The sequence below is a fragment of the Carya illinoinensis genome, chromosome 14, assembly GCF_018687715.1.
Source record: "Carya illinoinensis cultivar Pawnee chromosome 14, C.illinoinensisPawnee_v1, whole genome shotgun sequence".
In the NCBI taxonomy this organism is placed as follows: domain Eukaryota; kingdom Viridiplantae; phylum Streptophyta; class Magnoliopsida; order Fagales; family Juglandaceae; genus Carya; species Carya illinoinensis.
In genome coordinates this window covers 29,951,576-30,012,523 of record NC_056765.1, presented here as the reverse complement: position 1 = coordinate 30,012,523, position 60,948 = coordinate 29,951,576, and the positions used below count along the sequence as shown (strand labels likewise).

At 34.3% G+C, this 60,948-nt stretch overlaps 5 protein-coding genes, 1 long non-coding RNA gene and 1 pseudogene across 9 annotated transcripts in view; 4 read left to right on the top strand and 3 right to left on the bottom strand.

The window, feature by feature from the left end:
* The first annotated feature begins 2,352 nt into the window (after positions 1-2,352).
* On the top strand, positions 2,353-9,507 carry LOC122294467 (polyadenylate-binding protein RBP47B'). 4 transcript variants are annotated; one of them, XM_043103229.1, is made up of 8 exons: positions 2,353-2,553; positions 5,609-6,089; positions 6,354-6,427; positions 6,500-6,630; positions 7,278-7,374; positions 8,004-8,162; positions 8,677-8,777; positions 8,870-9,507. In XM_043103229.1, exons 1-8 carry the CDS (start codon positions 2,422-2,424, stop codon positions 8,958-8,960), a joined length of 1,266 nt encoding a protein of 421 aa, XP_042959163.1. In that variant the 5' UTR covers positions 2,353-2,421; the 3' UTR covers positions 8,961-9,507. The 4 variants fall into 4 exon arrangements, with proteins under 4 accessions (XP_042959163.1, XP_042959162.1, XP_042959161.1 ...); XM_043103228.1 differs by having other exon boundaries at positions 6,351-6,427; XM_043103227.1 differs by having other exon boundaries at positions 6,348-6,427.
* Positions 9,508-10,466: 959 nt separating this feature from the next.
* On the bottom strand, positions 10,467-14,516 carry LOC122295191 (aldehyde dehydrogenase family 3 member F1-like). The gene is made up of 10 exons (XM_043104301.1): positions 14,131-14,516; positions 13,638-13,706; positions 13,253-13,349; positions 12,911-13,117; positions 12,690-12,814; positions 12,445-12,549; positions 12,157-12,329; positions 11,794-11,884; positions 11,197-11,346; positions 10,467-11,011 (listed from the first exon to the last, which is right to left on the bottom strand). The coding sequence occupies exons 1-10, from the start codon at positions 14,326-14,328 to the stop codon at positions 10,739-10,741; spliced, it is 1,488 nt and encodes a 495-aa protein (XP_042960235.1). The 5' UTR covers positions 14,329-14,516; the 3' UTR covers positions 10,467-10,738.
* A 3,023-nt stretch (positions 14,517-17,539) lies between these two features.
* Positions 17,540-18,776, bottom strand: LOC122294751. Its single transcript, XR_006237708.1, has 2 exons — positions 18,316-18,776; positions 17,540-18,060 (listed from the first exon to the last, which is right to left on the bottom strand). It is a non-coding gene; the product is annotated as an uncharacterized LOC122294751 (long non-coding RNA).
* Positions 18,777-21,363: 2,587 nt separating this feature from the next.
* On the bottom strand, positions 21,364-27,723 carry LOC122294973 (tRNA-specific 2-thiouridylase MnmA). Its single transcript, XM_043103961.1, has 10 exons — positions 27,248-27,723; positions 26,920-26,994; positions 26,359-26,412; positions 26,036-26,114; positions 25,759-25,886; positions 24,955-25,038; positions 24,192-24,275; positions 23,590-23,741; positions 22,814-22,964; positions 21,364-22,163 (listed from the first exon to the last, which is right to left on the bottom strand). Exons 1-10 carry the CDS (start codon positions 27,647-27,649, stop codon positions 21,711-21,713), a joined length of 1,662 nt encoding a protein of 553 aa, XP_042959895.1. The 5' UTR covers positions 27,650-27,723; the 3' UTR covers positions 21,364-21,710.
* Positions 27,724-31,809: 4,086 nt separating this feature from the next.
* On the top strand, positions 31,810-37,667 carry LOC122293801 (annotated as a pseudogene).
* A 6,192-nt stretch (positions 37,668-43,859) lies between these two features.
* On the top strand, positions 43,860-46,895 carry LOC122293469 (transcription factor MYB46-like). Its single transcript, XM_043102046.1, has 2 exons — positions 43,860-44,299; positions 45,615-46,895. The coding sequence occupies exons 1-2, from the start codon at positions 43,950-43,952 to the stop codon at positions 46,294-46,296; spliced, it is 1,032 nt and encodes a 343-aa protein (XP_042957980.1). The 5' UTR covers positions 43,860-43,949; the 3' UTR covers positions 46,297-46,895.
* Positions 46,896-59,741: 12,846 nt separating this feature from the next.
* Positions 59,742-60,948, top strand: part of LOC122294958 (chaperonin-like RbcX protein 2, chloroplastic) — a 4,058-nt gene continuing 2,851 nt past the window's right edge. The window contains exons 1-2 of the mRNA XM_043103947.1: positions 59,742-59,985; positions 60,084-60,427. Of these exons, the coding sequence (XP_042959881.1) occupies positions 60,089-60,427 (339 nt within the window). The 5' untranslated portion in view covers positions 59,742-59,985; positions 60,084-60,088. The remainder of the gene's footprint in view (positions 59,986-60,083; positions 60,428-60,948) is intronic.

Below are 60,948 nucleotides of genomic sequence, written 5' to 3'. Positions count from 1 at the left end.
TCAAGCGAAAATTTTAGATTGTTCGCTCAATATGAGGGCGACACTTCACTTGAGTGAAAGACTTGGGAAACAACTTTTGCCTAGGGTTTGGACTCTTTAAGTAGTCTAATGTAGTAAGTATATATATAGAATAATATGCATGAATTATTGGGTGAGGAGAGACTCCAAAGTTGTCGTATTCATTGTGTTCTTGAGAGAAAATCCTAAGAAAATCTATTTTATATTGAAGATTAATTTTCTCTTGATAATTAGACCTCTATTATACCGTGCTCGTGTTCGTACTATTGAGTCCGTAGGTGTGGACGTGTTCTTTGGCCAGAAGGATTTATTGAGTTGTATGGGTGCAAAGATCAAGTTGGTACTGGTGGTGAAACTATAGAAAGGTCAGTGGTTCGGAGCTATCGGGGTGCGAAGATCATGTGAGATACTCTTTATGTTGCAAGTTAAATTTAGTTCATTCAAGAGTCTTGTAAGTGTTTCTAAATTGGTTGTAACGAACTTAATTTCTATATTGGGTTTTAGGTGGTGACTTACACCTATAGTCTTGTAAGTATTTCTAAATTGGTTGTAACGAACTCAATTTTTATATTGGGTTTTAGGTGGTGACTTACACCTATAATATTTTAGATTTTGAATACATTCTTCAAATGAGTTTCCACTTCACTATCAAAATTGTTATGTTGATTATTTCCTGTGATCTAATTCATTGATTAGTTGATTGATTGATTATAAATCTAGATAGTCAAATAAGTTTAGAAAATACATATTCATCTCGCTCTAGGTGTATTTTGGATCTAAACTGCTGCTTTTTAAGTTGGTATCAGAGTGGGGTTCACCTTGTTGGGATTTAGTTACTAAGTGTGATCCTGCATTAGGTGGTTCAAACTTATAGACCCCAATCACTTTCATCAATACCTTACTCTAATGGCAATAATTATGTCTATTGAAAAGTTCGAATGAGAGTTTTTCTAAAATCCATTGATGAAGAGTATGGTTAAACATTGCAAGAGGTTGGAAATTGTCTGTCAAAATTGTCGATCAGACTGAGATTCCAAATAATGTTGAAAACTAGATAGGAGATAAAATAAACAAATGCAATGAGAATTAAAAAAAAAAAAATAGAGAGACCTAAATGCAATATTTATAGCTATTCCTCCTATGGTGTTCAAGCGACTTCCCATGTGTGAATCAGGTAAAGAGGCATGAAACATTCTAAATGTTATCTATGAAGGTACTAGGTCCGTCAAAAACTCTAAAGTCCAAATGCTTAATACTCTTTTTGAAGAACTTAAGATGAAAGATGATGAGTATTTTGATGAGTTTTAATCTAGGCGATAAGATTCTGAAAAATAAGATAGTGAAAAAAGTCCTTGATCTTTGCTCGAGAAATTTTGACCCAAGGTTATTGCTATAGAAAAGAGCAAAGATTTAGTAAAAAATGAGAATTGACAAGTTAGTAAGATCCCTTCAAACCTAAGAATACACTTTTCCCCGACCAAAGAAAAACAAGTATATTGCTCTCAAAACAATAGGAAAAGAGTCTAATGGATCATATGACATGTATACAATGAGTGATGAGGAAATAACATTTTATGGAAATGCAGGAAATTGTTCGCATCTAGAAATGGCAGGAACCAAGAAAACAACAAGAGAACACACAATAGAGAGAGAACTTTTAAGAATGACACTATAATTACTAAGGATAAAGTACCGTCGAACATCTAACGTCGTATCATGGCTTTAGACACATTCACATTGAATGTGTCAATTACAAAGAGGTTAAAGGAAAAGCAAAGACTGATTCATTGAGTGACAATGAATTTGAGTCAAATGACTCATCTGCTAACTTTTTTTCAGAAGAAAAATATTAATTACATAGCCTTCGCCTCTTCCATTGGTGGTAAAAGTTACAAAAGTGAGAATGTGTCTAAGCAGGACATTGTCTAGAAATGAATCTGTGTATAAGAATGGCATGTAGACAGTCTATAAAAAGCATTTACGAGGAGTGTTTGAGAATATGATAAATATATATTGAAAATTCGGAGATAATGATTAAAAATGATAAAAACATATTTTTGCTTTTTAATTTAGTTGAAATGAGTGAATAATAATTTATTAAAAAATTTTGAAATTTTATTTATTAAAAATATAGATAATATTATATTCAGTCGTGAAATATATAAATATTATATTATTATTTTTAAAAAAATAAGATTTATTATTAAAAAATTAATTTTTTTTATATAAATTTTATATTTATTTATTTTTTAAAAATAATTATACGAAGCTTGCTTATTTACCATGGGATTAACCTTTCTCTTCAAATATATAGATATATAGAGTCTGGACGGGTAAAATTATTTGAGAAAACAAGCGATAAATAGGAGTGGGTTTTGAGCGGAAGCAAATACAACGGCAACGATGGCAGCGATGTCGTCTCAGGGTTACTATCAGCCAACTTCGGCGGAGGAAGTTAGAACTCTCTGGATAGGTGATTTGCAGTACTGGGTCGACGAGTCCTACCTCCATACCTGCTTTGCTCACACTGGCGAGGTCCTCTCTCTCTCTCTCTCTCTCTCTATATATATATATATGTATGTGTGTGCGTGTGTGTGTAACTGAAATTAGTTAATTGTCTTCAAGTCCAGTCCAGACACTCGGTGGAAGTGTGAATGTCTCGGCTGGTTATGAATCGTTTCCTTTCTTGATGCGGGATTTTTGGGGCTTCTGATGCTGTTTTTGAGTTTGTAATGTTTATGTGTGGTTGAGAGGTCGGATTTATTGAGATTTCTTTTGTTATTACACGGTCAGAATGGAACGGCGTTGTTGGGGTGATCGGGCTTTTCGATTTGGGGGTAGCTGTAAGGTAATTTGTTTGGGAGCTTAAAACTTGATTGTTTCTTTAATGTCAAACCTAGCGATTAGGGCTAGTCTACAAGTTCATAGTTGCTTGGAGTTCTTGCGACTTATGGGTGGAGTTGTGGTGTGTGGGAGGCAGGATTTGCTCTGTAATATATTCTATATTTGTTACTTTGTCTGATCTTTGAGAACTTAGTTGAAAAGGTCTTGACTTTTAAGTTGTTACTGAGTCAGAAGACGATGAGGCAGAAAATTGGCCTTCACTTGAGCCAAATATTTTCATTACCCACTAGTGTGGACGTTTGTATATTTATGTCATATGTAGTAAATACAATTTTACATTTTCCTGGCAACCAAACAAAATACCTCTGTTGCAAAAACTGCCTTTTAGGTTTGTAAGATGGGAGATTTTCAGTTCTAACAATTCGAGGCACTAATCTAGTATTACAATGACACTGAAGCTTCATATAACCACCTTCCCCTCCTGGAAAACAAAATAATAAAAGTCTTTTTTTAGCTTATATATAATGATGACGAAGCTCAGAGGTGCAGAAAGAAGGTTGCTTCCTCTATAGGTTCAGGAAAAGAACATCTAGAAGCTAGCTGTTAGTTACTCTTTTATTTTATTCTATCAGTACTCTTATATAAAACCGAGTTACCAAATTTTCTTTTGATTTTTCAAGTGCATTTTCTTTGAGCATGCTCTATATGAGCTGTCTCCCTAGTTAAGCCTCTCCCCCAACACTTTTTGGTCTACAGTGAGGGGGATATCAGAGTTTCAGTTCTTAATACAGAAAAATGGGTACCTATATTAAGATCAATCGCATGAGCATGTATATTGAGCTTTATAAAAAGGTGATGAAGCTCCACATTTGGATATCATAGGGCTAAGATAGGGATCCGATGCCTAAATATTAGCTTCACATTACCTATAAAAAAAAAAAATATATTAGCTTCACACAAGCTTTACAAGATTTGAGATGGTGGAAGTTGAATTTTCGTTAATTTCCCTTTACAAAGTGGAATCAATAACAGCAGATTTTATATTTGGTCTATTGTTATCTCTTTACTTATCAAACAAAAATGCTTTATGGTCACTTGTGCTACCTAGTTTAACATATATGGCATGACACCTAAAATGGTCTTGGAGTTGCCCTGATATGTGATTTAGTTATAATATCACCTACACAATATTAACATGGTCTTTTTGGTGTAAGAATCAAATGTATTGGTGTTGAGTTCAATTTGAGTGTGCCAAAGTTCAGATAATTCTGTTCCTCTTATGGATCTTTTCTGAACAGTCACAGACCTTCTCTTTTTCTGCCGTGTTTGTTTAATTTTAAACAACTGGCATTGTTTGAGACTAAGTTTTACAGGGTTTAATGTATATTAGCTCCGTTTTGGGTGAGAATGGCTTGGTAGAGCGTAGTGATTAGTGAGATATGAACATGGACTATTTATTATTGTAAACACTTCCTAAAGGCCAGCCTGTCAAGTGATGACACATAATATTGCCTTGGAGCCATAAGTTGGTAAATGCTAGATGTTTTTTTTTTTTTTTTTTTAATAAGTAAAATGGAATTTTATCGAATGAATGTAATAGGCGAAGCCCATGTACACAGAAAGTATACAAAAGAAACACCTAGTTACATTCTATAAAGCAGAAGAAAAGGAAAACAGAAAATCATGAGCAGAAGCTCCATCAAGACCTATAGCAGAAAACCATTATAATAAACTAAATATAAAGAATTTCCAGATTTCCTCCAAGGTGCGCTCCTTATCGTTGCTGCATTACTCGTTCCTTTTCCACCAAATACACCACATGAGGCACAAAGGAACCATCTTCCATGGCCGCAACCACCTGTTTAGAACTACTAAGCCCCCATCCAACACGCAAGCAAATCCACTTCTGTCCTCTGCATCACCCAAACCGGACCAACTCTACTAAAAACTCTATCCCATGATGCCTTAGCCACCTCATAATGCAAAAGTAAATGATCCACCGATTCCCCATTCTTCTTACACATAAAACACCAGTCCGTAATAACAAAATCCCTCTTTCTCAAATTACCAATCGTCAAAATATTTCTAAGTGAAGCTATCCAAATGAAGAGTGCAACTTTGGAAGTCCCTCAATGGTACTTTCTTGTGATTTAATTTAACTTATCAAAAAGAGAAGGCAACTTTGGAAGGCACATGAGACCTCCAAATGCACTTCCAAGGAAAAAAATCACACTGCTGAACAGTCAATACCTTATAATAAGACTGAACTGGGAATGTTTTGCTGCCCGTATGCTTCCATATCATTTTATCCCTCTCAACGCCATGCCCCCAACCCTCAGGGAATAAAGGAAGCAGAAAAAATCAGACACCTCATCAAGTCCCAATCCTGAACAGCTCTCCTAAAACCAACATCTCACTGCAAGATTCCATTTGAAATTACTGACAGATCAGCAACAGATGCAAGCCAATTAGATGCTATACGAAACAAAGCAGGGAACACACTACAAAGAGCCCTATCACCACACCATGTATCAAGCCAAAATCGGACCTTTGTACCCTCACCAGCAACAAAATTTGTATGTTTTATAAAGTTCTCCCATCCCTTTCTAATAGATTTCTAAAGACTCACTCCATAAATGCTAGATGTTATGGGGTGCACATCCTTATTTCTCATGCAAGCTTGTTGGTCTGTGGCCTGGCCTCAAAAGATATTAATTTTTTAAATGGATAACTCTACTCTTTTCAGGTAGTATCAATAAAGATTATACGTAACAAAATCACTGGCCAGCCCGAGGGTTATGGGTTTGTTGAGTTTGTTTCCCACGCAGCAGCTGAAAGGATTCTACAGACTTACAATGGGACTCAAATGCCTGGAACTGAACAAACTTTCAGGTTAAATTGGGCTTCTTTTGGTATTGGGGAAAAGCGTCCTGATGCTGGGCCTGAACATTCTATTTTTGTGGGAGATTTAGCACCTGATGTTACTGATTATCTGTTGCAAGAGACCTTTCGAGTTCAATATCCATCTGTTAGAGGTGCCAAGGTTGTGACTGATCCAAATACAGGACGCTCAAAGGGTTATGGATTTGTTAAGTTTTCTGATGAGGCTGAAAGGAATCGTGCTATGACTGAAATGAATGGTGTGTATTGCTCAACTAGGCCGATGCGCATTAGTGCAGCTACACCGAAGAAGACCACTACTATTCAACCATATACTGCAGCTAAAGGTGATATATATAAAAACTATTTTTTTAGGGTATCGAAAATTTTATTGACAAGAAAGCATAAGCATAGCCCAAGTACATTAACAATAATGCTTGGACAAGTTATCTTTTTCTGCTTTTGATTACTGTTAACTTATCGAGTGCTGCTGGATTCATGTATTTCCTATATAGGAGATGGGCCTTTGCAGGCCTGTAGCATGCTTAATAAATTTTCTGATGCTATTTTGGCCTTGTTCTCTTACCTACTGACTTTTCTAGCAGCAGCAGCAGCATATCCAGTGCCAGTGTATACAACGCCAGTGCCCATGCTTCCAGCAGATTATGATGTTAATAATACTACAGTAAGTAAGAAATACAACACTCTCTTGGGATCTTATGTCTCCTCTCTTATTTAAATATTTTTATATATGCAGATTTTTGTTGGTAACTTGGATCCCAATGTCTCGGAAGAGGAGCTGAAGCAAACCTTTTTGCAGTTTGGAGAAATTATCTATGTCAAGATACCTGTGGGCAAAGGATGTGGATTTGTACAGTTTGGGACAAGGTTTGTTGTTTGTGTGCATGTGAAACCCAATTTCCCTAACAATGTTGCATGTGGCTACTAGCATATGTGTGACCATCCCTTTTTCTTTTCACCTTTTACCTTCCTTCAGAAGAGCGTGGGTGTTGAGTTAATTTAGGATACTCTTAGGAGATGTTTGGTAATGTGTTTTTTTCTCATCCCATCCATCTCATCTTATCTCATTTCTTTTACAAATATCATTCAAACGGAACACTTCCAAACTAATCATTACAACTTTTCCAAATTTTCAAACAAAATACAAAAAACAATTCAATGTTTTCAAATCTTAAAAGCAAATATAATATTAAAAAAATTATATTTTAACAATATTTAAACTATAATATTTTTATTCAACTTTTTTTTTGTCCTTTTCTAAAACCCCATAAAACATCATAATTCAAACTATTTTACTACTATTCACAAACCATTTCACTACTATTCACAGATTTCTCATCTTATCTCATTCCCCAAACATCCCATTGATGTTCCTTTTTTATGCAAGGAAAAAAAAAATTGTGGTGGGATAAGGGATACTCTTTATTTACTCCAATACTTTTGTCAATTATTTTGTCCACTTTGTCTTTTCTGCTATCCATCGATTCCTGATTCTCCAACATTTGTCTATATAGAGCATCTGCTGAAGATGCAATCCAAAAGATGCAGGGGAAGATGATTGGTCAACAAATTGTCCGCATTTCTTGGGGTAGGAGTCCGACTGCTAAACAGGTGATTCATTTTATCAGCCAGGAACACCTGAATGTACAAATTAAGCCGGATGTTACATAATGCTGGTAAATTAGCCATATCTTGTCTTAGCAGTAGGAAGGAACAAAGAGTGAGCTTGTGTCAAAAGAGTGCACTAATAGTCATGAGAATGAGCTTGAAACAAAGCTTACTAATAGTCACGATTTGTGCTAGGGGGCATACCATTCAAGGATCCATTTTCACTGAATCAATAAAAAAATTTATTTAAGATAATCCAGAAATTTGAAATAAAAAATTTGGATCGGTCAGAAAAGGTTGTCAAATGGAATGCTAACTGCCATTTTCCACTAGTCATATTGACTTTTGTAGATACAATGGGTAATGTTCTGCGTCATTATTTTTTAATAAAATTTATTTACCGATAAAAAATGTTCTGCATTATTTTTTTACATTTGGCCAGGTTGACAGATATAGATGCACATATTATCTCAGGTTAGCCTTCTAACATGGTTACCATATGTGTAGGAGATTCCTGGTAGCTGTGGTCACGATAAAAAATGTTCTGCATTAATTTTTTACTTTCGGCCAGATTGATGGATATAGGTGCACATATTGTCTCTGGTCTTCTAATACGGTTACCATTTGTGTAGGAGATTCCTGGTAGCTGGGGTCAGCAAGTAGATCCGAGTCAATGGAGTGCTTATTATGGATATGGACAAGGCTATGATGCCTATACTTATGGGGCTACAAATGATCCTTCATTATATGCGTACAGTTCATATGCTGGTTATGCACAATACCCTCAGTCTGTAAGTTGTTTTGACACGAGTTTCACCTGTCGTGGTCGATGTTATTCCTGGACAATTATAGTAGTTTTACATACCTTATTTTACTTATAACAACAATTTTTTTTCTTTTCAGCTGGACTATGGTAAATTTAGTCAACAGAAATGGAGTCATCATTTTTTTGTCTTTGGCCTAGTGAGCCATTGTTTCTAAAACCAAATAAGTTGGTCCTAGAAAAATTGGTCCTAAGTCAACAACTTAAGCTCTCAATAGTTTTGAGAATTTTGATTAAGGAAATTCAAAATTGAAAAAGGTTGGTAATTACTTCTCCAAAATTTGAGGAAACTTCTGTAATGTTATTGTCATTGCTAAATATGAGAATCTGGTTTTGGAATGTATGTAAACCGGCACATCTTATTGTTACCCTTCCCACACTCGTGCAAGACAGAAAGAATATGTATATGGAACATATTTGCTATAGCTTAGGGGAATCATAAGTAACTTGAAAATGACTATTACTAAATGGATCATTTTCAGGTTGATGGTGTTCAAGAGATGGCCGCAATGGCAGGTGCTGTGCCTGCTGTAGAACAAAGAGAGGAGTTATACGATCCATTGGCTACGCCTGATGTTGATAAGTAAATCTTCTACTTACTTTTGCAACATAAATGATGGAACCAAACGACAAAAGACATTAACTTGTTTATCCTATTTCGATGTTGGTTGCCAGGTTAAATGCTGCCTACCTCTCTATTCATGGAAGTGCCATTTTAGGGCGGCCTTTATGGCTGAAAACCTCATCACTATCGCAGCAAGGGTAGACATATTTGGCACAACCTGCTTCACATTCTGGATTTATTCCATGCTTTCTGGAGCTCTAGCAGATAGACGTGTACTCATAGACATGATAAATTTTCACCCTGGAGAAAAACTTTTAGTATGTGCTTCACGTCGGTGCACCATGTACACAGTTGGACTACGGTGCTGCAATCTTGAGTAGAAACAGTCAGGATGTGCCTGAGTTCAGTATATCATGATTTTTGGAATTGAGCCTTTTATTTCTGTTTTCTTTTTCTTTCAACACTTTTGCGATGTGGATGTCAACACAGGAAGACTCCCACGGGCAAAGTTCTTCTCAACCATAGGAATAGTTTGGACCACTAGACTGTTGCTTCTCGTGAGTTGAAAAACAGGGCGGAAACGCTACTGCTCCCGAGTTTACTGGTCTCTCATAGACTGTTTCATTACCATGTTTCCTGGCATCTTTAGCATTTAATATGCCATGGCCATATGCCAAAGGTAAAGGCATAAAGGCGTAGAGTTGTACTGCTACTCTATTTTGAGCTGGTATAAACTAAAAATTTCAAACTTTCTTTTCTCCAAGTATTAACCAAAAGGCGGAAGCTATCTCCCTTCTCGTGCTACTCTTAATGAGATCGTTTGGATATTCAGATAAGATGAGATGAGATGATTTTAGATGAAAGTTGAATGAAATATTGTTAGAATATTATTTTTTAATATTATTATTATTTTAAGATTGAAAAAGTTGAATTGGAATTTAAAAAAGGTTGAATTTATTGTACTTTATGTGAAAATTTAAAAAAATTACAATGATAAGATGAGATGAGATGGGATGAGAGTTTATCGATCCAAATGGCCTTAGACTCCCAATTTTCTTAGTAGTAGTGAAATTGTTTGAGTTAAGATGTTTTATTGAGTTTTAAAAAATAAGCGAGAAAAAGTTTGAATAAAAATATTATAAGGTTAAAAAATCATTTGAATATAAATTTTTAATATAATTTTTGTTTTAAAGTTTAAAAAACTTTAATTTTTATGTTTTATTTTGAAGTTCGTAAAAGTTATAATAATTAGAGGAAAATTTTGAAGATTGAAATTGAGAAGTATTTTATATTTTAGTGATATTTGTGAAGGAAATTATGAGAGAAATTTCGAGAATTTCTCGTCTAATCTCTTAACCAAATGCACCCTTAATATACATGCTTTACAAAGATAGCTTTACAATTTTGCCTAATCTTGAAAATCATGGCTTCAATTTAATGGCTAGAGAAAGAAAAATTCCACAGCCCTATTTAATAATGTTACATATTTCTCCTACAAGCCTCGTCAATAGACTAGAACGCAATATTTACAAGCCTAAGCAATCGGCTTGCTACTTCGATGGTAAGACAAAGGTATTTATTTAGAAAAATGCTAGTTTGCCTCTTGGATTTGTGAGATTGGACTAGGGGGCATGCTCAACAGTAGAATGATCCTTTATTTAATGCCTTCAAGAAACCTCTTATTCTCATGAAAAAAAGGAATCCAAGTCAGTGAACAGATTTCGTTCGGTATTATCAATTCTTTATTGGTTTTTTTATACTTAAATAACATATCAATCTATGCCAAATGTAATTCAAGAGACATCACAATTCACAACAACCCCCACTCTGCATACGAGTGCTACAGATTTTCCCCCCTTGCAAGAAAAACTTTTGCACAAGCACACAGACACAGGGAAAGCAGGTCCAATTACAGGACTCATTCAAATAAACATGTTTAATTTGTTTCTATGCTTCCAATGAATATTTGCATCGATCTCTCAGTGGGAATATGCAGGGTGGTATGATCCTCCTCTAGGCTTCTTCAAGCCCAGTATGACAAGGAGTAATCCAAGATAATCTGAATTATAAGTGCACTCAAGGAGTTGCCACTTGTGAGCATTCCATGGAGGATATCTATACCAAAAATCAGTGAGAAAACTTCTTCTTGCGATGGCCTTCTCATGGCTGAATGTGTCAAATGAGAACTTTCCATGGTACCTGCCCATCCCACTTTCACCAACTCCTCCGAATGGGAGGGAATCAGCAGCATACTGCACATTATAACCAATATAATGAGAATGCAAGCTAACAAGATGATGATCACAAAGTATCAGAAAGTAGGCTCAGAGTCCAAAATGCAGGACTTGCGTTAGTTTGAGAGTGCAAATTGTATTGATACCAATTGATTCATCTAACAAACTGAAGTAACAAAAACAGTGAAGAGTTTCTTGCATACTTGAATAACTGCATCGTTGAACACCACGCCTCCGGATGATGTTTCAGATATCATCCGTCTCTCCAGTGATTTATTTTTGGTAAAACAATATATAGCAAGTGGTTTGGGTCTTGAATTCAGGAATTGTATACTGTCTTCAATCTTCTCCAGCTGAGAAACCAATATGAAATGAATATTTTAGACTGCAACTCTTGCATCATTTACTTGTAACCACTTGGCTCTTCTTGAGCTAACATCCGATTTTAGATGAAATTGAGTGCTAATCCACATAGTTTGATTAAATATGAAAATAGTTACAGGATTTTTGAAGTTTTTCAAAAAGCTGCCTTGATGTGAATATATGATAACTGGATTTTGAAATATTAATCTGCTTTCCTAACTTAGTAACTCCTCTAATTAAGAGGGGTGCCATTCAAGATTGTGTTACATTCTAAAACATGAATAGAGGGACTATTATGATAACATATACAAATGTGCTTTTTACTTTATAAATTTTGTAACTGATAAACTTTTTAAAAGGGGGTCAAAACCCAAGAACCATTTTATCATTTAGCCCTAATATTAATATATAGATGCGTGTGTATCTATGTATCTTACTGAAATTATTGGAAGCAATGGACCAAAGATTTCTTCTGTCATGATTGCTGCTTCAAGTGGGGGATCCACCAAGATTGTTGGCTCTATGAACCTGCATGGAATTTCATAACATGCAAATTAGAAATACTTGTCAACATACCAAACTTCAAATCAGAAAGGTGTCAAAGAAGCTTAGGCCCCCCCTAAATCATAATCAAGACTTATGAGATTCCCCAATGTTATGAAGTGTTAAGAACAGGGACAATTTTTACCCATAAATGAGACACTTATCTGTTTTCCTATCCTCCAAACAAGCAGTAGAATCAATCAAAGATCGTAAATTATATCAATCATAAGCAAAAGAACATAGATAATGTTGTTTACAAGTGATCTTCGTCCAATGAACCACCATAAACAATAGAAGCCTCAACATTTGGGTCCTTCAGAAGATTCTTCAATCTCAAGAAATGTTGTTTGTTTATTATCCTTGCAATACTGTGTGATTCTTTTGGGTTTCTTCCAAACATTTCATTGATGATGACCTTCATCATCTCTACCTGAAGGAGAATATATATATACATATAATCATTTCCACATATTTCTTTCTGCATTAGAAACTAAAATACTTGAAATCATAGATACACATGTATGTATTTTCTACTACTTCCATACCAGAGTTGGTATATATTTATTTTCTGCAAGGATATAATCTATTGCTATGCACGCTTGTCCAGCACAGGCCCCGTATTTCCCAACAACAATTCGCTTCACAGCAGCCTTGTGATTAACAGCACAGAAGAAATCTTTATAAGCAAATTATCACTTCATAAGATTTGTATACATAATAATTATGGAACACAAGGAGGATATGAAAACAGAAATCCAAGGGTATTTAAACTAGGACATGCATACATTACCTTCCTAGCAAAAGAACCAGAAAGGGAATCAACAACAGCAGGGCATTTTCCACCCAACTCCAGAGTAACAGGTGTCAGATGCTTTGCAGCAGCAGAAAGAACAAGCCGTCCAATACGTGCACTTCCTAGCATTAGTTTTGACATTTACTTCTATTTTATTTTGTTTTTGAAAAATAAATAAAAAGGCAAAGAAAGTGGAGTTTAGTTGATGTTATTTCTACCTGTAAAGAAGATTTTGTCCCATTTCTGCTGCAGGAGTTGTTCAGCAACAGTTGGTCCAGCTTGGAAAACCTTGACAGCCTTATCGTCCACAAAATTGGGGATAGTATTTGCCAAAAGAGAAGCACAGGCAGGAGCTAACTCCGACAGCTTTAGAACCACTGTGTTTCCAGCAGCTATTGCCCCTATAAGTGGTTCCAAGGACAGTCCTATGTTTTGCATAAAAAAGGCGACAAATCATATAATAATTATTGATTTTGTATTTTAACAAAAAATAAATATATAAATTGGGTAGAGCTCTCAGAAGGGTTTGATTTTATTTTTCTACAAAGTTATTTACTCACCAAAGGGATAATTCCAAGATGAAAAAATGAGGACAAGGCCTAGCGGCTCTGGAACAATTTCAGCAGTACTAAGTACAGCAATCTTTGGCAGTACAGCCTGTCAATGTCAACCATGAATCAGCAAACGTGGTGTTTAGCATATGTCTCGTGCACCTTTATGAGCTTCTTGAAAAATCCCTAGGAAATCTGACTAAACAGACATGGTTAAATATATTCTTCTGGGATTCATTGTCAAGGAAAGATTGTCACGGAAAGTACTTTTTCTTCTTGAATCCCAGTGAAAATTTTCTTTTGGGCGTCATTGCTGTTCTCCTTCATCTTTTCCGAAGCCAAGAAAACACATTGACCCCTTAAGTATCATGTAAAGCCTAATGAATGAGGTTACCTTTCTGCTTGACATCCATTCTTTTAAAGACCACAGTGCATTATTAAGCGACTTCGTCAAGGTTCCTATCTGCAAATCAGGACGGTGTACATATAAATAAAGCAAGAGGTCAAATGCTTAGGATCTCCATTTTCTAAAATGAACATCAGTACCCTTATACAAAAACATTATATTTATTCTTAAAAAAACATTATATTGTCAACTTCCACATAAACAAACCAAGCACCAATGAAAAAAAAAAAAAAACTGGAAATTTGCAAATAAGCACACTCTTCAGTAAGCCTTGATTCAATATTTTGGGCACCCCCTCCACCCATGAAAAAGGAGCACAGATGAATCCATGAATTGAGGCTTTATGGACTGGTGGGGGAATTATCCGTTCAAGCTTTAGAACCAACAAACAAAAACTTCAGATGATAAAAAAGTAAGATATAAACCCTCAAAAATTTATAACTATTATAGTCATGCATGGAGAATTCTCCACACTTGATACCTCATCTCTGAAAGCCTCAACATGGTGTTTTCCCAAGTCCTGCTCAAGAGCCTTAAAGATATCTTCCTCTTTCTCCTTTAAGAGAGTAAGCAACCCTTTGAGCTGTGACTTCCTCCAAGATGCTTCCTTGGTCTTTCCCTGACTGTAATACTCCCTCATACCCCCTAGATCTCTTTCCAAATCTCCCACACTCTCCATGGTTTAGGGAAAGAAAACAGACAGACAAGTGCACCATCTTAGCTCTCCATCCTACTACTTATCCTATAAAGATCAACCAACCTTATTTGCGGCCTAGTACTTGCCCTTCATTTAAGTCACTCGCTGTATGTGACAGTTTCAAGTTTCAACCTTACAATAACATGCATAAACAAATGTTAGATGTACAATAGCATGTGTCAATTAAAAAAAACAAAAAACAATTTGACATAACCCACAAGGCTCTTTGACGGGCAATATTATTTGCATGAAAAAAAAAGCTAGGAGTGATAAAGAGTGGATCAGGTCATGCATATGATGCAACCCGTCATTAATGTGAGATGACTCCTTACCTATATTATAATAATTATATATTCTTTACAGTGATGGATAATGATAAGTTTATTATTATTTTTATTATTTTTATATTTTTAAATTTTTTTACAATAAGTAACTATTAATAAAGTTGTTTAATTTTTAATTTTTTAATAATTAAAGATATTAAAAAAATATTTAAAATAAAATAATAAAAAAATAAAAAAAAATTAAAGAAAGGGTATCGTTATTGTTGTGACGAATCCAAGAATCAACCGTCCACAACACACGTCTGGACTCTGCACTTGTCAAAGGTTGTCCTTGCCCACACGAATCTCTCTATCAACAAGCACACAACTCGATAAACATGCTCATATACAGTAAACTGCACCTCTTCCTATTTTTGGCCCTCCAACCATCCTATAGATTAGAGATATCAAATCGTGTTAACGGATCGTATTCATATCATATCAAAATATATATATTATAATATATAAGTCAACTCTAACCCAACCTATTAAGTTTATTGTATCAAAATTTCAAATCTTAACATAACCCATTAACATAACGGGTCGTATCGTGTCAACCCATTTTGACCCATTAATAAATATTACGAAATAGATTAACACGATATAATACGACTCATTTCAAACTATTTATGGAAATCAGTTAAATATGACCAAAATTAATTTGTTTGACTTGATTAAATTTAACAAAATTTTATATAAATGTTAAAATCACAATATTTATAAAAATTATATAACTAACTGCAAGTTCCAAATTACAATCTAGATAATAAAAATATCAAAATTGAAATTCTAACAATTTTACTTTTAGGTATAAGGATATAATTGTAATTTTAACTTTCTTAACGTGCCATAACGTGTTATAACGTGTCAAAACGGATTGACCCGTTATCAATCTGTTAAATAATCGTGTTTTAACGGGTCAACTCATTTTAACCCGAACCCGTTAAGACTAAACTCTAACCTGTAATTATCGTGTCGTGTTCGTATTGGATTAACGGGTCGTATAATATATTACCACCTCTAATAGAGACTATGATCCGGGCCCTCCACCCAAAAAATTGTGACATTCCGAAAGCAACTACCATTAAATAAAAAAAAAAAAAAATTGATGGTGGTCTCGATAATTTTTTTTTTTAATAATTAAAAAAATATTTTTTAATAATATTATAAATTTTTTATTTTTAAAAAAAATTCAAAGAAATTAAAGAAATATATATAAAAAAAAAAATACAAGGATTGCACTAAATCTCTCGGTAGGTGTAGTTCTATCCAAAGATGAAGATAAGAAAATCAATGCATTAATGACTATTAATGATTTTTCAATCGACTTGTAAAAGACTTTGACTTGTCTAATATTTTAATGAAATAAAGATAATTATAAAAGATTATATTATAAATTTAATGATTTGATATAATATATTAAATTATAATTTTTTTATTTATTTTAAAATAGATCTGATATACTATATAATAACGACATATCAAGTAGTTCTTTATAATATTCTTTGTAAATCTATTATTTATGTTATAAAACTCTTGAAGAACAAAATTGATAGAGTTGTTCATTACACTAGTTGTGTATCTATTACTAGTTAAAGAATACAAATTGTTTCAAAACTTTTAGAATTTTAAATTATCTAATACTTTTAGCTAATCTTTATTTATATGACATTTTAAAATCTTTTTAGACTTAAATTGTTCAGTTTATAATAATTTAATATAAGATTGGATGACTTGGTTTAACAATAACAAAACATTTTCTTAAAAAATCTTACAGATTATTATAAGAAAAATTATATTATTAGGTCGATGTGTAGAATATATATAGTAAAGTACTTAGGTAACATAATTTAATTTAAAAAATAAATTTTAAAATTTGAATCTTATAAATTAAATCTTACAATTTAAATAACGTAAATAATATGCTCTACACAATGAATTGAAAATAAAAATAACTCTTATTATAAATATAGAGAAAATTCCTCGAAAATTAGGGATAAAGTTTTTTGAAATAAAAATTTTATGTGCAGTCACTTTTTCGTATTCTATTAATCTGATTAGTTACATTATTTTTTAATATAAAATAATTAATTTAACAATTTATATCAATAAAATATAAAAAATAATATAAAAATAATTGTATATAATAGAACACTTGTAAATGACACCTGCCTCAACGCCCTTTAATACTCTCACTTAGGGGTGAGTTCGGTCCGGTCCGGTCTGAGAAGGTTTTGTGGACCGGACCGGACCTATTCGGTCCAGGGTTTTTCTACCCTGGACCGGACCAAACTCACCGGTCCGGTCTGGTCGGTCCATTCGGTCCAAGGTTGACTTTTTTTTTTTTTTTTTTTTTTTTAATTTAATGACATTTTTTTTAATATTTATGTAATTATATTGTAATATATTTAATATATATACATATAGTATTATATATATATTAGTAATATGCTAATACTATTAGTCTATTAGTAATAATACTATAACTAATAAATATATGTAATAATAACTATACTATAACTAATAACTATATGTAATAATAGTAATAGTGATAACTATATATTTATATAATATGCTAATATTTAATGACATTTTTTTTAATATTTATGTAATTATATTGTAATATATTTAATATATATACATATAGTATACTATTATATATATTAGTAATATGCTAATACTATTATATAAATAATATATATAAATAATATTTTTTTTTTTATTTCTATTCGGTCCGGTCCGGGGTGGAAAACTCCCAGACCGGACCCAATTTAATCCGGTCCGGTCCGATCCAAACAGTACCGGTCCGGTCGGTTTTGCCGGTCCGGACCGGCCGATGCTCACCCCTACTCTCACTCATAGACTCATAGTTGGTGTCAAAATAAATATATCTTGACAGAGGGCCGCTTTGCAACGGTCCGTCCGTTGTTGAGCAATAAACAACATCCAATTGAAGTGTTCCACATAAGCAAACACATACAAAAGAAGTAGAGAACACTACACTAGATATTTAATTAATTGAAACCTGGCCCCCTTTCTCTTCCTTTTCCAAATCCCAAAGCTCCTTTATTGCGTTCACACTACAGGCAAACTTGAGTTCGGCTTCGTCTCTTCTTCTTCCCTTGTCTTCTTCCCCTATTTCCATTTCCCTCGTCTTCATCTCTTCTTCTTCCCATTTCCTTTTATTCTTCCACGAGCTTCAATGAGTAAAATTTTGGTTCACCATCGGGCATCGGGGCATTGTTCTCACCATCACCCCCTTACCATACCCATCTAATCTCTACGATGACATTAAATGAGTCACCCACCTCAAATCAACAGCGACAATTTGTTTTCTAACTTTCCCAGATCCTATTGCTTCAAAATGTTGAATGTTCTTCATCTCCCAAGTCTATTAAAGTAGATCATAACGAATCATTTCAGTAATAATTCTAAAGAAATTATGAATGAGTTAAAAAAAATGTGGGTTAATATTCAGTTACACACGAATGAACAATTTTTTTTTTGACAAGTACGAACAAATGAACAAATTATAATGAATCTAATAGGCAAACCAGGTGCTGGAGCACGAAAATGAACAAATGCTCCTTCAAAAATCAAAGATACAAAATAAACGTCCACAGAATAACATGTAATGGAGAATAACTCTTGAATAAGAACAATTGGTAAATGAGCCCAAAAAATGGTGCCAATGATGGAGAAAATGGTAGCGACGACGTGGGTGGTGGGTTGTTGCGGCAACTACTGGTTGGAGCTCGATTCTTCCACCTGAGTGCAGCAGATCGACGCCACCACAAGCACCCTTGCTGGTCCATTTTTCGTTTTCCCCGACTCATTATTTTTGCTGGATGTATTTCATTTTTTTATTATTTCTAGTTTGAGATTTGGGTTGGTGGAAGGAGACGCTAACATCGGGTGGCAGAAGTGTCAAAAGGGAAAAACGGGTTTCATCTAGTCTGCAGCACATAGGAATTACGATGAGGAGTCTATTTGTCAATATCTCTTTCAAGGACTGTTATTTGAGATTTAATAGGCCGACCGGTTTTAAGATTCTCTCATCTTGACAACTCATGGGGCGAGGCTTTAATCTTTGGGCCCTTCCAATTGAAATTTGGGTGTCCAATGTCTATTCCTCACCCTTGCCTCGTCCCTTTATAACTCTGTTCAATGGTCCCCACCTAGTATTGTTTTAGGTCCGGTTTGAATACACAGATAAGATACAAAATAAAATATATTTTATTTTTCATCTGACTATCTAAATAATTAAAAATAAAATCTTATCTCGTCTCTTATTTTTCAACTAACTCTACAATAAAATTATAATAATGTTATAGTATGCTAACTACCACATTTTTATTTTATTTTATTGTAATATATAACTAAAAAAATATATTTCAAATTTGATAAAATATAGTATAATAAATAGGTAATAATATAATAATATATTTTAGGAAGACAAAATAATTATGAGTTTTTAAATTAATAATAGATATTACTTATTTTTAATATATTCATAATATTCTCACCTAATAATTAAAAATACTTTTCAATAATCGGTGAGATATACCATTTTATCAAATCTCTAAAAAGTTAAAATTATCTCATCTCATCTTACAATCCAAATACGTATTTTTTTTACAAATTATATTATCTCATCTTAACTAAAAAATTTCACTTCTATTTAAAATATCTCATCTCATTTGAACTGTATAACTAAACAAGTTAGTCTACATATAGTTTTTATTTGATAACTGTTCATGCAAGCTTATATAATTATGTTTAAAATAAATTAAATATTACAATAATATTATTTTTAAAATGATATATATTCTTTTTACCCTTATTTATTAATGAAATCGTACACGTAATCTCTACTGACTGCAAATAAAATTTTGCCAAACGAGGCCACAATATTTGCATTGCCGACTTGATTAAATTGGTAATAAATAAAATAAAGAAAATGATAGAGATATAACATCTTTTTTATGTCTATCTAGCACCTAATACTTGTTTACGGATCAATGGATCATTAACGTGCTCGGACTGTCACCATGCAATTTGTTCTTTTGCTTCGCAATAAATGTTGGATTTTGACGCCAAGGAAAATGATAACTTTACGAAAATTTTATAATTATTTTACAACAAATCGAGACTAATTTTATAAATTTGAAATTTGTATTTAATGAAGTGACAGAAATGGGTGATTGGTCCGGTAACAGCACGCATTAAATAAAGAAATGACGCCTGAAAAATAGGTCGAGCTACATGAATTGGAGGGCTCACCCACAACCCATTACACCATGCAAGATGGGTGGAAGCAGTTGGGCCGCCCATTTACTCAGATGAGGGGTCCCGGCTCTCCTCACACTACATTTTCTTAGCTGCAAATACCTCTCTTGCTTTGGACCCTAGAGTTTGTACAAGAGCTCTAAGCAATCTAATCCGCTAAAACCAATCCATGATAGCTTGTGAAACATGTGGGTGAAAAGAAATCGAAGAGCTTGATATGAGTTGATGCAGATAGCCGAAGTGCTAGTCGGGTTTTCATTAATTTCTAGGGCAAGTGGAAGGCAAACTCCTGCAACTGATAATTTGGCTACACCACCAAACTACTTTGGGGTTAACTTATAGAGTAGTACTACGGAGCACACTACATTTTAACACCCTAGCCATACTAGCCAACGTGTACAGTAGTACTATGGACTCAAGTATAATGACAAAAAATACTGTCAAAATAGAAGACAAAACACACAAAAACTTATTTTTCCTCCCCTTTGTTTTTGAAAAGTTAAGCTAGAGTTGCAGCCAACGAAACCCACCAACTAGAAAAAGAGGAGAACTTAGAGAGTCATGTGCTCAGCTTCATTATGCTGCGGAAGAATTCTTATACACAAAATGATGTAAAACTGATACACGGAACTCAAAGAACAAAAAAATACTTGAATCACAAAAAAAAGCAAAAAAAAAAAAAAAGAAAGAAAAAGAAAAACCCAGTAAGAACTCAAAGATACATATTCCAAGACTCAAGATATAAAACCCAGTAAGAAAATCGCCCAGAACTCAACATGGCTCAAATTACATGCACAAAAATCAGTGAACCCACTGACTGGACGGAAGTAAAGAACATTCTAAAAATGGAAACTTTCAAATTTTTCTTTCACCGGTAATGCAGGAATGTTTTTTTTGTCAGAAATCTGCTTTGTCGACAAGAAGAGCAAAAGGCAAGGAGGCCATGGGTTTAACAAGGAAAAGCTGGAACTGGGGAAGGGGGAAGGGAAGCAGGTACGGAAAGGGGGAGAGAAGTAGGTACAAGAAATTAAGTCTTGGAGCTTTTTTGTCTTTTCCAATATGCTAACATGGCAGTGTGGCTGGTGTGTTAAAATGGTAGGCTGAAGAATATATTTTCTCTAACTTATAAAGACGAATGATACATATCATATCTACCTTGTAGAACCTGATCCTCTCCAATCTAATAAATTATTAGATCTAATCAATAAGATCACAACCAGTGTCACTAAATTAATAGATCGAATGTGCCGCATATCTGAATATCTCACAATGAATCATACTTCTGGTGGATGGATGGCAGAGGTGCGGATTGAACACCCAGTAATATTGCATTTTCTTTTTTTTTTATTTTTTTCTTCTGGTTGGAACACAAACAATTGCATTTCTGGATGTATATGGTCACCAGTTTCTTTAAAGCTCAATAAAATTTAAGCTAGGCAATGAGATTTAAAGTAATCATTTAGATACAACAAAGGTGATAGACACATGAATATCTGCAGCTAATTAGTGCAGATTCAACCCAACCATGCAAAAAGGAAAAGTGGGCAATCAACTCATCTCAAAGAGTGCCTGATATTTTCAAACAATCTAATGAACTTCCTCATTAACTTCCATACCTGGATACCGGCAGCGCCTGGTGGAGCAAAAGGGTTAGTTCTTGGCACTTGAAGAGGATTTTCCATTAAATGCATATTGTAACCTGGGTGATTTCTCCCAAGCTGTGGTCAATTCTCCTGCACGAGATCATAAAAGCTAAAAGATTCGCATCCACTTCTCTCGAATCTTTTGCAACCAATTTACAGGGAATCTGGAGATTGGTTCTTCCTTAGATGAGTGTCTTCTCTGTTTAATGGCAGCAACATAGGAATTTTGTAATGTATGAACGTTTGGACCATCTTTTTGATCGGACACCGCTAGAGGAGTTTCTGGTTTATCTTTTATCTTAATTGGCTTCCCAAGCTTTGATTTATCTTTTATTCCTGCAATTTCAAGAGCCTTGGCGCACACGGGAAAACCCTGATCATCCCAAGACTCTAAAATTATGCCAGAGCCCAAGCAGACTCTTCCATCGTAGAAGGCTGCAAATTGCCCAGCTGCCAGCCCCTGATCATCACCAGATAACTGGACAACTGCAATGTCTTCACAACCATCTTGACCAAGTTCCATCGTCAAACTGCAATTGTAAAAACCAGGACCATGTCTCACCTGAAAAAATATTGAAACTTGTGAGCTTCGAGTATTAGTGTCAGGGACTAGTGACTTTGCATGGGTATCTTAAACAGCATGGCAGGGCCCTAATATACCTACTAATACATGATGGCCATTATTTTGAAGATCATCAAGCTCAACACCTAAAATTACAATGACCCAAAGCCGCACCTCTCCCTAGCAGTCCACATCTTATTTCTAAGTTAAATTTGGAGGGAGAAAATAATCAGTTTGTCAAGAAAACACAAATCATTAAGTAGACTCATCTTATTCATACATAGACAATAGATCTTTTGATAGGTAATGTAGACAATAGATCTATTAAGTATTGGGAAATACTCTAACTACAAAGGGATTACACAAAAGTAATTCTACAAACTGATGTGGTTTAATATGGTTTGTCAGATTGTAAAGTTACTTTTATTAAGAAGCAGATCTAACAGATTAGATGAAGCCACATTTGTTTGTAGAATTGTTTTTGTGTGATTCTTTTGTAGATGTAGTAGTACTCTTTAAGTATTATGCAAACTATTCAAAAGTGTCTACTTCAGACCATTAGACTTCTCCACACAATAATAGGAACAGGTTGAGGGTAATTTCAGAACAAAATTAAGGAAGAATCATGTTAATAGAAGTTAGGTTCTTACCTTGCACTGGAGCTGATGTAACTGGTTTGGAAGCAACCCATCAAGCCATTTTAAGGAGCCAACATGAAATATGCGTCTTCTTTTGTCAATTGAGAAGTAATTTCTAGACACAAACACAACATTGTTTTTAACATCCTTCTCAACAACATACCTGCAAAAGATATGCCATGGCAAAGAAATCTTTGGTAAAGGGAAACCAAGGCTAGAATAAACAACAGTCTATTTTGAATGACCTAAGGTTGAACTATCATAGAAATCAACATTATTGTGTGCTCAACTGTATAATGCATACCATAAGTTTATAACAACTCAACTATAGCCAGTTTTCACACCATCACATTATAGAGGAATATATCACACTAGAACAATAAAAGCTGTTATGGAAAAGTATTTCATGATTAAAAAATATCAGCATGTTCAACCAAATGAAAGAAAAAGTGTTTACTCTATTTTGATTGGCATGCTAGTTAGTACTTCTGTTTTTAATGAGCCAGAGTGAAAAAAAACAAATGAAACAAACATTATCTGCCAATATCAGGAAAATGCTAGCCATTACAATTCGTCAATAAGAGAATTCATTAAAAGATGCCAAGGGAGTTCCACCAAAGAGAGGATTGCCTCAGATGAAAAAAAATAAAAAATAAAATAAAACTAAGAAGTTTAAAAGAATCAATAAAATCCAAAAAAAAAAAAAAAAAAAAAGGACTTTAGAGGAATCAATAATAATAACAAAGGAATGAAAAAGGATGCCATCAATACACAATGAGAAAGCATACCAGGGTCCTCCAGGGAGACGCAGACCTTGACGTTGACCAATTGTGTAGAACCAAAAACCCGGATGTTTACCAAGGAAATCTCCAGTCTCAGCTTCCAATATGACTCCTTCCTTCTCCCCTATGTGTCTAGCAACAAATTCACTAAACTTTATCTGCAAAAAAAGAATTATTAAACAAATAAAAGGTTTCAAGATGAATGCATTCACAACTTAGGATCTTTGTCATAAATCAAGCAATAAGCAACCACAATTAAAAAAAATAAAAAGATTTAAGAAACAAGTGAACAAATGGTGTTAGATACTTTGTGTGTACTTGGGTTATGCCTTTTGTGCTCTTTATGACATTTTATTTTATTTTATCAGCAACTAAGAATTTTATTGAAGATAACTTATACAAGAGCCTCTTTATGGTATTTATTGCTTATATATATATATATATATTAAAAAAAGTATGAATGAGGTCCATTGATAACAAGAATAATGAAATGTTATCCTGATGTTTAGCAATTACACTTACCGGCACTGGAAAATATTTTTTTTGGCTGGGGGGACAAATACTGGAGACGTATAAACTTGTCACAAACTGCTGCTTAATAGACATACCTTTCCAAGGAAGCATATTCCTTGTGAATCTTTTCTATCTTTGTTGGGCAGATCAAATTTTGTGGCAAGTTTTCGAACCTTGTCCTGCAGATGATTGGGCAGTGATAGAAAGCGAGAGGAATCAGCATATGAGGACACAAATACAGCAACAATTTGAGAAATTACAGCCAGAAAAAGCTTCTTTTCATGTTTCAGTGCGCATCAACATTGAAAAACCCTTTGCATAGAGTGAACGACCACCAAAACAACATCAATGCATAAATGAGTTTAACCTATTTCAGTTAAAATCATATAACAAGTCAAATGATTGTGAGCAATCTTTTCTCACAACAATTGTTACCCATTTTAATCTGACACCAATGAAACAGACAAAGACTGAGTTCTAGAATTAGATAATGAGAAATCAGGATGAAAATAAATAAACTTGAGAGGTTTGGATAGTGAGTTGAGTTGAGATGAGATGAATGTTGAAAGTTGAATAAAATATTATTAGAATATTATTTTTTAACATTATTTTTGTTTTGGGATTTGAAAAAGTTGAATTGTTTATTGTATTTTGTATGAAAATTTGTGAAAGTTGTAATGATTAGATGAAATGAGATGAGTTGGGATGAGTTTTGAATCCAAACCTTTTCCCTATAAAGATCTGAAGCAATAAAACTAGTCCCTAGTAACCTTGGGAATAAAATGAAAATTAACAAACACAAGATTTAACTGTTTCTCCTTAAAGTTCTGCTTTGCAGTAAAACTAGTCCCAACTCACCTTTGGAATAGAACCAAGTGGGAATATAAGTCGCTTGAGCTGAGCCTGAGAGAGATGTGAAAGAAAGTACGTTTGATCCTTGACCTAAAAAATCCCAAGTTAAAAGACATTAAAATCAGACAATATGCTAGAGAACATTTTTTACTTACCAAGAAAATTCTGGAGAATATTTGAAGATAGGGAGCGAAATGATGCAAATTTTGAAGATAGGGAGCGCTCACTAGAGGAGATTAGATCGTTCTTTGTTAATACTTTATCCCCTATGGGCTAAAGCTGTTGATTTCAATGGCCTAGATTTGCATGATTTTCTTGTTTCTATTTCTTCCTCTCTAGGTGTTACCTCTTGCATACTGCTTTTGTACTTGGGCTATGCCTATTCTTATTAATATAATATTTTACTGGTAAAACAAAAAAGCATTAGAACATTTTGTAAAGGTAACTCCTCTTCAAAGCGACAGCTATACGCATATTGCCAAAAAAATGCAATGAATCACTCTAGTATTTTCTTTCCTAAGTAGTCATTTATGGAACAGCAGCAACCCATTTGAGAACTAAAAACTCCCTGTAAAAAATACAGGCTCCCATCTTAAAGCAACTTCAAAACTTTTCAGGATGCGTACAATGATCACAAAAGTTGTATAGATGTATAAAAATAAACATAAGTAACCATTTAAAAACCTACTTACTTGGGGGAAATATAAATAAACCTCAAACTTAAGAAGAAAAAAATATTTAGACACATCTGGAATATAGACAGAACAGAAAGAAACCATAAAGACGGTGATGTGTATCTCATGAAGATACCATGTCTTTTGACAATTCTAGAACGGAAGGCCTATCGATTTGATCCGTAGATGAATGAACAATATTCGCATAATGTCCAGAAGCAACATAGTCAAACTGCATACTGCCGATGGCATCCATGAATGCACCTGGAAAACATTGCATGCTTAAAGAGCGAAAGGAATAGTATGTGGATAACTTTGAAATGGTCAAAAGTGCATCTTTTAAATTCATCAATAAGATTATTATTTACTGGTAAAAAGAAAAGCGCCTCTTATAAATTAGGTTGACCACATACCGAACTTTATTCTTGTATTGCAAAGGACATCTGGGTTAGGAGTCCGACCACATCGATACTCTTCAATAATGTAAGACACCTGAAATATTGACCATTAAATTTCATTATGTAACAACCCAAAACAAATCTCTCATAACATTATGGTGAAAAAGACTAACCAGCTGTTTTTTAGCTTGAATTCATAAATATGATGGAACATCATACGGTTATAAGTTAAAGGATCTAACAAGCAGGTATTAGGAATCTTGGTTGACGTTATAGCTAAAAACAAGTGCTAAATGAACATCATCTAAAGAAGATACATTCAGAGGGTTGATACACACCACATTCTTCCAATACTCATCTGTCAAATGCACAACTTCCAAAGGGATATCAACCTGAAAAGACATCATTTAGTTTCAGTTATGAGACATAAAAATAAAAAATAAAAAATAAAAGTTTCAGTTATGAGACATCTCTTGGACATAACCCATACAAGAAAATCAAGAGAAGATCGAATCTATTATACACAAGGGCAAGAGCCCTTCACAGAAATCATGCAGGAGATTGCTATTCATGCAAATAAATGTTGAAGATGGATTAGACCGATTAAAAAAAATTGTTATAGTTGGTTTAGAAAATTTTACAATAACTTCAGAAGATGAAATGTACTTCACGATGTATCAATTTATGACTGCATAGTGTATACTTGGGTTGCGCATTTTATGCTTATCAATTAAGATTTTATTATTTATCAAAAATCTTTATGACTGTAACAACAGAGGAAAAAAACAATGAGGTGGAATTTAAAAATTAAATATCATCTGATGCACGCCACATGCACCTTCAGATAAATCTCAAACTTTTAACTCGAGGGAAAATTACAAATAAGAGAAGAAAGTGACCTGATTACAAACAGCTTGAGCATACTTCAAATCTTCTTCCCATGGGCATTCTGACCAAAAGTTCTCGAAGTCTTCCTACAAAAAACCACATATCATAACCGATGAAATCGTTTTCTCTGAAAAAACTGGGCAAGGTACTAACTTCCACAAACTAGTAGTAGCACTTTCATTGAAATCATCGAAAGCATGTTGAAGCACAGAGTACTTACGAGCACTTAAAAAGAAAATCTTATGCTACCATATTAGCACTCATTCAATCACGTATTTATATAGCATTAAAGGGCAACCAGTTTTGCAAAACCTTAAGGCATATAAGAAAGGTGAGTACTTGGAACCAGATTTTAAGGTAGAAAGCAGTGCATTCGTGGCCAGCGGCGTGGAGGAGGCGAAGAGCGACGCTACTATCGACGCCGCCGCTGAGAAGGACGGCGACTCTGAGACGTTTATTGGGCATAGAGCAAGAGAGGTAAGGTTCGAGATCGACATCGAAGCACTTTGAAGAGAGTGAGATTCGGGGCACCACTGTGGAAGAGGAAAAGGAGGAGGACGGAGAGAGGGGTCTAGGCGATATGGGGAGGAAGAAGAGAAGCCTAGTGGTGGTGAGGTGCCTGGAGGGAAGGACGTGGTGTTTAACAAGAGTTATGCGAGGGGGAGAGAGGAAGGGGAGGTGAGAGAGAATCGGAGACGACGACATGGGCCTCAAACTGAGTCCCAGCCTTGCTCTTCGCATTGTTTCACCACAAAATGGGTGCGCAGCTCAGTTTGGGATTGTCCACTGAAAATTGATTCATAAAAGAGTTTGCTACTCTTTTTTTCAGCTCGATTTTGTCATTTTCATTTATATTAATGATGTTATATATTTTAAATAATTATTTATTGAACATATAGAACTGTTTAAAATATATCTCATCAATAAATGTGGTTAAATTAAAAAAAAAAAAAAAAAAAAACTTCTTCTTCTCTTCCTCGCTCCTCCTCCACTTTTTCTTCTTCTTCTTAAAGCAAGAATGGTCGTGAAACAACAAACATGAATGTTCGTGGATTTGCAAAGAGACCCACGACCATTATGCAGTTCTTTGTTCAAATGTATTGTTGTTTTGATTGTTTTAGATATTTTCTACTTTGTGACTTGTTGTGGATTTGTTATTATTTTGAATTTTTTTTTCCTTTCATTTTTGCTTTTTTCGGTTGTTCTTCATTGTGGGTGGGTGGTGGGTGGGTGGTGCCAGATGGTTATGAGGGCCAATCCCTCCTCCGCGCCTTGTCCGGATGGGGGCACCCGCTCACAAGTGGTGTGTGTAGCATCCCTAATAATGATAGCGGTGTGTTTGATATGTCAATAAACAAACTTATAAATAAATTGATTCAACCCCATTTTTATAATCTCAAAATATGGATAATTTTAGTTAAAACTAAAAGAATAGATATTTTGGATTTCTGTATATATAATTTTAGTAAATAAGAAATAATTAGCAGATACAAAAAATCAATTCGGTGTTATAAGCCCAAGCCAAGTTTGCATCAATCTAGCTTGGAACTTTATGTGGGCTAGATTATAATCGAAGCCCAACCCAAAATGGGAAGCAAATTGTGAAAAACTATGTATAGCATTCTATACAATCGCTTTGGAGTCGCTCTCCTTTTTTAGAAAGGGTTTCTCCTTAAACCTTGCTAAGCCTTGCCGTCAAACATAGAAGGTACCTTTGAACCCTAGCTCAAACCCTTATGCGTGTGTATTTTGCTTATTTTATTTCCTGTACTTTTCATTTTCTTCGATTTCTTTGTCTTATTTAGGAGATTAATTGATGTGATTCGAATTTTAGGCTTGTTTAGAATTCAAATTCTCTATTTCGGACTTTGATGGACCAAATTTTGAAATTTGGAATTATCGGGGGAAAGGGGTGATTCTATTGGATTCTATAATAGGTGTTGAACCATTTTCTCCTGAATTAACCTCTATTAATGTTTGAAGAAAATTAATTGTAGCTTAAATTTTTATTGTGGAAATATGTAACCTTTTCCTCCCAGGTGCACCCTGCCCGGGTGTGGTGGTTTTTTTTTTTTTTTTTTGTTGGGGGGGGGGGGGGGGGGGTGGAGAGGGGCAATGTGGGTTTACTTGCATAATTAATGTTTTTTTCCATGTAGTTGGTTGTGTGATATTGAATAAGGAAAATACTATTTGGGTATGAGATTGCATAACTTGAACCACACCTAATCTTCATGTGTCACTTCAGATAAGTTGTGGGAAAGAGTCCACCAACGCACACCACATATATTCTTCTATAACACTCCTCAAGTATTTGATAAAAATACATTGAGAATTGCTCATTTCAAGGGGAGCACATCCACAAAGATGAAGGAGAATAGGGAAGAAATTGAAAGTTTTAGTATTTTTCGATAGCCCCCATCTGAGCAAGGAATTTTCGTTACATGGTAATGTCCCAAAATGGGCCTAGCTAGACAATAGGAAAATTAAATGCAAATGGTTCAAATATTACAGGTTGAGATATCTATTACAACCCAAAGTAATTAGAAGCAACTAATAACATAGCATGAAAATAAATGTTGGCCCATGGCCCATAGTCTTCTTACCCAAAGTTCAGCTTCTTCTTTAGGTTGTGACAAACCCTTCCCCTTCAAAGCACCTTGTCCACAAGGTGCATGTATACTTTCATAGTAGACCTCAAGAAGTTGTTGAATCCTTAGAATCCTAGTGCTTCCACCACTGGGGTCAAAGACAAGGATATTATTTTCACTAATTTTGTTATACTTCTCTCTATTAGTTCCTACTTTCAGTCCCTGCCAAGGAAGACTTCCTCTCAATAAGTACAGTAGGACATATCCAAGGGATTCTAAATCATTCCTCCGATGATTTAGAAATGATATCTCGATATCTCAATGCAGAAATGATGTCTCAATATCTCGATCCAGAAATGATTTAGGATGAACAAATTCAACAAGATTTCTCATCTGATGTGCAAGCATAAGAACCATCTCCAAAGAAAGCTTCCTACCACATAAGTTAAAAAGATTCTATAAATGTCGTAGCTAGTATTTTGTTTGACAGCATGATGCCTTTAGTTCCTCAATACTTCATGTACTCAAGCACCCACTCACCAAGATCTAAATCACTCACTTGAGCATCAGCTGACAACACACTATTCATTGTAACATGTTTCAATTTGAAGCTAGAATCCTCCACCATCTTGTGAAAAAAAAAAAAAAAAAAACTCAATTTCTTCATAGGAAAATTGTTCTGCACACGTGCACACAAGCTAGCAACGAAACAAACCACAACATAGCTAGCTAACAATGAAGTCCAAAAATAAATCACATTCTTATTTGGCATTTCATCAAACAGCTTCTCTGCTATAGCTAAATCTCTATACTTTCTAGACTTTTCATCAATAATCAATTCCATATTTGGTTTCACAGTACATCATATTGTTCCAAATTTCTAGCTTCTAAAGCTCCAAGAATTTTAGCCACAACCACATCATTTAGATTAGTTGAATTCAAAAACTTGTTCGGTTTGGCCACATGAAATTCTCGTCTCAAATATAAAATTCTCATCTCATCATTACAACTTTTCTAAATCCCTGTATAAAATATAATAACCAATTCAACTTTTTCTTAACTTTTTCAAATTTCAAACCAATAATAATATTAAAATATAATATTTTAATCTTTCATCTAAAACTCAAAATTCTCATCTCAAAATTCTTAAGTGGCCAAACCAAACCTAGCAAATTTTGCAATAGAATCATAACTTGCATTAAGAGCAGCTAGTTTAATTGCATGTTTATTGAAAATGGTAACCATGAAGGATTGCCAATGAGGGAATGGGATCAGATTAATTGCAAGCTTGTAGAGATATGAATTTAGTCGACTTGAGAAACGCAGGCAGTAAGTAACCCCACCGGTCCCACCTCCCAAAGAGTGGAAAACCTCAGACCCTTGTAAACAATCGCAACTCCTTGCCTCTGTCCCTATTAAATCCTTCTCCTCTCTAAAAAATGCGGAATATGAGCTCCATAAAGTAGTATAAACTAGAGATAGGTGGGTGGGGAAGTAAACGAAGTGACATGGTTGTATCCGAGTTCCTTGTTAGGGTTTTGATTTACTATAAATGAGGCATTTGATTTAAAGGATTGAGAAACTAGAGTTTGAGATTTTTGAAATTTTTGGAGTCTTTAGTATGCGACTGAGTTGTTAGGTTTGAAAAAGGTGGGAAGGTCTTGGTGAAACATCTCTCTATGGTTTGATGGGTGTGGGGAGGAGGAGCACAAGTCATTGGAGAAGATGAAAAAAATAGAAAATGAAAATGGGGGAAAATTTTGGTTTCTAAGAATGGGTTTTCAAGGTGAGGACAGAGGATTCCAGAAGGCTTGACAATCATGAAAGAGAAGGGACGGTGAGGAGCAGAGACACCGAAAATCGACACCACCCAAGTCAAAGTCCCATATGGTGCTCAGAAAATCAAGGATGTCACACTCATTGTCATGGGAGCCAAGAATGGTCCTAAATGCTAGGTCTCTTCCTTTTCTAGCTCTGGTACTATTTTTGCTAATGACTACCATTAAAAAGAGTAGAAATGAACGAAAGAGTTGGAGATTTGGGAGTTGAAAAAATAAGACAGAATTTCAAAAGAGATTTCTAAGAACAGAGAGAAGCACATCCGGTAAAGAAGAATGAGAATATGGAAGAAACTAGAAAATTTAGTGTTTTTCGATAGCCCCATCTAAGTAGGGATTGTTTGTTACATGGTGATGTCCCAAAATGGGCCTAGCTAGATAATAGAATAATTAAATGCAAACTGTTCAAATATTATGGGTTGAGGCCCAATATCTGTTACAACCCAAAGTAATTAAAAGCAACTAATAACATAGCATGAAAATAAATGGTGGCCCATGGCCCATTGTCTTCGCGTCCAAAGCTCAGCTTTATCTTTGGGCTGTGACATCTTCAAGGACTCTAGTAAGATAGCTTGTTGATATGATAAATTAATAATATGCTTTATTTAGTGATTTTCTTTTAGTAAAGAACACATGTGCTTGGTTTTGATAATAGCTTGTTTTGCTTTATTAACTAAATGTTGCGATAATTTTGGATCTGTATTAGTTTGAATTACCTTTAATTTGCTTCACGGCTATATCACAAGGTAAAAGTTGAACTTTAAGATTGTGCAATATAACTTCAAGAAGATCATTGTGGTACCAAATGGGAAGGACTTCATTGACATTATTCTATCTTGCACTCGATGACAAACACCAACTGTCATTCAAAAGTGGTATGCTATTCCCATCTCCTTCAGTTTTACATGCACAAAGTGAAGTATACCCAACAGAACTTTCATGAGAAGCTCTCTACCATCATTGATGATTTTCCTCGATTGGATGATATCCACCCTTTTTATGGGGACCTTCTTCATGTTTTCTACAATAAGGATCACTAAAAGCTAGCCCTTAGCCAAATCAATACGGCAAGGAACCTTATTAGTAAGATTGCTAAAGACTGTAAAATTGTTAAAGTACGGTGACTCATTATACTGATGCAAGTGTCTGAAGGTTGATGCTCTCGGCTGCATGTGTATGATACTAAAGCAAATTGCTCCTAGTTTAACTTACATGGAACATCTTCGGCAGCACATGGTGATTCTACTTTCAATTGACCCGAATACTCGGGCAATCTTGATTTGTGAGTACCCCAATGTTGGAAAGAGTTCTTTCATTGATCAAATCACTTGGGCTGATGTATATGTCCAGCCCTATGCTTTCACCACGAAGTCACTCTTTGTTGGTCATACAGATTACAAATACCTACAATACCAAGTCATTGATACATTGGGAGTTTTGGTGTAATGCCCCGATCCCAGATGTCCAGGGAGTTAGCTCCTGTCACCTAAATGTATCTCTCATAATACTGATAAAATTTCTAAAAGTTCTAAAATATAACATAAGTTTATCTATTTAGACCAACCACATAAGTTCCTTAACAAGGTCATCAATACACTAATCCAATAAAATAATCAGTTGTTAAACAAACTCTCATTAAACTCAACATAATAACTAGAAATTTTATGTGTCTCCATAAACTAAATACACATACTGAAAACCAAACTAGTAAAGAGAAATCTCCAATAGTGAAAGTACCCTTAGGTACTCAACTCCCTAGCCCCAACTAATTTTGCCCAAGCTATTTATTCCTAATCACCAACTATACTGTCTAACTCATCTGAAAATATTATAAAGATAAGGGATTGGTTATCAACAATTCAATAAGTAGACGACATATACCAATATATAAACATGATCATTGCAAGATGTAGAATAAAATATTTGTAGTGTTAGCATGTAGAACAAAACATGTTTCCAAAGTTAATAGAGTGATGGTTCACAATATTTATAATCCAAAGTACTTTAGCTTAACATAAACTAGGTATCATCATCATATCATATCAGAGCGTCATATAGAAACAGAGGTCATGTTTAACCCTATGGTAGGGTTGCGTTATCCATGGTGACCAAACCGAGTATAGACAAAAGTGAATATTTCCCTTATTATTCTTGGAGCTCTAAGTGTGCACACAGGAAAGACCACACAAAAATCACTTTGTTTTCAGAGTGGTTGCACTCAGAGACATAGAAGTTGACACCAACCAAAATAGAGTAGAGTAAAGCAGAGCAGAATCAGAGTCAAATACAAAATTAGAATGTCATGCCAAATGTTTTTAGATCCCATATCACAATAAGACAGAGTACAAAACATATTCAAATCATTCTCACATACTCAAAAACAGAATCCAAGCATTTTCATAAAACTATGCACAAATTTTCATAAATTTTATATTTGCTCTTTTTATATAGTTTATAAATAGAATGCCAAAAATTTGCTTATATATACACTAGTATTGACAAAAATATTTTTTCTCTTTCATACAAATTACATGAGTAATACAAAACAAATAACTGAAATTGTTTCAAATTTCATTTAATAACAAACATGTATATTTTTCAAAATTAATCTCAGTTCATTTCTTTTATGTAAAGTCTAGTATAAGAACCCTGCTTACCTGACTGTCGTAGTGTACTATCTAAATCTTGAGTCTAAACTCTAGTAATCTTAACACCTATACCAAAGAATAAGCATTGGCATATTAATGACCTGCACAAACTCCAAAACTAGTCAATACAGCAGCTACCCGATCCTAATGGTGGATTAACAAGAGCCCAAAATTAGTAGTTAATACATCATACACTTGTTAAACAAATTTACCACATTTTCAAGTCAAATCACTCACTCCCGACATGTCAAATAACCCAACAATCGTGATTATTACGTCACACACACATCAAGCATAACAACCACATTTTTAAGCAAATTAAACAACCCAACTAGCCACTCCTAACTACACGGTACACATAAAACTCAATCAACCATCCATATCAAACCAAATAGCCACCTATTCTGAATAGCCCACACATCAACCCTGAATATTTATACAACTCACAACATGTCTACACAACCAGCCTAACACACAAAACCAACAATAGAAACAATCCCGACAACCAACATCAATTCAAATAGTAGCTTATAACCCACAAAGAACCATGTTAATTCAACAATCAATATTTAAACCCAAAACAGCTCAACATAACAACTCCAGACAGTCATAAAAACTTCACTCACACAGTCAAATCAACCCCAACCAGCCACAACAACTCCAAACTGTCCAACACTGCCACCAAAGTTTCATAAAATTCATTAATTCATTCATGAATATCATAACAACACAAATATCCCAATTGGTGTAGATAAAAGAATTTCTAACATAAATCATGGCTTCAAGACTAGTGTTCGTGATTATCTTTCACAATTATGAAGTGATGATTTGCTGGTTTTTGAGTAATATAGTGTTGCCTAGGACTAGGTTTACTACCATGCGATTAGTATTACACAACCCAACAATAATTCAATTCCAAAATAATTTGGAGGAACAGTGGCTTACAGGAAAATAGAGTGCGTGCTGTGAGGAATTTGTGTGAAAATTTAGAGTGTGCGAAACTAAGATCAGTGAGTGAGTGAAAAGACTTTCCAAGTTCAGTACAATTCTAGTGCGAAGAATGGACGACAACCCAAAGAAATACACAATCTATGAATGGTGATGTTTGTGTTTTGTGTACAACAAGGGAGGTTTAGGCCTCGGGATAGAGCAAAGGACATACGCACGCACACAACAAGAGGAAAAATAAAAAGGGGTAGATGCATATAGCTTACAAGTTCTTTGTCACACACGGCAATGTCGAATGTAGAAAAAGAAGTGGAAACCTAAGAAATTTTGCTACAACCCATAAATTTTTAAAAGCAATGTTAAAATTGTAAATAGGGGAAAACAAAGGAGAAGATCTAAGATGATTATCGTCATAACAAGGAGATCCAAGGTGGCATTGGCAGCGAAGATTGAAGATGTTCAATGTTCAGCAAAGAGCTTGGCGATACCAAATCCAGGAACCCACCGAAAATTGAAGAAATTTGCAAGGGGAGAGAGAGAGAGAGAGAGAGAGAGAGAGAGAGAGAGAGAGAGAGAGAGAGAGAGAGAGAGAGAGTCTGTTGAGAAGGATTTTAAGAGTGAGGAACACACAAAGCAATTGCTGAGGCATGAGAGTAGACGAGATTACGGGGAGAGAAATGAGGAAGAAGGAAAACTGAAAGTGAGAGAAAATCGAGGAACAATAGACTGATGAAGGGGAAAGAAAAACTTATTGAATGACGCTGTTTTTGGGGTCTTCAGGGGCTAGGCTTCGTCTGGGCTTGGGCCATGACCTAGGCTTTACATTTGGACCGGGCTTTGGAAGATTAAAACATTATTGAGATGTACCGTATCACAGCTCTAGTGCATCTGCGAGCTACTGTTTTGTTCTTCTTAGACATCTCATGGTTTTGTGGGTATAGCATTGCGCAATAGGCTGCCCTCTTCTAGAGCATTAAGTTTCTATTTTTGAACAAACCATTGATTATAGTCTGCAACAAGACTAATTTGTAACCACAAGAAGAGATATTAGAGGAAGATATAAAGTTGGTCATGGAGATAAAAGTTGAAGCTATGAAGACTGTGATTGATCAAGGAGGTGAACCTACCAGTGGACAATGAGTACTTTGACTGAAGATGGAATAATTATTGTGAAAAATGCATCCTGTGAAAGGTTATTGGATCAAAGGGTGGAATTAAAGATGAAAACTAAAAATATAAACAATTGCTTGAATTGTTTTCATGTGGCAATGCCAAAGTCGCGATACTAGAAGGAAAGGCCACCTTATATTCCTCTAGCAGTTTTGGAAGCTAGAGTTAAGCAAGCAGCTAAGAAGCAAAATAGGAAAACCGAAAAGGATTTGGAGGATCAGAATGGCGGTGCAGGTATATACTATGCTAGTTTGAAGAAGAATTATATCTTAGCCAATAATGAGTGGAAAGAAGATGTAATGCTTGAAATTATTGATGGGCACAATGTATATGACTTCATTGATCCTGATATTTTACAATGAATAGAAAAATTGGAACAAGAAGAAGAGCTACGACAAGCAGATAAGGCTAATAATGATTTTGAAATGGATGGCAAGAAATTAACCCCAGAAGAGCAAAAAGCATTGGCTAAGATCTAGAAAAAGAAAAGCATGCTCATTCAACAGCATAGAGTGAAGAAGAGCAATGTAGAGAGCTGACTTATCGTACCAAGAAAACTTGACAAGGACAGGCAGTTCACATTAAAGAGAATGGGAAGGCAACTGTCTGGTCTGCGGCTGGATCCAAATGTGGCTATTGTAGGGGTCAAATCAGTAGCTTATAATTTAGTTAAGAGATAAGGCCGAAAACTAAGTTAAGAGATAAAACCAAGAAGAGATAAGATAAGTTGACTCATACTCCTAAAAGGAAAGACACACAGACTTCTAAAAGGAAAGAGACTCAGACTTCTAAAAGGAAAATGATTCACAAGGTAAATTAGATTCAATCACTCCAAGGAAATAGACCTCTATATAAGAAGGAGATCCCACAAATCTGACGAACTTTCCACAGACTGATCACAGAAGCTCCCTACGCCCAAACTCACCACAACTTATTTATGCTTAAACTAAATTCATCCATTATATTATGAGATATGTAAAGCTATGAGAAATTGTAAAATCGCCCATTATAGTGAATTTTATCTCCAAACAATCCGTGGATATAGGCATTATGCTGAATCACGTAAATCTATGTGTCTCTTTTTATTAACTTTTATTAGCTTATTTATGATTTATTTTATAGATGAACGTGAAGAGTACTGTATCGAAGCCTAAATCACCAACGTGGGCGGGAATCATTCTTCCTCCCTTTCGATCTGTTGTACAAATTTACACATTAACAACCATTAATCGAGCCCATAGTAGGTCAAGGGCTGTAAGAGGAAGAGGTCACCTAAAAGGGGAGCTACTGATGGTGGTGATCTTATAGATATGGATGTTGACACACTTAACAAGAAGCTGCTGATTAGGTCTATATCCCGGTCTAGGTCGAAGTCACGGCCACCACGTGAGTTTCCCAGGAGAGGGCTTTAAGGACTCTTCTCAATAGGTCAAGGTAGTGAAACTTGCCAAGAAGAGGAACAAGGATGCTCATCGTGGTGAGGCAGACAGAGTAATCCCTACTTTGAAACCAAAGCGTACACTTGTTCAAAGGGAAGCGCTCTATTGGAAAAACCCAAAGACACTAATTTATTTGAGGTACATCACATGCATGGCTTTTGTTTTTTTATTGCATTAACAGGTCTGATCTTTCCCCATGTATCTGTATTTTGAAAGTGAATTTGTTTTTAATATGCAAGAATGCTTTCTTGTTTAATAACTAAAATATCTTCTGTATATTGAATGTTCATGGTCTTTAATTACGTATGCCTGTATCTATATGCAGGGGCAATATTTTCCTTCTCTGCCTGTGTTCGTTTCAGGTGCTTCAGTATCAAGATATTCAGATTCACATGGGCTAGTACTTCTACCCTTGAGGTGGGTAAATTAGGCATGAGGACGCGGATCATGCAGTCAGCATCAAGGATCTTTGGTTCTTGAGAGAACAACTGTTGAGCATGGAGCTCACCTTTCTTGCTATATATAGTATTATGCCTTCAAAAGTTCCAGTCCTTAATCATTTAATGCAGAAATTTTATATATTATCTCCAATTTATGTCTTAGATCCATATTGGTGGGAAAGTATTCCAATTTATGTCTTGATTTTTATATATTTGGGACTCAAATGCAATCTTTAATTTGTAAACTTTTATTTAGCTTTATACCTTGTATCTGATTTTTTTAGAAGTTCTCCATGCATCATTATACTGATAATATGAGAGCGAGACTGCTAATGTCCATGATCTATGGCGTATCTAATCCTTAGGTACGTTTTAAATTCAAGGGATTTTCGATTCACGAGATAATTCTTCGTTAAACATTAATATGCTTTTTTTTTCTCTCAGGACGAATTGGACGTTTATGATTGATCACAAAGATAGCATTCTGAATCTTGGGCATACTTGCTTCAAAAAAATCTTGTTAATTATCAAAAAAATATTGGGTATACTTGCTGTTGAGAGAACTTTTCTATAATTTTGTTTACTGTAAATTGCATCTTGCATTCTTGCTTGATAATGGGCCGGAGCAGTCTTATTTTCTTTGTTTTAGCAGAATCTGTGTTGAGTTGTTTTTTTTTTTTTTTTTCCATTTCTTTTTTTGAGTTTGATAGTGGTTTTTTTTATTATTATTATTATCAAAGTGTCTTGAAATTGGTTGTTGCACCTAATCTTGTAATACTTGAGTTCAATTTTGAATAAGAAAGTTCGCTTCATATATTGCTGATTGTTTGATACTCTTACGTTTGTTTTCGTAAATAAGATGAGATGAGATTAAAGTTAAAATATGAATAAAATATACTTATTAATATTATTTTTGTTTTAGGATTTGAAAAAGTTGAATTATTTATTTTATTTTGTGTCAGAATTTAGAAAAATTGTAATGATTAGATGAGATGAGTTAAAAGGAGTTGTGAAAACAAACAAGCTTTTTTGTGCCTTTTTGAAAAAATAACTGATTTACACCATTTGATTTCAAACAATGAAATGGTCCATCATACACGATCGAGCAAGATATAAGTAAACAATCATTTTATGATTTGGATTTTAAGCTATATTATAGGAAGCCAATTGATCATCTTTCCATTAAATGTTAATGATTGTTTTGCTGCTGTTCAACATATCGTTTGACCGATAAAAAGAAATTCACCTGCCAAGGAAAAACACTTGCTCGTTCCCATAAGCGTTGAAATTAAGAATTAAGCAAAGCTCCCCATTAGTTGAGTCTTTGGCTTCCTAGGCAATATATATATCTCTCTAATATTGAAAACCCCTACCTCGTCCAGAAGCCTGGCTCCTGTACACATATCAACCTCAAATTTGTAGATAAGAATTAGCTTTGTACATGGCATTAGAACAAAATCAATAAGAATCTTCCTTCCTTCAAGCTAAAGTCACAGTTTCGTGACAAATTATTTGCATATCAAATATTGATGATTCTTTGCAAGAAGATTCATCAATATTGGTAGAAGGAACAAGGATTAGTAAGTTTCAAGATACTATTAATACATTCAAGACCATGTGTGGGCTTGGCGTGATTAATGCAATGAAGGTGCCATCTAGATGTATTGGTGGCTAGCTCCCTGGTGGCGCCCATCCTTATTATGGTGGACTGGGACCGCGTGATGAAGGTGCTGATCCTTTTTTAGATTGGTGTGGAAACTCATCATGATGATGTGTTGAGGCCAGGTGGGTGATGTCATCGATCTTGAATGTGCTTGTGAATCTATTTGGTATACTGTTATATTATGTTGTAGCTAGCCAGATCTATTTTTAAATCAGGCTAAAGAGCAGAATTTTGTCAAATACATGCAGTGACTTCACGTGTGGTGGTGCGTAAGTAGTTTTGAGCATTGTTTACCAAATCTACCAAGGATGTTTTTCCTTTTGCTTTGGAAAAAGTTCCTTTGGCTTGGGTTGCATCTGACAGCCCTTGATGATACCTGAATGCGTAAACATCGATGATTAGGAAGGTTCATTGTTCAAGAAGATGTCTTAGTACTGTTGGAAATGTTGTGTTCAAGGAGATGCCGCCAACTTCTTAATTAATTTCATGTGTTGTCGTAATCACTTTGCTTCTCTTATCATTGAAATATTGCTCTTGGACGTTGGAAGTAGGATTAATTCATGACCGTTGAGTACTACGTGCCATGCACCTAGCAAGAACAAAACAAGCTAGCTAGCTAGCCTGCCGCCAATACGCTGTGTAATTACGTATGCGGTTTAGAGATCAAGTCGGGTGCATGGCAATAGCATTAATCGTTCTGATACAAAAGACATGAAACATGGGACCCATTTTGTCAGGCATGTATGCATGAGTACTTTCATGAGACGTTGCCAAAGGAAAAGTCGATCTCAACCATATTGATGCATGCATCTAATTCCTACATATCAATCCTGGTTATATATCATTCCTGTGGGAAATGCTAAACATGCTACAATTTTTACTCTTGCAAACTCCATTTATGTGATTAATAATTATATATATACATGTAATGTGTAGTAAAATTTGCAGTAATTGTAGCATCCCTAGTCTTTTCCTCATGAGAATATAATGATAGGTCTAACTTTAATTCTGCTAATTCGATCTGTTAAGAGAAATGTTACTGTTTATTCTGAATTTTATGGTCTCTAATCATATTGACTAATGCATCATATTGGTTAATGTATAAGATTTACAGCGATTTCATGTCAATCACTTATATGAAAAGTCACTTAAAATACGATACATCAATTTATTAATAAAAATGTGACACATCAATTCGATCGTGTGATTAAGAATAATGAAAATTAGATGAAAGAATAATATTTTTTTGGGTTATACATACTTTAGCTAGACCATGGTAGAACTTGATGGTGACTAGGGACAGATTAAACATTAATTGAGTTTAGATTTCAACATACATGCATGCTAAGTCCTTTTTTTTTTTGGGAGCGGGGGGTTGGGGGGTTGAAAAACTTGGTAGGGCACTATTATATATACATGACATGCATACATATATGTGTTTGATTTCATTGGTTGGCTCCCGACATGGGGGGCTACATTTTATGATCTGGTGTCCATCAAAAGGAATATAAGTACTTGTCATTAGTTCTATCATGTGCAGGTGTTTAAATCGATGGGCTAAGTGAAGTCAATCTTTTGCTATCCATCCATTAATTACACTCTTGACAATCTTTTGATACCTGATCTACATGCTAATTTCTTATTGAATTATGATTTGTATATTCTTTTATATATGAAATGTACAACTTCCGCATAATTTTTTATTTTAAAATAGTTTAACATTTTAATAATCACTTGAAATTTATATGAAAAAATTTATATTTTAATAATAGATTTTTTAAAAAAAAAAATAAATATGCGAGATTTACATATTTTAAATTTACACGCATAACATTACTCTGTCTTTGCTGCTCGATCTAAAACGAACTGAAACAAGCAATATATAAGTCTCTTTCTCTTCAGTCTGATGCTGAATGATATGCTGCAAAAATGATATATATCCATATAAATAACATATAATAATAATAATAATAATAATAATAATAATAATGTATGCATCCCTTCTTACACTTTCCTGTTCTTTTCATATTGAAAGAAGACCTCAACATGAGCAATTTAGGGATCGGCAAGTCTGATATGCGTACCAGCTGCTAGCCAGCTAGGCCACTGCATCCATGCCTTCTAAAATCCATCCAACCCTTTACAAATACATGCTAGCTAGCTAGCTAGCTAGCTTAGCTCTTTGGCGGCTGTTTTCGTCAAATAATGAGAGTATCCTAATTCAATGGCCCTAGATGATCATCATCTGCATCACGACATACGTACGTACCCTATTTGGATGACGTCTAGCTGCTTCTTCCTTTTACTTGGTTTATTTAGAAATGGCCAGGCTTTATTTTGTTGGTCCAGTCCTTTCAATCTCAATTAAAGGCACGTACGTTGGCTTATTACACGGGTAATCAACGTGCATTCCCAAGGGGACAAACCTGGCTAGTTTTCATGTCTTGACAAAATCCTTGAAGGAATCAGACCACGGAAAGGTACTAGTATACTATTACTGGAAGCTACCCTTTTTTTATCAGTACCTGATCTCTAATGGGCATGCATGCAGCATGTCTACTGTCATATATTTATATAAAAATATATCTTTTCACTATATATTTACAGAATTTTGTATGTATTTTTTGGACTCTTTAAGCAAGTACTACATTAACGTTGATCGGTGCTCCTCGCAACAATGATTAAGGATGTTTAGTTAGTTTTATAAATATTTGCATTTTATGTATATTAGCATTACTTGTTTTGCGCGTGCACTTGCTTTTAGTGTGATTAATCATGAGAGTATTTGAAGGAAGCTAGCCAATGCAACATATGACGTCTTCCCGACGATATATATATAATCTTGGAATATTGCTTATCATATTGATATGACTGCGCGCGCGCATATTTAGAAATTTCAAGATTTGATCTTCTCCGACTTTGATCAAAACAAATCCTATATTGCCACATACATAGATATGTTTGTATGTGTACATGTAGGTTTCGTAAGTACTAAATTTTGATTATTATTCTCGTAGTAGTACTCTATTGTTAATCCAATGGGGTCTGATCTTCTAATTCCGACATGCCACTGATCATTTTCTTGATCGATATATGTCTCTATTGCCTGCAAACTTTTTGGACTTTCTTTTTGACCTTTTGTTAATTAGCATCAACAGATCTAGCTAGCAGCTGGTACTTACTGATCAAACTGCAGAGATGGGAGATCTCAGAACAATATATATTGAGAACCTTGCTAGCTTCTGAGGGCCGCGGGGAAGATTCTGAGGATCTGCCATTGCCATTGGTTCGTTAAAGACCTTCGATGTGGATGTTTTAATTTTCTAACACTTCAGAAGATTCGCATGTACATGAGTGACAACCCCACCCCAATTATATATAATATTGTAACACTTGATGCATGGGGTGGGTACTTCAACCACCAGGAATAGGCCGCCAGGTCTCTGTAACTTGGAAGATACATAGAAATCTATATTTATTTTGTCTCTCATGTGGAAAGTTTTTTAAGCTGTTCATTATAAACATATTCTACACACATATATATAATTAACGGAGTGATTTCTACTTTTCTTCTATAATTTTCCTATATATATGTATGAACTGATTTTAAAGCTTAATAATTAGCATATATATATATTTGGGTAATTAATTATATACAATATAAAAAAAAAAAAATGATCCGATGGAAGCAGCCGATCATGTGTGTTTATGATTTGGACCCATTGAGCATGCGAAACGTGGAATATTAGTATCATTATGTTATATAGTATATAGTATTTTATTTGTTGTCTTAAGATGCACGTGTTAGTGCAAAAAGGGATTGGAGGGAGCTGCTAGCAGGGAGATCAAAGTCGACAGATCCAGAAAATATAGGTGAAAGGGAGATTATGTGAAGTGGAAGCAAATACATTGGCAATTGGTTATAAAACCAAACTTTCACAATATTTTCTTCATGACTGTACCATGTGAGTGATGAGATTGGTAATAGAAAAAAGACAAGTTTTTGGTGTCATGGAGTCAAAGACAAGACGACCATCTCTCTCTCTCTCTCTCTCTCTCTCTCTCTCTCTTCAGGTCCCCCTCCAAACCGTTTTCTACTCAGACCCATCAACCAACCCTCTCTCTCTCTCTCTCTCTTCCCTATATTCTAAGCAAACCCCACAGCCATCAATATCATCATGGTCATTTTTCCCACTTCATAAGCCTCCTCTCTCCGGCCTCTCTCTCTCTTTCTCTATAAAGAGTTCAGTAACATACATCAACCCAGTTGGGATTGAAAAAAATATATACATACTGCTTACATTTGGATGCAGGTCACAGATCAGCCTCTGAGAATGAGGAAGCCAGAGCCCTCCTCCTGCTCCTCCTCCTCCTCCTCCTCAGCTGGGAAAGACATAATTAACGTCCAAAATTCCAACAATGTCAAACTTAGGAAAGGCTTGTGGTCACCGGAAGAGGATGACAAGCTCATGAATTATATGCTGAACAATGGCCAAGGTTGTTGGAGTGATGTGGCCAGAAATGCTGGCTTGCAGAGGTGTGGGAAGAGCTGCCGCCTTCGTTGGATTAATTACTTGAGGCCTGACCTTAAGCGTGGCGCATTCTCTCCCCAAGAAGAAGCCCTCATCATCCATTTGCACTCTCTTCTTGGCAACAGGTTCTTCATCCCTTGATATATAATTTCCTGGCCTCCTTCATCATATATCATTCTCATGCTAATTACTTAATCTGTCGGTGTTTACTTCGCATTTTTCTTGTCATTTTTCTAACCTTTTCGATGCATTAGGTGGGAAAAATTATGAAAGCTATAGCATATATGATCCGTTACGGCATTATATTTTTTATTACTTATATATATATAATAATAATAATAATAATAATAATAATGTAATAAAAACGGGTCGATGCATGATGCCAGCCACTTTTACCTAAATTAATCATACTTGTTTTGAAAAAAAAGTTCTTGAACGAGAAGTTGATCTCAAATTCTCAGCCAGCTAGCTAGCCTAGGAAAGGAAAGCGCAAACAGACAAAATTAAGTACGTACATAATCAGCCTAAGTTTCAGATATCAATACTAGCCTGCAAATAGATCATGACAGAGATGTTGATCTTAGCTATTAGTACTGCTCGATCGAATATGACCATTCGTATATATGTACATTCTCCCAACGAAGTCTAAAAATTAATACATGCATGCATATATCTTCATCACTCAATAAGATCATGACAGAGATGTTAACCTTAGCCATTATATTACTTGAATATGACCATATGTATATATATATATATATATATGCAAATCGTAGATTAATAATTAATTCTCCTGATGAAGTTTAAAGCCTATACATACACACACACACATATATATATGCATCCATCTATATATATTTATATCACATAATTACTCTGTACGTGCATACATACATGCATTCGAGGAGTGATATTTTTCTGAGCTGAAAAGTACATAGGTCTCTTCTGAGCGCCCTTTGAGTTGAAGACACTCCACAAACACACACACATACACACACACACACACACATATATATATATATATATAATATTTAAGAGTACTTTTTAATTTTTAAAAAAATTTTTAAGCTTTCGTGAAAAGGCATCATTTAGAAAGCATAAAAATATTGCTATAATTCAATCGTCCGGCTGACACAAAAAGTCTATTGTCTGGTACTACTACTTTTAAATATATAATATGCTCGATCAGATTCTTGTGGATGACAAAAGTTAACTGAAAAGGAAAATCGGTACCACGGTGTGTCTGTATCTACCCTTTGAGTTCAAGACACTCCTCACCTTTTTATGTCCTGATTCGGCATGCAAATCGTACATTCAGCAAAAGAAACTTAATATTAATACAGTAGTACTACTGCTAACTGCACGCATTACACACTTTAGTAATTGAGTGGATCTAACACTTTATTTGGTATGTTTCTTGACCTTTGTTTTTTGGAACAGGTGGTCTCAAATTGCAGCACGCTTGCCAGGACGAACTGACAATGAAATAAAGAACTTTTGGAATTCAACTGTAAAGAAGAGGCTAAGGAACCTGCAGTCAGGATCACCTTCACCAAACACAAGCGATTCATCGTCGCCAAAACATCAAGTCATGGGAGGGCTCATTTCCATGCAAGAACAAGCTGCTGGCATCATGCCCATGTACATGGATTCATCATCATCATCATCATCTTCCATGCAGGCTATGGCCCTAAACCAGATGGTTGATCCATTGCATATGTTCCAGCATGACCTAAACATGTCCAATAATATTGCAAGTGGATACTTTAATGCACCACAATACATGGCTCAAATTGATTTAGGTGGAGATGATCTTCCTGGAGGAAATGGGGCCCTTGGAGATGTTGATATTGGGTTTGATGGGGAAATGTTTGTTCCTTCTTTAGAGAGCGTAGGCATTGAGGAGAAAGTTGAAACAGAAAATACATATAGGAGGGCAATGAATAACAACACCTTCCATAACACGAACAACAACAACAACATTAACAGAGCAGAAAACTTAGCTCGGGTTGGAAATTGTTGGGAGGTGGATCAAGAGCTTAGAATGGGGGAATGGGACTTGGAGGAGTTGATGAAAGATGTTCCCTCCTTTCCTTTAGTTGATTTCCAGTTCAGTAATTGATTCATGAACTTCCAAATATTTCCCCTTCTCTCTTTTTGATATCTTATATAGGATATTTTTAAATGTCAAACTCCTCCTCCTTCCATATATAGAACTCTATACCAAAATCCTATAGTCATAGGCCAGGTTCTGAAGAACTAAAACAAATCCTACCCTATGGATTTTGGGTTGCCTTACAACTGAGTTGCTTCTGCAGTACTGTATGGGGGGGGGGGGGTCTAAAATAAAGGCCAAACTTAAAGGGGTACATATATTGGTGGCCATAAAATTCTTGTATGTATGTATACCTTAAATTGTGTATTATAGGAAGAGAAATTTGTTCATTTTCTGATCATCCGGCTATCTGTAATAATCTTCCCTTCAAGTAGATCATAGCTATATATATAAAAACAGAGAAGACACTCCAGATTAGTTGGTATGTATGTATGTATATACAAATATATAAAAGTTTCCTTTTTCTATTTTTTGGGCGAATGTATAAGTGGTAGTATTATGAGATGTACAAATTAAACAGTATTGAGGTGAAAGTTGTTATTAGTGGGAGATTAGTTGGCTGTGTAAACATTGATGAATTTGAGAATCTCTCTTCTTCTTCTTCTTCTTCTTGTTCTTCTCTCTCTCTCTCTCTCTCTCTCTCTCTCTCTCTCACGCGCAATTAAACTCAAACACACACATTATACCCAACTACCCCCTATGTACTCAAAGCAAGCTAGTGGAACATTTTTCTTCAAATGAGGTTTAATCACATAATTAGTTGAGATGTCCACTTGGAACTCTCTTTTTTTTCCCCCACTTGGAACTCATGAAGTCTTCGTTAAGGAGGATTAGTCAGCTTGATCTCATTGTAATATTCCATTATTCTAATAGTTAGTTATAAGTCTCTCTCTCTCTCTCTCTCTCTCTCTCTCTCTCTACATATATATATATATATATATATATAATAAATGGGAGCATGATATGTTAATTAATTAGGGGGCAACTACTTCTACAACTTTTTCAGCACCTTTTATCGCTAGCTATGCGTAAAGATGGCAAAAGATGGCCACTTTTTATAATTATTCCATTTGAAGAACAATCAATGCAAAATAAAGTTATCCATGTTCATGAAAACCATATCATGCATGTACATTCAAAGAAGTGAATAGAAAGCAATCTTGGAAAACGACCTCTCGATCGAATAATATATATTGATATAGTTATGGAACAAGCAATTGGTGGCCATGCATTTAATTCACTCAATCGAATGACATGAGATGAAGAAAAAAGTGGCCATTCTAAATCATTTAGCGTTAGATTTTTAATTAATGTGCCATAACCAACATATAATATATAGATATCATGTGAGGAGCATTAGTTATTTAATTTGGTAAAGTACTGTATTGGATTGGACATTTCAATTGTTTTTTGTTTTTTCTCCAAGCAATGCATGCAATAGTCCTGGTTGTTTGATCCAGAAGCTAGCTAGCTTTTATATATATATATAGAGAGAGAGAGAGAGAGAGAGAGAGAGAGAGAGAGTTGTTACCTCAAAGCTGGAAATTTGGGCCTCGGTACTACTGCTCTAATCTTGACGTTTGATAGATGGAGGGAATGCCGCAGCCTAGCTAAGGCCATATATACGTCCCAACCCATGACGACTCTAGCGCATTCACACATCATGCATGGAAACGTCGGCGGCGTAGGCATTCACACACATGACACACACAAACACTATCTATATATATACACACACGAACCCTTGTTTCCTAATTAATTTGTTTCTATGTTAGAAATGAGAAATCTCACAAATTTTACTCAGAATAAGAGAGGAATTTATAACCAAGAGCTATATATTTATATTTTATATGGTATGTCAAAGTAATTAAAAAGGACATATATAATTTGAGAAAACAAAAAGCATGTGTTTTAGGAAAATCAATCAACTAAAAGACTACTAGTTTTTTATATCTCAATAAAAATAATTAAATTCAATATATTTTTTCATATAATAGTTTTAGTTTTGAAAAAAAAAAAGGAATTTAATTAGATATATATTATTTTTTATTTTAGAAGTTTAGGACCAAGAGCTATTTACTCATTTTACTTGATAACTCTCTCTCTCTCTCTCTCTCTCTATATATATATATATATATAGCTAGAAAAAAAATGTCTATTTTTTTTTAGAAAAAAGATTTTAAAAAAATGTCTATATTAGTTATGTATGACTTTGGCTAGCTGCAATATCATGATTAATGGCAGCAGACCAGGGATCAACATCCAATATTAATGCTGCATTTTCAGTTTGCAGCTTGCAGGTTTGGCTGGCAACATTAATTAATATCAGTACTTCTTGCTGATGACCAGCATGCATGGGTTAATTAATGGGTTTTTTCTGGACAGGTTAGATATAATTTCTTAAATACTTAAGGCATTCACATTGACTTGATTAAATATGATATTTGACCAAATTTTACGTAATTTAACTTAAAAATATTTTATATTAAATTGAATAAATTTAAAACAATTTAAACTTTTATTACAGTAATTAATTAAAGATGAAAGATCAATATTCATTCATCAAATATTAAAATATTAATTTCTCATTCTAAACAAATAAATTAAATTAATTAGAATATAATTAACATTTAACATTTAGAATATAATTATTATTAACATTTAATAATATTTTTTAATATTAATTGAATATAATATAATTATTATTAACATTTAACAATACATTTTTTAATATTAATTTAATTAAAATATAATTACTATTAGCATTTAATAATACTTTTCTTGTAATATTAATATAATATAATATAATAATTATTATTATTTTTTATATTATAATAATAATTATTATTAACATTTAGTAATACTTTTTTTAATATCAATTTAATTATAATATAATTATTATTAACATTTAATAATACTTTTTTAATATTAATTTAATTAGAATATAATTACTATTAACATTTAATAATATTTTTTTAATATTAATTTAATTAGAATATAATTACTATTAAAATTTAATAATACTTTTTTTTAATATTAATTTAATATAATACAATTATTATTAACATTTAATAATACTTTTTTTAATGTAATATAATATAATTATTTTTATTAACATTTAATAATAATTTTTTTAATATTAATCTAATTAAAATATAATTATTATTAACATTTAATTGGTAGAATTACAAAATGTGAGAAAATAAATTAAATAAAAAATTTATTAATTTAATAATATTTTTTTATTATATAGAGAATGAATGGCTAATTCAATGTGGAGATTAAATTTTGATGGAATAGGTAAATGTAAAAAAGTGTTGATATTAATCAAATTTAAAGATGAATTTAACCAAATTAATGTCAATGCTCTTACTGATCATGATCACATATATCTACAGTACTGAAAATATTATTATTGATTTAAGGAGCTGTAATCTTCTCAAAGAATTCGTGTCTAGACATGAATGGTTCAAGAAACCATGGATAAAGATACATGAAACTCTTCCATGGATAAAGCTCATAATCAAGTTGTTCATCATTTGATCATATTTAGCAGAGTTGATCTGTACTGATAATGATGACTAAACAATCTGTAGACTTACGCCCCAAAAATTAACAATCTCTAGGCATGCTGCATTCAGTGACAAAAAGTTGCTCTGCAACATTAATATATGAGTTCACGTATGGTGACAAAGTCGCCTTCATTTAATTAGACAATCTTACTTCCCAGTACTAGTACTGTAACTTCACCTGCTTTTTGACGCATAAAAATAGCATATATCGGGTTTAATTACTTGGAAATTAAGAAAACTATGGTACTGTTGTTATCTCTGATCTACTCCTCCACAAGGAGAGTAGTACTGGTCATGACTCATGACAGAGTACCTCAAATCTTCGGCCTTTTTATCCTTAAAACCATGTAAAGATAATATTTTTATTACCATGACGTACCTCTTTGAGACACTTCATATAGGTTGAAATGACTCCGGCCAGGAGTACAATCAATCATTTCATTGTTTTAGGTTCTTTTTCAATCGGCCTGTGCAGTGTGCACATGCTGAACTACAGATCATGTTTTCCAGTCTTTTTCGGGCAATAATACTTCCAAGTGCATTTGCATTCAAAATGGTACCATAACAAGCTAACTGTAGAGGCGGCAGTATCTCAATTATTGCAGGTTTCAATTTGGTTTTTTTTTTTTTTTTTTCCTGATGGATGATATGGCATCATGTCATCTATAGAATAATATTCTGTCTTTTATATAAGTAATATTATGATTATTCTGCTAAGAATCTGTGATATATGCACTTGTGCTACATGCAGCTAACTAGGATTGTGTGCTTAATTGGTCTGGTATTCATTCTTGGAGTGGAGCTCAGTTTTGGAGCACGATTGACGTTTGCAAAGGATGTTAATGTTCCAGGCCACCCCTTATTATAGGTACTTTGGTGTTGGGTTTGCGGAACCTAATTTATTGTTATGGTAGACTAATTTGATGACTCAACCTGTAATGGTTTTATTATCAAGTTTTTCGGTAGAGCTTCAATGAGACTCGTGGGGGCAATTTGGGAAAAACATCTTGGAGAAAAATTTTGGCACGGTTTTGACTCAGGAAGTACCTGACAAAAAGTTTGCACGAAGTTCACACAAGAAGTCACTCAAGCAAAACTCAGACAAAGAATTTGCTTGAGACTCACTCAAGCGAAGATCAAACAAAGAGTTTACTCGATGGAAGCTCAACACTCAATCCGCTTGAACGAATAACTTAGAAATTGTGAAATTAGGGCTTCCACCATATGATACTATAAATATATACTTAATGAATAATATAGTCGTTTAACTAACGAGATTAATTCTCATAATGCATATTAGATGTTCGACACAATACACAAAAAAAAACACAGTATTTTCATTCTCTATTGTTGCATACATTCTATCGTGTATTTACAAACTATATAGACAACTATTGTAGCTAATAGATTTTCTTAATGCTAAGATTAGATGACACCTGTCCTATATTTACATTTCTAGAAGAATCTTTAATTCTTTGTTGTGTATGCAAGGTATCTACTATGAGGGACTTGTTGATTCTCTGCTATGCATGCTTGATCTCTATTGCGAGGGATTTATTGTGTGCTCTATTGTGGGCCTCTGTTTTAACAAATTTGATACTGCCCTTCTCATCTTCCTTAACAATCCCCCTCGATGCAAGCAGCACTTGTGAAACAATGAGGCTTGATTGTAGAAAAAGAAACCGAGTTGTTGACAATAGTTTTGTGAGGATATCAGCTAGCTGATCTTTGCTAGAAACAAATGAAACAATAAGGGTTTTGGGTGCCACGTGATCCCGTAGAAAGTAGTAATCTAACTCTACATATTTGGTACGAGCATGTAGAACTGAATTCACTGATAAATAAGTTGCATCCAAGTTATCACACCAAAGTGTTGGAGGTTTTTCTAAAAAAATCCCAAGTTTCATCAAAAGATTTTGATTCCAAAGGAGTTCATTAGTGGTATTAGCCATAACTTTATACTCTGCTTTAGTAGAAGATCAGGCAATAGTTGGTAGCTTTTTGGAGCTCCAAGAAACAAGATGAGATCCAAAGAATATACAAAACTTGCCTGTAGATTTTCTATTATCAGAACTACAAGCCTAGTCAGCATCAGAAAAAGTTGAAAGCGTTAATTTGGAAGATGGAGAGAAATGAAGACCAAAGTGAGGAGTTTGTCTAAGATATTCTTTTGACAGCTTGCCAAAGCAAAATTTTTAGACTATGCATACATTGACATATTTTATTGATTGCAAATGAAATGTCTGGACGAGTGAAAGATAGATATTGCAAGTTACCAACTACACTATAATAGAGATGAGGATCCTCAAAGGAGTTTCCTTCAAAAGTTGAAAGTTTAAGCGATGAGGACATTGGAGTAGAAATTGGTTTTGCATTGTACATATTTGTATGCTTAAGAAAATCTGACACATATTTGGACTGACATAGTACAAGCCTTGATTATTTCTAGAAATTTCAATTCCTAAGAAGTAATGAAGTTGAGTCTTTAATAGGGAATGACATGCCAAGATAAGAAATAAACTCAGAAATTAATTGAAAGCTGGAACTAGTTACAATAATGTCATCTATATATATCAAAACAAAAATAATATGAGAAACATTACAATAATTAAAAAGAGAAGTATAAGACTTTAACTCTTGAAAACCAAGTGAAAATAACTTGTTACTGAGTTTAGAAAACCAGGCCCCGACCATAAATGACATTTTTCAGTTTACACACATAGAAGAGAAAGTCAGGATGAACAAAACGTAGGGGTTGTTGCATATATACTACTTCCTCCAGTTAACCATGTAAGAAGGCATTTTGTATGTCTAGCTACTGTAGGTATAGTTGCTACAGTGGCCAATTGAAAGAAACAGCTAAGGATAGTAGAATCCAAATGGTAGTTGGTTTGACTACAGGAGAGAAAGTCTCATTTTAGTCAACCTCAGCTTGTTGGTGAAATCCTTTAGCTACTAGAAGTGCTTTACACCTTTCCAGAGTACCATCAGCCTTCTTCTTTTTTTATTTTGATGTTCCATTTGGATCCCAAAACATTGAAGGAGGTTGTTGGGGGAACTAAGTCCCACATGTGATTGTGAAGAAATGCATGAAATTCGGATTGCATGGCTTCTCGCCATTCAAGAAACCTAGATGGCTCTGTGTAATTCATGGGTTCCTCAAGTACTAGTGTAGATGCAAATAGTGTAAGTGAGAGAGAAGGTTTTCAAGGAGGCCATGGCACAGTGCCATCAATGCGAATGAGAGGTCGATCTCAAAGTATTTACCTTAGCATGTGTTACCATTGGATGAGAGTTGTGACTTTGAACCACAACATGTGAAACTGGAAGAGACAAGGATGAGGGAGAGAGTTCTTTTGGATGAATGGATTCTAGAGATTGAGAGGGATGTGAATTTGGAGATGATTTAGTATCAGGGATTGAAGTCGAGGTGAGTGTATTGAGTGAAAGGGGATTAGACCGAATAGAGTTTGGGCTTTGTGATGTTAATGGAGAGATAGGCTAAAGATAGAGAAAGTGGGCTGTGAAAGTGAGTGATGGTTTCGATCAGGTGGTGAGGAACGGGTTATGGGAGTGTGAGAGTGGGCTTGAGTGGGTCAATGTTGAGAAGCTGGCCTAGCGCAAATGAAGTTGGGTAAAACAAATGGTTGGTCAGGGATAGATGAGTTGAGCTGGGAGTTAAAATGAAATTGATTTTCATTAAAAAGGACATCCCTAGAAGTGTAGATGCAGCCCAATGAGAAATGAAGGTACTTATATTTTGTGATCTAGGTTATAGCCCATGAAAACACAAAGAATGGATCTAAGATCCATTTTATGTTTATTGTAGGGTCGTAAATTTGGCCAACACGTAGTGCCAAAAGTACGAAAAAAATTATAATCAAAATTTTTTTTGAAGAAAATTTGAAAGGGAGATTTATTTTTTAAAATAGGGGTAGACATCCGATTAATAAGATGTTTGAAATGCGTCAGACCAATATTGAGAAGGCAATGAGGCTTGGTTTAAAAGTGACAAGCCAGTCTCCACCACTATATGCTTGTGACAACATTCAATAGTCTCATTTTGTTCATGTGAATAGGGACATGTAACACGATGTACAATATTGAAAGATTGAATAATTTTTTTAAGAGGTCAGAATTCACCGCCCTAATCAGATTAAACAACATTACATTTGAAGAAAAATAATTACTCACATAACGCAAAAAGGCAATAAAAATGGGTGAACATTCGATTTTGATTGAATAGGAAAAAGCCAAATATACTTAGAGTGGTCATCAACAATTGAAAAATAAAACTGACAACTGTTTGTGGATAGAATTGGGGCTGGACCCCTTACATCTAGAAAAAGTTGCTCCAATGGTTTTGTGGACCTTGAAAAAGATAAAGGGTGTGGAAGTGCATATGTTTTGGCTTGTAAACAAGCAATACAATGATTAATAGGTGCGTGTGAACTAGTAGGTATAGTAAAGTTACAAATAACAAAAGTAGTGGTGCATTGGGACAGGTGTCCAAGCTGAAGATGTCATTGAAAAGAGGAGGTTCATTCACCAATGAAAGCTTGAGGAGAAACCGACACTGAAAATGAAGTCGTGGCCTCCGCGGGTAGGACATACAAGCCATCTTTAACGATGTCCTGAAGTAGAACCTCTCAAGTTTGTAAATCCTTCACAAGAAAATAGTCAGAGTAAAATTTAAAATAGATATAATTATCATAACAAAACTGACACACAGATAATAAATTTTTGATGATTGAGGGAACATGCATAAGTTTAGAAAGAAGAAAATTGCCAAAATGAGTGTGGAGGTGCGTTGAGCTAGTGTGTTGTACAGGTATTGTTGAGCCATCTCCAATGCTCGCATGATCAGAGCCTGATATGATGATGAATCCAAATTTAAGGTTGCTGAAATCAGATGTAAAATGACGAGTTGCAATAGTATTAGGAAACCAAGAATTAATATGGGATGGAGTTGAAGATATGGTGGTCAGATTGGCTCATAGAGACGAGGGAGGTGCTATCTGATAACTACAATTGAACCTATGATAGCATAAAAGGGCAATATGCCTAGGTTTGTTACAAACTTGACAAAGAGGGTGATTGTCAGGATGAGTGGAGAAGGAGGTAGAATTCGGCCTACCTCCTCCATGTCTACCTTGAAATCCCCTAGCACATTTCCCATGGTTAGAAGAATTGAAAGTGGAAGTAGCTAGGTTTTGAAGTGGTGAGATGTGCGGTTAATGAAGGCCCACTAAGTAGAGTATTGGTTTGATGCTAAAGCTGAGACTCATGGTTTAATAGAAAACTGTAAATTTGTTGTGGGGAAAGGGGATCGGCACGAGTGGTAAGTGAGGTGACCAAGGCATCATACTCGGTGCCAAGTCCTGTAAGCAGGTAAACAGAAAACTCAGATGAAGACAACTGCTGACTAGCCACACCCAAGAATGGAGAGAGGGTTTTGACCTTATTGTAGTATTCTGTGATTGACTCAAGACCTTTTTTTAAGGTGGTTAACTTATATTGGGTCTACATAACGCGTGCAGATGACTGCGAAATGAATAAAGTATTTAATGTGTCCCATACTTCTCGAGCAGTAGCACAATCAAGAATTTGTGCAAGGATAGGCTCGAATAGTGAAGAATTTATAGCATATAGTATACGTTGGTCAAGGAGTAGCCACTATGTATATTCAGTGTTTGGCTAACCATCAATCATGGAGGGAGGTATGGAAATGGAACCATCCACATGACTGAACAATTGATGGCCCTTTAGGAAGGGAACTATTTGGGCTTTCCATAAGAGAAAATTCTCAATAGTAAGCTTCATTGTAATGAAGTTACTCACAGAGTTAAGTATGGTGAGAGTGATGGTACTGGGTGATGGATTCCGTGTAGTAGAAATAGGGGAAGAATCATCGAAAGCCATTGGGTTGTGTAAAAAAAAAAAAAAAAAAAAAAAAGGATGTTGGTCTTAACGAGATCTTATACCATAATGAGATTAATTCTCAGAATGCATATCAAGTTTTTGACAAAATACATAGAAGAAACACATGAGTATTTTCATTCTCTGTTGTTGCATATATTCTATCGTGTATTTACAGACTATACATATACAATTATTGCAGCTAATAGATTTCCATAATGCTAGGATTAGATGACACATGTCCTATATTTACATTTCTAGAAGAATCTCTATTTCTCTGCTGTATATGCGAGGTCTCTACTATGAGAGATTTGTTGTTTCTCTATTGTGCATGCGTGATCTTTGCTATGAGGGATTTGTTGTGTGCTCTATTGTAGGCCTCTGTTTTGATCTGTTTGATTCTGCCCTTCTCATCTTGCTTAACATTCTCATCTTCTTTAACATAAACAGTGGAATTTTTCCCACAAGTGTATTTTGTCATCCTCGGCATAATAAAATCGTCTATAACTCTATAGACGTAGGCACGTTATCAAACCATGTTAATTTTGTAACGTATGCATATTGATAGTTCTTATTTTTTGTTACATCTTTGTCATCGTTCTCACACCATGTTGGTATATAATCCTTCTCAGAAAACAGTGATTGATTGCTTGCATGTAATGAATGCAGGTACTCATTTTTTCCTCCATATCAGCTTGTTGCATGCAGCTAGCTACTCAACCCGCGGCCATTAATGCCTTACCTTTGGTTTTTATGGCGTCAACTTCGGAGCATACCATTTTGCGCGTTACATTCATATTATTAGGAATATGAAGCGATATGATGAGTTGTTGATGCATGATATATATGTTGTCTCGGTGCTCATGAAATAATGACAAGAAGATAATCTTCCCATTCACATAGAAAAATAAGAGATTAAAAAAAAGATATAAACAACTTGATCATTTGGAATTGGTGTATTAATAGTATTCTTGCAGACATGATCTGTAATATGATGTCTCAGAAAAGTTGCGTGCCTCATATTTCTTTAAAAGGTTTCTTGGACACGTACATCTTCTAAGCTTTTCACCAAAAGCTAGAACCTAGAAAATCAATCAAGTCAGTCATATATATTCCCATGTTTTCGCAACATTTTCAACCCATATATATATGTATATAAAATATGGCTTTGTGTAGGGGTACATGAGAAGGAGCTCGAACTTATTCCCGAAATTATTTCAATCAAACTCCTCCCTCTCCCAAAATTTTGGGTATATTTAGATGCTATTTTGGGTATGTTTAGATGCTTAAAATATTTTAAAATTTTATAAATAATAGTAAAATGGTTCAAAAAATGATATTTTATTGAGTTTTAAAAAATGAGAGAGAAAAAAGTTAAATAAAAATATATTTTAAAATAAGTATTATATTAGAAATTTTTAAAGTAAATAGATAAAGTTAAAAAATAGTTTAAATATAATTTTTTAATATAATTTTTATTTTCAAGTTTGTACAGTTGTATTGATTTTTGTATTTGAATAATGATTAAGTACTGATAGACTAAAACAATTAAAATTTAAAATTAAAAAGTATATTATATTTGAATACGTATCGTTTAGAAATGAAGTTACTTAAATTTAACTCTCAGATTTGAGAATGATAATGTGGGGTTAGTTATTGTCAAATTGTGAGTAAAACTATACATAAAGCTAGCAGTACTACTTAAGTTATCTAGTTGTGCACCCATAGGATGCATGAAAAAACTATTATTTTTACAATTGTTCACTATTTTTTTCTTCTATTCTATTTATAATTTGATCATGAAGTTGTTTAACACAAGTTTCTTCCATTATGAATTGTAATAAGTAAAATAAAGAGGAAAGAAGAGGAAGTGTCACATATCTTTATACTTCCGAAAGAAAAGCTAGATGATGTGGCTCAATAGAAATAGGATATTACTTATCCTATAGAGAAAAGCCATCGATGGCCTATTGATTCCTCTTTTTTTTTTTTTTTTTTTACTTAATGATTAAGAAAATATTTTTAAATAATATTGTGACATTTAAAGATATAAAAAATATTTATATGAAGAAAATAAGTGAAAAAAATAGCCTGTTCAGTAGCTACTTGCGGTGGTTTTTATCTGTGGATCTAGCAAGGTCCATAGAAATAAAGTTTCTAATTTTAAATTATACATATTATAGATGCAATCCCTAGGAGTGGAATACTAGTAGTGGGGTAAGCTATATAAATAAAATGTTTTGGGTTCAAGGGTTTGCATTCTCACTCTTGGGTCATTTTTCTCTTAAATTATTCAAAATATACTTGCAAGAAATTCAGTGTCAAATGTGGGTTTGGTTACATAGATGAGATGAGATGAAACTAGATGTTTTAAATAGTAATAAATAAAATATTGTTGTAATATAATTTTTGAATATTAATTTCGTATTGGAATTTGAAAAAGTTAGATTGTTTATTATATTTTGTATTGGAATTTGAAAAATGTATAATAATGAGTTGAGATGAGATGAGATGAAATTTTTGATCTTGATTAACCAAACAAGATTGGCACTGATACCAAAAAACATACTCTCCATTGAATTAACATGATAAGACTTGATTTGTTATAAAAAATTAAAATTAAATTTTTTTACAAATAAATCATATCAATAAAGAGAAATGATATTTGCAATCGTGGTTGTGTAAGCGGCGTGCAGTCGCTTTGAAAAAAATGAATTAATATGAAACCCACATGAAAAAAAATTTAACTTTTTAATCGTGGATCCTACTTTTGTTCAAAGCGATTGCCCAGCATTTATAATTCTACGACTGTATGTATTATTGCTCATCAATAAAATAGAGGGTGTGATTTGTACACAGGCTTCCACGTGGAAGAATTATATACAAAAAATATACATTATATATTGATAATTTGTGCAAACTGGGATATTTCAATCCCCGGACATATACTTCCACCCAAAAAAACATATATTATTTAAACATTATGGATACTTTTTGAGTCTTTGATAATACGTCTACAGTGCTATGAGTGAAGATGCAGTTTTATGGAGAAATTCCTACTTCTGATGAGCATGTTGCTTATGTTAAGCTTCTAATGAAATGAAAATGATCTAATGTAAGCCACAAGCAATTTCTTTTAGGGAAGTACTTTAGCCATGGAAGAATTATATAAAAATAAATTTATAAACTGATATAACTTGATATTGTACGTCAGATTATAAAATTATTTTTATTATAAAATAGATATAATAAATTTTATAAAATCACTTCAATTTATAAATTTATTTTATATAGTTTTAGAGAAAAATACTTTTTGCAGTCAGGAAATATAGTCGGCGTGCAGTCGTGAAGAAAAAAATGAATTAATACGAGACCTACATGAAAAAAAAATTATTTTTATAATTTTTTTTTATTCATGTAGATCTTCTTGAATATAAAATAATTTTTTTATAATTTTTTTTTATTCATTTCATACAGCCGATTACACGCCGACTGTATTTTCTGACTATATCTAACAAAGTCGATAATTTTATTATATCTTATTATATCTGTAACAGTTTTTTTAAGACAATATTAAGGTTGATATCATCACTTAAAACTCATTAATTACTGTAAAAGATTACGTACACGATCGATTGGTCTGCCTGATAAAAGATTCTCAATAAACTGGCGTGCTAATTTTTTGCTAAAAATGGGCTGATCAAATTGAAGTTTGCCAGTTTAACGTTGGACTTTGTGCCTTGCAAGTTGAATCCATGGAATCCAAAATTGACCCGCAAAGGCCTTCAAGGAAACGAGAATCATGATATTCTCCCGCAATCTTCGCATGTGAAACCGTTTCGTACAACACCGACAGATTTTCCCACGTGGCACGACACCCACAAACTGGGAATCCGTCCAGGTGGGTGGAGTGGAGAATGCTGCAAAATAATATAAGAAGCTATTTTGATTTTCTGTCCTGCTGAGCCTTTTGTGTTGGAGAATTTTGGACCTTAGATTTTTGTCTGGTTAAGGTTGTTCAAACTTCACGCACCTTCCAAATCCAACGTACGTTTTCCCCGCATTTTCCTTGCACACAAAATCTTTCCTTCTCCTGAACACGTTCCTGCTTAAGATTCAGTTCCTTCACTCCATTAATCTCTGACTAGATACGACAATCTCCCACTTTGTAGGACACCCAATTGCGCTTTCTTGGTTTTCCTTGGTGGGTATCTCCGATTTTCTTGAATTCTGGGATAGCTGTGATCTGGGTATATTTCTTGGGAGCTCAATTTTTACGACTAGTTTGTGTGTGTGAGACAGAGAGGATGGTGGGAGCTTTATCTGTTGTGGGTTCGTCTGTGGTTGACTCGCATACTAGCCCTTGTTTGTGTTTGGATGCGCTGCCTTCAGCTAATATGAACGTCAAGAGTGGTGGAGATGTGGTTTGTCTTAGAAATTCAATGACCAGGAAGCATTTCCGGAAACCGGTGTCCGTGGAGTTGAGCAGTTCATTCATTGATTCAGGGCGTGAGTTGAGGGTCTCGAGGAAAGCGCTTTCGAGTATCGCTAATCGGAGTTCGAGGAAGCACCGGAAGGGTAGGAGATTGGTGATCGTCAACGAGTTCGCCGGCCAGTACGAAGAAAATTTTGAGGATGTTAAAACGGTGAGAGAATTGGTTTGGATTTAACATTTTTTTATGAAATTTGTTCAAGAGATTGTGGTAGTACTCATTGTTCATATTATTGACATATCTTTTGCTTATATAATACAATTAGCTAAATGTTGGCATATTGGCATCTAGAGGGAATTGGTGGAACGGTGCATTCTGTTTCTATGTATGGTTGAATAAAGGGTACCTAATTCTACAAGTGTTTCCGATGAGGATAGTATGCCTTCCGTTTTGTTTTGGTCCTTTTTATTGTTCCCTTCTCTGTATATAGAGTTGGAGAATGTGGCAGTCCAGAGCCCTCTTGACGTGGGAAGGCAACGGTAATATACGAGGCATGTGTGTACACTACCAATTGAAATTTGATTCCTGCATTTAGTCATCAAATTTGAGAGAGAGAGAGAGAGAGAGAGAGAGAGAGAGAGAGAGAGAGAGAATTCCTCAAGACATCTTTAGAGAGTAAAATTTTCACTTCCTACGATATCAATCTTTGAAAAGTTTTATTTGAATGTTATTCG

What these genes read in the sequence shown, in the direction of transcription:
- LOC122293469 (XM_043102046.1), top strand. Translation starts at nt 43,950, where the DNA reads ATGCAGGTCACAGATCAGCCTCTGAGAATGAGGAAGCCAGAGCCCTCC. An exon ending in CACTCTCTTCTTGGCAACAG is followed by an intron (nt 44,300 to 45,614) that starts GTTCTTCATCCC and finishes TTTTTGGAACAG; the next exon opens with GTGGTCTCAAATTGCAGCAC.
- LOC122294467 (XM_043103225.1), top strand. Translation starts at nt 2,422, where the DNA reads ATGGCAGCGATGTCGTCTCAGGGTTACTATCAGCCAACTTCGGCGGAG. An exon ending in GGAGTCCGACTGCTAAACAG is followed by an intron (nt 7,375 to 8,003) that starts GTGATTCATTTT and finishes CCATTTGTGTAG; the next exon opens with GAGATTCCTGGTAGCTGGGG. An exon ending in GCTACGCCTGATGTTGATAA is followed by an intron (nt 8,778 to 8,869) that starts GTAAATCTTCTA and finishes GTTGGTTGCCAG; the next exon opens with GTTAAATGCTGCCTACCTCT.
- LOC122295191 (XM_043104301.1), bottom strand. Translation starts at nt 14,328, where the DNA reads ATGGAGAGTGTGGGAGATTTGGAAAGAGATCTAGGGGGTATGAGGGAG. An exon ending in ATCTTGGAATTATCCCTTTG is followed by an intron (nt 13,118 to 13,252) that starts GTGAGTAAATAA and finishes TGCAAAACATAG; the next exon opens with GACTGTCCTTGGAACCACTT. An exon ending in CTGGTTCTTTTGCTAGGAAG is followed by an intron (nt 12,550 to 12,689) that starts GTAATGTATGCA and finishes GTTAATCACAAG; the next exon opens with GCTGCTGTGAAGCGAATTGT.
- LOC122294973 (XM_043103961.1), bottom strand. Translation starts at nt 27,649, where the DNA reads ATGCGAAGAGCAAGGCTGGGACTCAGTTTGAGGCCCATGTCGTCGTCT. An exon ending in CAATACAAGAATAAAGTTCG is followed by an intron (nt 25,887 to 26,035) that starts GTATGTGGTCAA and finishes AATGTTTTCCAG; the next exon opens with GTGCATTCATGGATGCCATC. An exon ending in TACATCAGCTCCAGTGCAAG is followed by an intron (nt 22,164 to 22,813) that starts GTAAGAACCTAA and finishes ATATTTTTTCAG; the next exon opens with GTGAGACATGGTCCTGGTTT.